Here is a 72089-nt window from a genome sequence, read left to right on the forward strand (position 1 = left end):
AGTTTTTGAAAGACAGGCATGCCATTTGATCAGCACAAACGTAATTATACACATTCAAAATTATTTTGTCTAACTTACACAGCTCTTTCCTTCATCTCCAGTGGCCCATGGTCTGTCTGGTAGGTGTTTAGGGCATTCTGCAGGGAGTAGGGGTTCAGGCAGACAGGCTCAAGGCCTGGATGAAGAGTCATACACCGTGGCTCTTCAGGAAGCTCTCCGCATCTATTCTGAACCTGTTGGAGTATGTGTTATAAGGTGTTTTAGTGCTAGAGATCTAATACTCTTCTAGTTGGGCATTCATACTTTTAATGATCATTGTGGGAGGGAGACACATTTATAAATCTTTACATACAGCATTAATGTCTTTGCAGCAGACATTCTCATCCTCTGTGGGCATTGTCCTGCATTCTCCACAGGTGCACCTACAGTTTAATTCACAGTGTGACTTAACAGTGTTATAACAGTTACAGAAAAGTTATCTGAACAATTAGAGCATATTTGGAGCATATTGTGTTTCTCAGCTTGTGTGTTATAGTAATATTCAGCAGTCCATTTCTCATGGATTTATGCACATCATTTTCATACTTAAAAACAACCATGATGGCTACTAGTTAGTTCATCTCATGAGTCTTTCGGGTCGAGTTTGACTCGTTCCTTAATCACGTGACAGCCACATACGCAAAACTAACGCAGTCTTGAGCCGGAAAGAGAATTGATTAGTTCATCTCATGAGTCTTTCGGGTCTCGGGTCGAGTTTGACTCGTTCCTTAATCACGTGACAGCCACATACGCAAAACTAACGCAGTCTTGAGCCGGAAAGAGAATTGATTAGTTCATCTCATGAGTCTTTCGGGTCTCGGGTCGAGTTTGACTCGTTCCTTAATCACGTGACAGCCACATACGCAAAACTAACGCAGTCTTGAGCCGGAAAGAGAATTGATTAGTTCATCTCATGAGTCTTTCGGGTCTCGGGTCGAGTTTGACTCGTTCCTTAATCACGTGACAGACCCATACGCTATTTCTGACATTTCTGTCACTGTGTTTTTGTTACTGTTTGTTGAGGATCTGTGGTTTGTTATTATTTTATAAATAAATAAAACCCTGTTATAAATAAAATATTGATTAATTTGTCTTTTTGACTGTCTATCGGTAAATAAACACTAGGCTATATAATAATATAATAATTCAAGCGTACAATAAAAAGTATTTATACTAGTTTGTTAATTGTCTACTGTTCAGACTCAATCTCCCAAACAGAGAGACTGAGAATGAAGAACTCTTTAGCAACTCCATTTCTGGTTCTTGTGAGGATGAGCCGTATAACATAGGACTGTGTAGGAAGACCAAACAGAGAACTAATGCTGTACAAACAAATGTTCAGACTTTCCACTAGCCCGATGGATTTAGTTGTAGTGTTTGTAGATCTTTCAGGTGAGGTGAAGATGACTTAAGAGTTGTTCATCTCTGTTTTTGTCTTCCCAGCTCAAAAAGTATTTAAATAAATACATCAGCAGTAGGAAACAACAGCTGGAAAGTGAAAAGTCTGTATCTGAAATGTTTTACTGTATTAAAACAGCCTTTGTGTTTATTTCTACAACACACACACACACACACACAGACACACACACACATTTCAAACATTTAGTGAAAGCCACTTTGATATAACCAAATAATATGAGAGAAATGCAAATGTTTACTGAATCTATCCATCTGAATTAAAACTTTATTCAGTTCTGCTAAATTTCCCTTTACTGCCTTTCACATTTTACTATGGATTTTAAAATCTATAGCAGACACAAACCCTGTTTTGTTTCAGCATTAAGCATTCATTTCATACTGAAAATATCAAGCTTATAAGAAAGGTTTGTCACCTGAAGAGTGAATGTCAAGTCTCTCTGCATGTGTGTAACTCTCTATTATTTGTTTTGTAGACTGACTTCAATGATGTCAGCATTATTTCATCTGCTGCACGTCACATACACCTGGGCCCGTATTCAACTCAAAGAGTTCTCCTAAATAGCAGTAAAAGTTTTAGCTAAGAATTTTCTTTTAAGCACCTATTCACAAAGCTGCTGAGAAGGAAGTCTTGAGCTAATAGTTAGGACAGGGGTTGACCTCATTGATATGGATGATGTCAGCATGCTTACTAACTATTCACACAGTGATTGGCTGATAGGGGAGACGTCTCTGTCAGATTTATTCACAGAAATATTGGAGAGCACAATATTATGTTGCAATATTTAAATAAAGTTTAATAGATGTTCTTGTTGAAAAATTAATCTTTTAATGCTTACATGATTTCATTTACTTTTAATGCATATACATGTACAGAACAATTACATTTAAACACACATACAAAGAAAAAAAAATAGATTTAGAATAGGACAATCAAGGAATTTGGCTTTCAAATTTTCCCTTTCATTAAGTACTTAAAGTTTATAGAAAACAGAGACAGGACAGTTTTCCAACTCGGTGAAAATAAAGAACAGGCTGAACAAAACCAGACAGAACATAATAGAAATTACTAGTTCCTTAATAAACTGCTGAGTCAAAAGGAAAGTCAATCCTATGATTATACATGGCACATATATGATAGTTCTCTTCTTCTTTATCTCTCCTGGTCCTGACTGCTTCAGGGCTCTTAGAACATCCACAAGTCAAAACAACGGAATGGAGAAGAAGAGGAGAAGCTGCAGTACATATACATTACATTTAGTCATTTAGCAGATGCTTTTATCCAAAGCAGAGGTGGGGACAAGTCACACATGGCGAAGTCTAAGCAAGTCTCAAGTCTTAACCATCAAGTCTCGAGTCAAGTCTCAAGTCACAGTTCAGATAAATCAAGCAAGTCAAGTCAAGTCAAGGGTTCACCCTAAGCAAGTCAAGTCGAGTCCTGATAAGTTTCAAGTCAAGTCAAGTCACAATACTAAAATAAATAGAGGTAAAACATTTTTTGATACATATTTATTTTTTGCAAAGAAAAGATGAAATTGTAAACACATATAATGTATCTTATTCATTATGCATTTGCAATATATATGAATCACATGTATATCTGTGCTACATTAATATCTGAAAATAAAATAAAATTGTGATTACACAAAACATTTAGAGTCTAAGATGTATAATCCAATCTGTCTAATTCAGTTTAATTGAAACGGTCTAAAATGTGTTGCATTTACAGAAAATAAGGTTTGCCAAGACATTGGCACTAAGCTGTGAACGATGGGGCCGCATAATAATCCCCCCATGACTGAACACACGTTCGACAGGTGCGCTTGAAGCAGGCACAGCTAATACCCTCATTGCGATTTGGAACAGTGAAGTCATTTTCTCCCTGTTCATTCCCCAAAACAAAAGGCAGTTCTGGCCATCACAATTGTCCAGGTAATGGTTGAGCTGGGCCGCAGGGCTGAAATGAGTGGATTTCTTTTGCTTTTTGTGGTATAAGAACAGCCCAGTTTCATCACCTTTGATTTGCTCTTCTTCATCTCCATGACCTGTCTGTTCCATATTGGTATGCTCTGCCTCCTGGAGAATCAGATCTAAAACACAAAAATGTAAAAAAAACAAATAAACCTACACAACATTCTAGAGAATTTACTAAATGTTCTGACAAAATGTTAATTGCTGTAGTTTATTTAAAAATATTTACTTTTAAATATTTTTTTAAGCAGTCAGAAACTGAATAAATGATTCAATGTCTCATTTTAATACTTATACATGATAACTGCTTTCTCTGGGCCAGCAGCAGTGCCAATGCAGAGTTTAATGTTTGCTGTGATCGTACTTTGAACATTGTCATTTAGGAATAAGATTACTTGGGTGTTTAAATCAAGATTGCAAACTTTTAATGGTTTATTATGCAGCACTTCCAATTTCTGAAAATAAATAAATAAATAAAATACTACTAATAAATGTAATATTTACAAGTATGGGGTCTCATTATAGAATTAGCCTATAACTTACTTTTTACTTCCAAGGTCAACTGCTCCTTCAGCTTGTCATCAACCAATACATCATGCTCTATCCACATAACCCCAAAGGCTGGATCAAGAACAGCTGCTTTGACATAAACAGGATCAGAGAATGGCAGGATTCCTTCATTGGTCTCTGGCTGAGACATGTTTACATTGACAAAGATTCCTTTGAATCTTCTCTGCAGTGATCTTTGAAGACTGTGGATTAGGTTGACCAAGTATTGTGTTCCTTCTTTCTGATTTTCCAAGTGATTGTTGAGGGAGAGAACACAGGGAATCACAGCACTTATGGTTACAACCTTCTCTCCCTGAGTGAGATCAGTGGCATCAGCAAAGGGCTTTAGAATATTGACCAGTTCTTTAATCTGAGCCCACTCTCTTAGAGTAAAAATAGTCTCTCTGTGCCCTCTAACATCCAAGACCTTGCACAAAGTTTGGTAGTCACAGCTAAGCAAGGACTTCAACTGTCTGAAAGTCGAATTCCATCGAGTAACAACAGAAGCAGGCACTCCACGTTGGCCAAATTCTTTCTCAAATTCCTCCTTAAAAGAAGTACTTGTGTGGAGCAGAGAACTGATCCGCGATGCTTTGGCCAGAGCCGAACTGACAGCCCTGGTCTCTTTAAGACCATCACCAACAACCAATTGTAGTGTGTGTGCAAAGCACTGTAGTCTATGCTGACTTTTGGAGGTCAAGGTCTCATTCAGCCTCTCCTCTTCATCCACTGGAAGGGCATTCCAAAGTTCTGCATCATCAAGGCAGTCATCATCATCCTCATCTGCTTCAGCTGAACTGGGAAAACATGTGGTGAATGCCTTCTTCATATTTGGTGCATTGTCACAAATTATATGATCAATCTTTTGTTTGATTTTATACTGATCACATATTTGTTCAAATTCTTCACAAATTCTCTCTCCCGTATGTGACCCCTTGAAGCGGTTGCAAGCTAGTAGATGAGATTTCAAAGTTATAGCATCTGCTGCAGTGTTCATCCAATGAGCGGTGACACCAAGGTAGCCTCTCATTCTTCTGTCTGACCATATGTCCACAGTGACAGACAGATTTTCAACTGTGGCCATTTCACTTATTAGTTTTGATTGTCTCTCAGACACCACAGTGTCAAGTCTTGAGGTGATGGTTCTGCGGCTCACTGCAGTATATTTTGGGTCCATAATGGAGAGAAAGTGAATGAAGTGCTTGTTGTCAGTGATAGACAGGGGCATGTTGCAATTAATGATCAGATCAGATATTATTGCTTCTGTAATGGCTTTTTGTCGAGGATGGTTGACTGGATATGTAGTAGTCTGGGGCACAATGAACTGTGACATGGATGGCTGCTGTAGATCGCTACAGTGTATCTTGGATTTGAGATATTCATCATATCTGCATGGATAAAAAAAAAAAACAATCAGGGAAAACTGTAAACATTAACATTAACTTCACGGGTTCACATGTAATCAGAATCAGGGTAAAGAATGAACTTGAAATTTGGCCTGAACCTGGAATCCAACCAAAAGAGAGGAGTAGGGATGGTGGAGGGATGCTGAGACAGCTATGTACAGTAAATGGGCTTCCTCTAGAGCTGATTGGCTGGATTACTTGAAAATGTTCCACTCAAACGTCACAAAAAAAAGTATTTATCTGAAACTAAACAGTATCCTACAAATAAAATATTTAGAAAAAAAAAATTCAGTAAATTAACTTTTTTAAATTAATTTTTATGGAGAACAAAAGCAGGAGAGCTTTCCAGCCCGGTGCAGATAAAGAACAGGCTGAACAAAACCACCCAGAATAAAACAAAACAACCCAACAGAAAAAAAGACCACAATATACCTTTGCATAAGAATGAAAGACAACCCTGAGACAATATTTGGAATATATACAATAGACATTGTCACAGTAGTTATTAGAATAATATAAAATGCTCTTCTCTTCATGTGGTTTTCCTCTTCTTTCTTTCTCCCTCTCTCTACTGGTCCTGATTGCTTCAGAGCTCTGAGAACAGCCACAAGACAAAACAACTGGATGCAGAGGAAGAGGAGAAACTGAACTAAGTGGAAGTATATGTAAACTATTTTAAACTGGCTAATAAACATGCAGCACAAACAGGACCCAAGAGTGATTATCCAGGCCACAGTGCAGCAGATCACTCTATATCTGAGAGGTTTGTACTTCAGAAAGGTTACAGGATGAACCACTGCCAGGTAACGCTCAACACAGATCAGACACTGAAACAGAGGACGACCAGTCATGAGCATTCCTGATGAAAACCATGCTAAGCTTATGAAATGTGACAGCTCAGTGCAATAATAAATAAGTGTAAACAATGAGTTCAGGCAGATACCAATCTCACAAAATGAAAGATTGAGATTGAAAAAATCTAATGCAACTCCAGTTCCTCTGACGATGAGCCATATAATATAGGAGTGTGTCGGAAGACCAAATAAGATGCTGATGCTGCACATAATTCAATGTCTCATTTTAATACTTATACATGATAACTGCTTTCTCTGGGCCAGCAGCAGTGCCAATGCAGAGTTTAATGTTTGCTGTGATCGTACTTTGAACATTGTCATTTAGGAATAAGATTACTTGGGTGTTTAAATCAAGATTGCAAACTTTTAATGGTTTATTATGCAGCACTTCCAATTTCTGAAAATAAATAAATAAATAAAATACTACTAATAAATGTAATATTTACAAGTATGGGGTCTCATTATAGAATTAGCCTATAACTTACTTTTTACTTCCAAGGTCAACTGCTCCTTCAGCTTGTCATCAACCAATACATCATGCTCTATCCACATAACCCCAAAGGCTGGATCAAGAACAGCTGCTTTGACATAAACAGGATCAGAGAATGGCAGGATTCCTTCATTGGTCTCTGGCTGAGACATGTTTACATTGACAAAGATTCCTTTGAATCTTCTCTGCAGTGATCTTTGAAGACTGTGGATTAGGTTGACCAAGTATTGTGTTCCTTCTTTCTGATTTTCCAAGTGATTGTTGAGGGAGAGAACACAGGGAATCACAGCACTTATGGTTACAACCTTCTCTCCCTGAGTGAGATCAGTGGCATCAGCAAAGGGCTTTAGAATATTGACCAGTTCTTTAATCTGAGCCCACTCTCTTAGAGTAAAAATAGTCTCTCTGTGCCCTCTAACATCCAAGACCTTGCACAAAGTTTGGTAGTCACAGCTAAGCAAGGACTTCAACTGTCTGAAAGTCGAATTCCATCGAGTAACAACAGAAGCAGGCACTCCACGTTGGCCAAATTCTTTCTCAAATTCCTCCTTAAAAGAAGTACTTGTGTGGAGCAGAGAACTGATCCGCGATGCTTTGGCCAGAGCCGAACTGACAGCCCTGGTCTCTTTAAGACCATCACCAACAACCAATTGTAGTGTGTGTGCAAAGCACTGTAGTCTATGCTGACTTTTGGAGGTCAAGGTCTCATTCAGCCTCTCCTCTTCATCCACTGGAAGGGCATTCCAAAGTTCTGCATCATCAAGGCAGTCATCATCATCCTCATCTGCTTCAGCTGAACTGGGAAAACATGTGGTGAATGCCTTCTTCATATTTGGTGCATTGTCACAAATTATATGATCAATCTTTTGTTTGATTTTATACTGATCACATATTTGTTCAAATTCTTCACAAATTCTCTCTCCCGTATGTGACCCCTTGAAGCGGTTGCAAGCTAGTAGATGAGATTTCAAAGTTATAGCATCTGCTGCAGTGTTCATCCAATGAGCGGTGACACCAAGGTAGCCTCTCATTCTTCTGTCTGACCATATGTCCACAGTGACAGACAGATTTTCAACTGTGGCCATTTCACTTATTAGTTTTGATTGTCTCTCAGACACCACAGTGTCAAGTCTTGAGGTGATGGTTCTGCGGCTCACTGCAGTATATTTTGGGTCCATAATGGAGAGAAAGTGAATGAAGTGCTTGTTGTCAGTGATAGACAGGGGCATGTTGCAATTAATGATCAGATCAGATATTATTGCTTCTGTAATGGCTTTTTGTCGAGGATGGTTGACTGGATATGTAGTAGTCTGGGGCACAATGAACTGTGACATGGATGGCTGCTGTAGATCGCTACAGTGTATCTTGGATTTGAGATATTCATCATATCTGCATGGATAAAAAAAAAAAACAATCAGGGAAAACTGTAAACATTAACATTAACTGTTAACATTAAAACAAATTTATTTTCGTATGCAAAACATTCTTTACATTTTTTAAAATACTGTAATTTAAGGAAAATCAAAATATAAATTAATTTAAGTGATGATCATTTACTGATGTATTCACGTAAAGTTTGGTTCCAGCATTCACACATTATCATATGTTTACACAGAAGTGTTAATACTTGTAAGTTACTGATAGAACGAAAAACTTAAGCATGTATAAGGACTAATAATCTTATAAACTAATTATTGTGACTGAAAAACTGCCTAATATGTAATTGCGCTGAAATTATTCTTGTCTGTATGACCAAAAAAAAAAAAAAAAAAAAAGAAACTTGTAGGTGCTAGTGATCACATCGGCGCCTCCATGTTAGCCTGACATGCAATATGGTATCAGCGCAATGCTTTTTAGTTTTCACACGCAGTCCACTAACACTTGAAAATGAGCACATGTAATACAGACATTATAGCCTACATTTAATATATGGAGCGTCCCGCTCATTTAAAGATGACTATCAAAATCAAAATTCACGCTACGTCACTGTTATATATAGCCAAAGACCCCAAATAACTATTCCAAATAACATCTATTTACGAAACGTATCATAATGATAATGGTCACATTTCTAATAAGAAAAAAACATAATATGCATCAAGGCCAAATTATACCAAACATAAAAGATTAATTAATTACATTATCGTTATAGATCTTAGTGACACTGACAAGAAGGAGATGACTTTCTTACCTTTCCTTGTGGTTCTTGAAATGTCGAATGAAATTTGACGTCGTGGTTGTCGTGTCGGATATTTTTGCGTTGCATATTTTGCATCTGGCAAATCTTTTTTTATTGGCACGGTCCAGTTCAAATTCCTTATAGCCAAACAAGACTATTTGTGGAGCTCGACTAACATTACCGTCTTCCATGTTTGGCGCGGTTTGAATTGTGCAGCGTTAAAGGCACAGACGCTGATTAGTGGTGCTGACATCACAATAAGTATATCTATTTTTTTTAGTAATTTTATTGCTGTTTGTTTATTATAAGTTCAAGTCATTGTCGAGTCTTCCACTTCAAGTCAAGTCAAGTCTCAAGTAACTTGTTCTCAAGTCAAAGTCAAGTCAAGTCATTTTCATACTTTAATCAAGCAAGTCGCAAGTCCTGAAAATTGTGACTCGAGTCAGACTCGAGTCAAGTCATGTGACTCGAGTCCCCCACCTCTGATCCAAAGTGACTTAAAAATGAGGACAATGGAAGCAATCAAAAACAAAAAGAGAGCAATGATATATTAGTGCTATAACAAGTCTCAATTAGCTTAAATGCAGTACACGTAGTACAGTAAGAAGAACCATGTATATGCATGATTGTTATTTCATGTATATGCATGATTGTTATATTGATATTGTTATTAATCACTAAACATGCAAAACAAACAGGAATTTTGAGGCCTAAGTGCCGCAGATCACGCTATATCTGAGAGGTTTGAACTTCAGAAAGGTTAGAGGATGTACCACTGCCAGTCAAATCAAGGTTTAAATGCAGACACGACTAAAATGACTTAATGTGACCCACAAAATAGTGCTATTTGACAACATTTCCATACTGTATTTTATGTTGTTTAGTAATTTCATCTGATAGTCTACGATTAAATTTGACATAAAACTGAAACTGTTTTCCAAACAACATTTATCAGCTGACCATTAATTAATACTTAGGCTGGCAAAAAATGTAATCTAGATTGTTAGCATAAAAACATCAGTCTTAAATGGCTTTCATAAATCTAAACCTGGCCTGCACAGGTGCATCACATTTAACACCTGTTATGCAAATACATATATCTAACATGTGTCAAATTATAGACATAAAGTATTTGTGTAGGATTTCAGGTCATATGAAATAATCTCTGTGAGAATCCTCAAAATGGAAAACATTTTCAAAGTCAAAGTCAACCATAACATTCATAAATAACATAAGGTGGGTTGTCTTTCTAAAAACAAACAAAAAACCGAACATTAAATTACATCGATTTAGATTACAATGTTTCAGTGCCATAAATAAATTCACGGGTTCACATGTAATCAGAATCAGGGTAAAGAATGAACTTGAAATTTGGCCTGAACCTGGAATCCAACCAAAAGAGAGGAGTAGGGATGGTGGAGGGATGCTGAGACAGCTATGTACAGTAAATGGGCTTCCTCTAGAGCTGATTGGCTGGATTACTTGAAAATGTTCCACTCAAACGTCACAAAAAAAAGTATTTATCTGAAACTAAACAGTATCCTACAAATAAAATATTTAGAAAAAAAAAATTCAGTAAATTAACTTTTTTAAATTAATTTTTATGGAGAACAAAAGCAGGAGAGCTTTCCAGCCCGGTGCAGATAAAGAACAGGCTGAACAAAACCACCCAGAATAAAACAAAACAACCCAACAGAAAAAAAGACCACAATATACCTTTGCATAAGAATGAAAGACAACCCTGAGACAATATTTGGAATATATACAATAGACATTGTCACAGTAGTTATTAGAATAATATAAAATGCTCTTCTCTTCATGTGGTTTTCCTCTTCTTTCTTTCTCCCTCTCTCTACTGGTCCTGATTGCTTCAGAGCTCTGAGAACAGCCACAAGACAAAACAACTGGGTGCAGAGGAAGAGGAGAAACTGAACTAAGTGGAAGTATATGTAAACTATTTTAAACTGGCTAATAAACATGCAGCACAAACAGGACCCAAGAGTGATTATCCAGGCCACAGTGCAGCAGATCACTCTATATCTGAGAGGTTTGTACTTCAGAAAGGTTACAGGATGAACCACTGCCAGGTAACGCTCAACACAGATCAGACACTGAAACAGAGGACGACCAGTCATGAGCATTCCTGATGAAAACCATGCTAAGCTTATGAAATGTGACAGCTCAGTGCAATAATAAATAAGTGTAAACAATGAGTTCAGGCAGATACCAATCTCACAAAATGAAAGATTGAGATTGAAAAAATCTAATGCAACTCCAGTTCCTCTGACGATGAGCCATATAATATAGGAGTGTGTCGGAAGACCAAATAAGATGCTGATGCTGCACATAAAAATGTCCAAGTTGGGAATTTCCCCAAATATATCGTATCTGGAGTTTGTAGATGCTTCAGATGTGAAGTTCACAGGAGCATTACTCATCTTCTCCTTTTTACAGTATCTCTTAATTCAGAAACTCACAAAAAATATATAAAAAAATAAATAAAAAAAATAAAATGTAATAACATTGCAGCCATTATCTATGGAGGGAAAACCGGGGAAAGATGTAAGGTCAAAGATTCAGCAATTTAATACATTTTCAGTTATATGAATGAATGTAGTTTCTGTCTAATAAAACAAAATTCAATTGTTTATGAATTAACTTGAAATCTCTTAGAAATACAGTATAGAACACATTAATGAATGTATGTATTCCCAGAGGATTATGTGAAAAAAAAAAAAAAAAAAAAAAAAAATATATATATATATATATATATAAATTATGTATAAGATTAAAAAAGAGACCATTAAGTATTATAACCAACAATATTTTCATGATCTGCATAAAAATACTGAATCAAAAGTATTCTAACTGATTTCATATTTAGCTGGTGCCCATTTTAACAGAACAGAATAAATAAATTGGGCTCAAGACTGAAATATGCTCACCATGATACTTTCTGCCTCACACACACACAGACAGACATGTACTTACACATATATGTACTTACATATCTGCATTAAAATTTATTTCATTTAAAAATAGAACCATCATACATTCTCATACACTTTGTCCAGTAAACACAACAAAATTTAGATTGTTATTAAGTTGAAAGCAAGAAAATGTATCAAAGATTTATTACCTGATGGATCTCTGTGCAGTTCTGCAGACTGACTTCACAGCTGTACCCAGAATATATGTGAATGACTTCATTTCCAACACTCTACATTACATAAAACATCAGGTATGCAAATATTAAAGGGGTCATATGAAGTCGCTAAAAAGGACATTATTTGTGTATCTGGTGTAATGCAATGTGTTTATGCAGTTAAAGGTTCAGAAAACAAATTATTTTCCACATGATCCTCTATGCTCCGCCTTTCTTAAATTTTTCTGAAAAGCAAGGTGTACATTTACATTTACATTTAATCATTTAGCAGACGCTTTTATCAAAAGCGACTTACAAATGAGAATAATAGAAGCAATCAGATCAACAAGAGAACAACAACAGTATACAAGTGCCATGACAAGTCTCAGTTAGTCCAGTACAGAACGCAGAGCCAGGTTTTTTTTTTTTATCAATTGAAAGACAAGTAAAGAAAGAGAAGTGCTAGTATTAGTTGGTTAAGTGCTGGAGAAAAAGATGAGTCTTTAAATGTTTCTTGAAAATGAGTAAAGACTCAGCTGTATGAATTGAAATTGGGAGGTCATTCCATCAGCTAGGCATAGTCCAGGAAAAGGTCCGTGAGAGTGATTTTGATCTTCATTGGGATGGCACCACAAGGTGTCATTCACTTGCAGAGCACAAACTTCTGAAGGGCACATAAGATTGAACTAGTGAGTTTAGGTATGTTGGTGCTGTGCCAGTGGTCGTCGAAGTGCCATGCCAGTGGTCGTGTAGACTGATTGTCCAGCTATCCAGTGCGTGGCTTAATGCCTCAAGCACGTGATGAAATGGTACGCCTCACCATAATGTGATGCCGTGTGTCCCAGCGCGACAACACAAAAACAATAAAACCCATTAGAAACGAGGCTTTGCTGCATCCAGTGGGGACATACTTACTGATTATTATGCCTTATACTGTCTTTTTACATGTCGTGTTGTGTATCGCGCCATGTTTATGTACATAAAACCATTTCTGCATTTGTGATCAGAGAAACCACAAACAACAAGCGTGACTCTACACTGCCCAAAACTCACGCTTGAATCATCATTGGCAAATCCTTTACATGTGAAAACATACTTACAGACTTTGAGTCAGAAGCACCAGACTGACCTTGGAAAGTTGGGTGGGGTTGCAACTCTACAGATCTTCTTCATGCACCAAGAGCTTGTAACACTCCAAAGAGAAAGGAACATTTTTAAATAGCATCATATGACTCCTTTAAAGGTATAAGAGTAACTTGATAACGACAGTCTTGACTGAGTAAACAAGAGCATAAAAATGCATTTTATTTTTGTTTGGAAAGGTGTTTGATGAATGCTTTCAACAACTATTTTACTTTCAATATAAGAAAGAAAATATAATATCTAAATATACTAATTAATATAATATATAAATATAATATGTCTTTAGACAGGTTATACTGTATAAATAATCATAGTTATAATATTAATAATAATACATATATATCCCCGAGACACACACATAGGGCCCTATAATACACCCGGCGCAATGCGACGCAAGGCTCAGCGCAAGTGTGTTTGCTAGTTTCAGTCCGGCACTGTTCGCATTTTCCCGTCCAGTGCCACGTCGTTTAATTAGCAAAGGCATTTGCGCTCATTTTTGCGCCCATGGGCATGCTGATCTAAAAAAGAGGTGTGTTCAGTGTTAAAATAGGCTGCGCCATAGACCAACTCAAACCTGGTCTAAAGTCTGGCGCAATGTTTTTTCTTTGTTATTTAAAGAGCGTGTTAGTATAGGTAGGTCCACAACGCGTACAAACACTGCTTATTAAACACAGCATGCACAGTAGCACACAAACATGCCAAATATAAAAAATTAAAGGAGTGCAATGCATACGAATATATATATATATATGCTTACGTGTCACAATGGATAGTCATCTCATGTATCAGAATTAAGCTATCTATTTGCTCGCACACAAGCAGCTCCATTTCATCTCGGAGACGGGTTCTGTCTTTGCACTTGCCAAATCCCGCCGTGTAAATAGCAAATCCGCATGGCACGAGCGCAACTGGCTCTTAAAGGGAATGGAAGATGAGACTCTGATTGGTTTATTGCATGTTACGCCCAAAAAACACCCATTACTCATTAAGAGAATAGGGATAACCCGTTTAGACCATGCGCCCGGGCACGCCAACAGTTTTTCCGTCGTTAAAATAGCAAAAGTGGATTTTAACATGCCCTGAGTGTACCTTTGCCATGGCACATATATAATAGTAATGCTCAGACTAGTTGTTAGAACGAGATAAAATGCTCTTCTTTCATGGGGTTTTTCTCCTATCTGTCAAATATATCATATATGTGATTTGTTTGGTAGACTGGTTTCAAAATTGTCATAAGAACATAAATATATATATATATATATATATATATATATATATATATATATATATATGTATATATATTTTACTACATCAAATTTGATTCAAAAGTCCATCTTTCCAATTAAATGACCAATTTAATTATCATGATGTTGGCCCAAAGTAAAGAGCTGTGGAGATTGAAGATGCTCCAGATATGAAGTTGTTCACTGTGTTATTGTAAAACTTTAAAACTTCTATGGGAAATGTAAAAAATAAGGTTGGTTTCATAATCCTTGTTTATACAACAATTGAAATGGATAGTTCAAACAAAAATGAAAACTCTATCATCATTTACTCACTCTCATGTCATTCCAAACCTGTAAGAATATATTTCTTCTATGAAAAATAAATACATATATATATATATATATATATATATATATATATATATATAAATTGGACACCTATAGATTCTTCAAAATATCTTCTTATACTTTATGAAGTATATGTTGAATATGTTGAAATAATTATCATTTTTGATTGAACAATATAAATATCACATTTTCCCTCATCTGTATCCATATAGCAACATACAGCAGAGTCTAAAATATGATAATTGCTACGGTGCCTTTCTGCCTTACAATCACATTTACATTTTGGTTTCAGGATAATTTTCCTTCTTAATTTTTTTTAACATAAACATAATAAAATGAAGAATATATGCCTGCATCATTTTTTGAAAAACCTCCTTCACCTCGATGGTTTATTTTGCACTCATAACTGGAAATTTGTCTAAACTGACACATTAATAACTTAAAACTGTTTCAATACGAACTGTTCATTGCATCATATTATCATTAAGAATTAGCAATGTAATAATTAAACACACTGAGACTGCTGACAGTTTCTTTTACACACATTATTTCATTATATTCATTTGTGTGTTTACATACAAATCATATGTAACCGTGAAATCAGTCCATTAATAGTCCTATCTTGTCTGCATTCAAGACGCGTGATGACCACGGCATTTACATGTTCTGACATCATAAAAAGTAATATAAATAAAAAAAGAAACAAATTTAAATGGCCAAAAAGAAAACAAGATTTAGCAATTTAATATCTAAAAGCTAAACAACTTAATGTTTTATTGAAATAAAAGTAAAGACAGTTTTATATTATTTCAAACAAAGAACAGGCTGAACAAAACCAGCCAAAATAAAACAAAATAATCTAAAAAAAAAAAAAAAAAGATCCTTACTATGCTCTTGTGTCTGTCAGGGTTTGGCAAGGGAGGACCCAGATGCAGAATTAACAGGGGAAACAGTTTATTAACAAGAGTGAAACACAGATGATGCAGTAAGACAGTCCACAATAGGGCAGGGCACACGACGGGAGAACAGGCTGGTCAGAAGGAGATGGCTCCAGACTCTGTGGTAAAAGGAGACCTGGTAGCAACTCAAGTAGGAAGGGCCTGACCCAGTTGAAGGAACCCCTTGTAGCACCACTATGTCTGTCAGGTCAGAAGAACCAGCGACTAGGGAGGATTCAGGAAGCAGGGCAGGAACCACCACAGACACAAAGACAAAACAACAGGGGAGACAAGAATTTGATAGATAAAAGTAAACTCGCAAACCAATGCCTAGGGAGAAAAGAAAACTAAAAAGGAAAAACAAAGTTATACTAGAAATAACTGGAATTAATTGAAAACAAAAGGATAACAATTGGAAAAAGCTTGGAATAACTAACTAGAACTACGAACCAAAATAAATAAAGAAAACAGCAACCTTGCTGAAAACTAGAAAGAAAATAAAAAGGTGGGAAAAACCCCAAAAGGTTCAAGAACAAAAACACTAAACTACAAAGACTAGAACTAGACTACACATGGGAACAAATGAAAACTAGAAAATAAGAGGAAACCAAATAAGATGCCAAATACTGATTATAGAGAATCAGAATCAGAATCAGAAAGAGCTTTATTGCCAAGTATGCTTGCGCATACAAGGAATTTGTTTTAGTGACATAAGCTTCCAGTAAACAGACACACAACAACACACAGAAAAAAAAAAAAAAAATTTACGGGAGAATTACAAATTGGCAAATAAATAAGTGTATAAACAATTGTGCTATAAATGATAATGGAATAGGATTGAGTGAGATGCAGGAATGTTCTAGGATGGAGGGGTAACAAATAGAGTTCTAACAAGACTAAATATCCAAGCAAGAGACTGTACACAAGGAACACACAAAACAAACCAGCAAAGTTCAGAGGGAAATGAGCACAATATAAAGTAAGCTGAGCACACAAGGATCAGGTGAACAATTAGACAAAGGACTAAACAAGGGGGCGTGGTGAATAGAAACGAGGAGGCAGGACAAGGGGAGCACACGGCCAACATAAACAAAGACACAACCTTGTGCTCAGGCACAAAATGAACAGAGACACATTAAACAAAGATAGGACAGACAAGACTGTCAGGGCATGATCCTGACAGTGTCGGAATGAAAAACATGTTCATTGATAGTCATGCTCACAGTAGTTATTAGAATCACATGAAATTGAAACCAACCACAAACCAACATACACACACACACACACACACACACACACACACACATATATATATATATAATAATCCAACAGTAAAAAGTTTGACTAATATACTTTTCTGACAGAATGAAAAACAATCCTGAGATAATAAATGGCACATATGTGATAATCATGCTCACAGTAGTTATTAGAATTATATGAAGTGCTCTTCTCTTTATGTGGTTTTCCTCCTCTCTCTTTCTCTTTCCTGGTCCTAACTGCCAGGTAACGCTCAACACAGATCAGACACTGAAACAGTAGACGACCAGTGAAAATACAAAAACTGTGTTACTGTTGTTAGACTTGGAAATGGAGACCATTTTGTGATTAGAATGAGCAAAGAGTCCACAGAGAAAAAGATCCCGGACATATTAATGTTGAAGAATTCTAATGCAATTCCACTACCTTTTCCTGTGATGAGGAGCCAGATTACATAAGAGTGCGTAGGAAGACCAGTTAAGAAGTTGAAAGTCAGCATCCAAATTTCTAATATGTCCATTTTCCAAAATGAAGATACTGTGAGGTTGGCAAATGAATGAGGTTCAGTTAAGTTCTTCATTAGTTCCATGTTTGTCTTCTACAACCAGAACCAGAAGAACAAAGGAAAAATGTTGCAGTTGTGATCTATGGAAATAGAAATGTCTAAGTGTTTCAAAGATAATCAGTAGAAAGCAGATGATGACACATCAACTGAAACATTAATGCAAATGTTATAATTCTACTCAATACCCCAATTATATCCCAAAAAATAAATACATAAATATCATGCTATAAAACAATGCTAATTTAAATGTTTTACATTCAAAGATTAAGTTCAAATTATTATTAATATTTTCCCCCACAGTTCAATAAAGTTTTACTTAACTAATCCATCTGGCATGCTCATAACTCAAAATAAAGACTTTTCATCATAGAGCAGAGACAGACAATGAATCAAAGAAAAAAAAGAGTTTGTCACCTGAATAGTGAGTGTTCAGTCTCTCTGGTTTGACTGCTGTTTTATAAAGGGACTTCACAGCTGTTACAAGACCACGTGTGCATGATTTTGCTATGTAAACATAACATACTGTAGAACATCAGCTATGCAAATATTTAAAATGAAAATCAGTAGGTAAAAAAAGACTCTTTCAATTCAATTAATTTTTTATTGTCATTGTAAAGAGACAAACAACAAAGTTATAGACTTTCCAATGTATACAGCAAAAGAAAAATAGAAATAAGTGATAAATATAAAGTAAAGTGCACAGATGTTGTTGTCATTAATGCATGCTCTTGAATATCAAGAATGTGTTTTAGTGTGTTTTTTTCATCTCAGAGTTCAGTAGGTTAACAGCTTTTGGATAAAAACTGTTCATGAATCTTGTGGTGCGTGTTTTAATGGACCTATAGCGTTTTCCAGAGGGTAGCTGTTCAAACAAATGATAGGGGGGGGGGGGGGGGTGTGTGTGTTGTGAATCCTTTAGAATGTTGTGTGTTTTGATTCAGGCAAAGTGTAATGAATATATCTTCCATGGCAGGTAACTGTTGGTTTGTAATGTTCTCTGCAGTCTCTGTGACTCTCTGCAGAGCCTTTTTGTCAGGTGCAGAGCTGCTTCCATACCACACCAGCATGCCATGTGTGAGTACACTCTCAATAGAACATAGATAGAATAACAAAAGAAGATGCTGTGACAGGTTAATCTTCCTGAGAATTCTTAAAATGTACAGTTGCTTTTGTGCCTTCTTGACTAGCGCCATGATGTTTATTGTCCATGAGAGGTCCTCAGAGATGTGTGTTCCCAGGAATTTAAAGCTAGACACTCTCTCCACCTTCTCTCCATTAATGTAAAATGGTGTATGAACATCCTGTTATTTCTGAAGCCAATGATGAGTTCTTTTGTTTTGTTGATGTTTAGAGAAAGATTATTCTCTGTACACCACACCATCCATTAACTTCTGTACCTCCTCTCGGTATGCATACTCATTGACACTAGTGATCAACCCCACCACAGTCGTATCATCAGCGAATTTGATAAAGCTGTTAGTATCATGACATAGTGTACAATCATGAGTATACAAAGAGTAGAGAAATTGACTCAGCACACAGCCTTGTGGGAGTCAATAAACTATACAAACTATACAAAAAGTGCTGATACGCGCAGTGCTGAGGCACAGCATGTTCATGCGCTGCTGCCATTCACACTTCAGCAAACATGAACAGATGTATATTTTTATTCTCTGTGGAAAACTAATTAAATTCCAAATAAAATACTACTTACAGGATAATAAAAAAGGTATGTAGTATTACATATTAAGTACAAGTATAGGCTGATTGCTAAAACTATTCTTTCTGTCAGAATAGAAATTATAAGTATATCTCTGATTACTACATAAAACATAGAAAAAGTACGCTCTCCTATTTTCTATTTTTGATTTAACAGAAGTTATAGCACACTTGAATAAACTTTATTTTATTATTATTATTATTATTATTATTATTTGTAGAGGATGCTCATGAGGAACAAAGGCATGGGAGTTTTCCAATGCGGTGCAGATAAAGAACCGGCTGAACAAAACCACCCAGTGAATAACAAATCAAAGCAGCGATTCGCAGTTCCACACTATTTTGCTTTGTCACAACACGAAACAATGCTAAAATAATAAATGGGACATTTATGAAAACCGTGTTCATACTAGTTATTAGAATGAGATGAAATGCTTTTCTCTTCATGTTGTTTTCCTCTTCTCTCTCTCTCGCTCTGTCTCCTGGTCCTGACTGCTTTAGAGTTCTAAGAACAGCCACAAGACAAAAGAGCTGGATAGAGAAGAAAAGGAAAATCTGCACTGTAAAGAACCATGTGTGTGCAGTATTATTCAGCGCCATTAAAATGAACATGCTGAACAAACAGGAGCCAAGAGTTAGTATACAGACAACAGTGGAGCAGATGACTCTATATCTGAGAGGTTTGTACTTCAGAAAGGTTACAGGATGAACCACTGCCAGGTAACGCTCAACACACATCAGACACAAAAACAGAGAACGACCAGTGATGCCTAGCCCTAGGATAAAATTTGAACCTATCTTGAGATAAGAAAACCAAATTGCCATTGAATCTACAAAACAGAATATGCAGATTCCAATCTCACAAACAGACAGATTGAGGTTGAAGAACTCTAATGCAACTCCACTTCCTGCTCCTGTGATGATGAGCCATATAACATAGGAGTGTATTGGCATACCAAACAGGAAAGTAAAGCTGCACAGAAACAACTGTAGACTGTCTATTAGCCCAATGGATTGAGTTGTGGCATTTGCAGATGCTGCAAGTGTGTTGAAGGTCACTGTAGAGTTATTCATCTTCTTGTCTTGTATTAGACCCCTGATAATAAATAATAATTTATCTATAAGAAAATACAAGAGTAAGTATATTAGATAAACAAGCTACTAGATAAGAAAAGGTTACACTTTATGATAAGTATACACTAACGAAGTACTTACAAATAATTTGCAAACTATTAATAGTTAATTCATACTTTATTAACTGTAGTTAATATATTAAAATAGGAAGTCAGTACAGTATTAAACCCTTTAAACCTATGGAGAGCCCCTGTACACCACATATGAGAGTGTGTGTGTATCCTTAATGTACATGTAAACATTTTAAGGAAGACTAATGTTCAGTAAAGGTTGGTTTATAACACTTAATTACATTTTATCGTTTTCTATGACTGAATCTAAAGTGAGAACTACTCACTGATTATTCCCAATTAACAGTTCCTTTACAACAAGATAATTAGATTGTAATAATTGTGTTAATTACAGAGACAATGAATGAAGGATTGACTATTTGTATGGTGTATATTGATGTATTATCTACAGTTAACAAAGTATGCATTAACTATAAATTAAATGTTAGCTAATGATTTGTAAGTACTTTATTAGTGTATACTTATTATAAAGTGTTACAAAAATAGAGACCTTGCTTTGTTTTCAACAGCTAATACATCTAAGTAGCCCATAAATCAAACTACAGTATGTCTACAAATCACGCTGATATTTGCATTTCACATAACAAATTAAGTTAAAATATTTCACCTGAAGCGTGAATGTTCAGTCTCTCTGGATGTAAATAATACCCGGTCCAGTTTGTGTAGTCTCACTTCAGAGTTGCCACAAACATTTATCAAAGATGTGTCACATTAAACAAAACATAAGCAAATGTATGTGGTTGAAAATGTGTGATTTGAATGAAGTTCATTCAAATTAATTAAAACATTTGAATAGACTGAGAAATAGTGAGCATTTCCACCCCCACTGTGGACATTACAATGAAAAATGAATTAATATTAGAACTTGATGTTAAAGGGTTATTTCACCCAAAAATGAAAAATTATGTCATTAATGACTCACCCTCATGTCGTTCCAAACCCATTCATTCCCGTTCATCTTCGGAACACAGATTAAGATATTTTAGATTTAGTCCGAGAGCTTTCTGTCCCTCCATTGAAAATGTATGTACGGTATACTGTCCATGTCCAGAAAGGTAATGAAAACATCATCAAAGTAGTCCATGTGACATCAGAGGGTCAGTTAGAATTTGTTGAAACATCGAAAATAAATTTTGGTCCAAAAATAACAAAAACTACGACTTTATTCAGCATTGTCTTCTCTTCCGGGTCTGTTGTGAGCGCGTTCACAACACTGCAGTGTAGTTATGTCCGGTTCGCGAACGAATCATTTGATTTAACCAGTGCTTCTTGAACCAGTTCACCAATTCGAACTGAATCATTTGAAACGGTTCACGTCTCCAATACGCATTAATCCACAATTGACTTAAGCTGTTAACTTTTTAACGTGGCTGACACTCCCTCTGAGTTAAAACAAACCAATATCCCGAAGTAATTCATGTACTCAAACAGTACACTGACTGAACTGCTGTGAAGAGAGAACTGAAGATGAACACCGAGCTGAGCCAGATAACAAACGAAAGATTGACTCATTCTCGAGTCAAGAACCGGTTGCATCGGTTTGCGGATCACCAGTACACTGAACCGAGAACAGTTTCTGTCAGATGCATCCGATTCGAGAACCGAGGAGCTGATGATACTGCGCATACGTGATTCAGTGTGAAGCAGACTGACACACAGCGCGTCTGAACCGAACTGGTTCTTTTGGTGATTGATTCAGAACTGATTCTGTGCTAATGTTATGAGCGTGGGTAAACCAAAGGCTTGAATGAAGGCCAATCATCGCCAATGAATTCATTAGCGCAAAAGAACCGGTGAACTGTTTTTTTTTTCAACCGGTTTATTGAATCGAACTGTCCGAAAGAACCGGTTCACGGAAAAGAACCGAACTTCCCATCACTACTGGTGATCCGAAAACCGATGCAACTGGTTCTTGACTCAAGAACGAGTCAATCGTTCGTTCGTTATCTTGCTCAGATCTGTGTTCATCTTCAGTTCTCTTTTCACAGCAGTTCAGTCAGTGTACTGTTTGAGTAAATTAATTACTCCGGGATATTGGTTTATTTTAACTCAGAGGGAGTGTCTTCCACATTAAAAAAGCTAACAGCTTAAGTCATTTGTCGATTAATGCTTATTGGAGACACAAACCGTTTCAAACGATTCAGTTCGATTTGGTAAACTGGTTCAAGAAGAACCGGTTAAATCGAATGATTCGTTCACGAATGGGACATCACTGCACTGCAGTGTTCTGAACGTGTTTACAACAGACCCAGAAGAGAAGACAATGCTGAATAAAGTCGTAGTTTTTGTTATTTTTGGACTGAATTCTAACTAAACCTCTGATGTCACATGGACTACTTTGATGAAGTTTTTATTACCTTTCTGGACATGGACAGTATACTGTACACACACTTTCACTGGAGGGACAGAAAGCTCTCGGACTAAATCTAAAATATCTTAACATGTGTTCCGAAGATCCTCCGAACGGAGGTCTTACGGGTTTGGAACGACATGAGGGTGAGTCATTAATAACATAATTTTCATATTGTTAATGATGAATGAGACTTTCATTCCAAGTGACCGCATTCAAGGCATACATTTTAACGCTGTTAACTCTACTTAGCTCATATGCATTGCTGTGAAAAAATAAACTTGTCTATGTTTTAAATATAATTACATATTTGTATAATTTTCAATATAATAATTTTTTTTCATGACCCACAAACTAGAAATATGAGATACTGCATAATACATGAATAGTTTATTTAAAAATAAATAAATTCATAAATAAATACATATGATAACCACAGACCAAACTATTTGTGCAAACAAATAAAATGGTGCAAAAAAAAAGTCAATTTAATGTGGTTGACCTCTCTAAATAAAATGTGAATGTTATTAATAATTACAATTAATGAACAAAGCTACATAACTTGAAAGGAAGAGAGGCAGAAGAGTTTTCCAAAGCGGTGCAGATAAAGAACAGGCTGAACAAAACCAGCCAGAAAAAAACAAAACACACAAATGCACCAAAGTCCAGGGATATTCATTTTTGTTAAAATGGTAAAGAATCCTGAGATTGTAAATGGGACATATATGATAACTGTGCTCACAGTACATATTAGAATGAAATGAAAAGCTCTTCTCTTCATGTGGTTTTCCTCCTCTTTCTCTGTTGCTCTCTCTCCTGGTCCTGATTGCTTCAGAGCTCTGAGAACAACCACAAGACAAAACAACTGGATGCAGAGGAAGAGGAGGAACTGTACTGAGAAGAACCATGTATGTGATATAGTATATGGAGAGATGAACACAGAGAAAAGACATGAGCCAAGAATAATTATCCAGGCTGAAGTGGAGCAGATCACTTTGTATCTGAGAGGTTTGTACTTCAGAAAGGTTACAGGATGAACCACTGCCAGGTAACACTCAACACAGATCAGACACTGAAACAGAGGACGACCAGTGACTGCTAGTCCTATTAAAAAACATATTAATTTTTTGAAACTTGAAAACCAACATGACAGTATAAAAATTAAACTCTCCACACAGATTCCAATCCCACAAACAGATAGATTAAGTTTGAAGAACACCGATGCAACTCCACTTTCTGTTCTTGTGACAATGAGCCATAATACAAAGGAGTGTATTGGAAGGCCAATCAGGAAACTTAAACCACATGCAAACATTTCAAGAATATTCACTAGCACAAGGGAACGAATTGTAGAGGCTTCAGACGTGATGAAGTTCACTTTAGAGTTGTTCATTTCCTCCTTTTGCTCTCAAAATCTCACAAAATGTATAATTAGTTGCAACAGTAATCTAATTGAAGAGAGAAGAGTATTTGTTCTAAACAAAAAGTTCTAATGATTTTATTCATCAATATAAAACAAATGTAGTGAATTTCTTTTCTATAACTTTTCTACAATTTTCTTAACAAAATGCCTGGTGAAATAATACAATTCAGAAACTTTACTCATTTTAGCTAATTCACCAATAACACAAACTACATCTAATAATCACAGGTTTTTTTTTTTTTTGCATATTACTTAATTGAAAAACATAACAAGCAAATTAATCAAAAAGGAGAGTTTGTCACCTGAAAAGTGAATCCAGTCTCAGGTGTAAATGATAGTCTGTGCTGTTTTTGCAGTATGACTTTACAGCTGTCACAAGGCATGGCTTCATATATTTCACATAAAACAAAACATATGCACACATATGCAACATGCATGAAATTCTAAATTATCCATGGGCTTCTATTCAAATGGATTAAAACATTTGAATACAAGTGAGAAATTGTGTGCATTTGTTTTTGTGGACCAATTTAACCACAGAAATGAAATTATACAGTTTATAGCACTAGTGAGGGAGGGTTCGAGTCCACCTAAGTTGAGTCTGGGTCAAGTCTGAGTCTTCAGCCAATTGAGTCCAAATTGGCCCGAGTCAGACTCAGTCTGAGTCCACAAGGGCAGAGTCAGATTCCAACATTCTCAAGCTGAATGGAAGTAAATTTTCTAATTATTAATTACAAGCAAGTATAAAATAAATTCAGTGCACACAGACTAAAGTAGTTTAAGGCCCAATCCCAATTCTATTTTATACCCCTTGCAGTCTGTAATGATATGACATTAGCCAATAGCGATTTTTTGCAAACATTTCTTTGAGTAGCATGACCGTTAATATGAACTCACAATTGAATCTAACATAAAACAAATGATTACTTTTCGTTAAAATCTTTATTTATGCCAAAAAAGCTTACATTTAGGTGTCTTTTTGTTCGCTGTAGCAGCCATGTTGCCGAGATAATTCATACCCCTTCGTTTGAAGGGCTATCTGGCCCTTCCCCTTACCCCTACCCAGAGCCGGCTCTAGACCTTTGGGGGCCCTAAGCAAAATTCGGTTGGAGGCCCCTTTGACCGTTTTAAGTAAGGCCTAAAGAAAAGCAATGACTACCTTATAACTATACTGTACATATTATATCTACTATGTTATGTTTACATTTTTTAGTCTATTAAATTATGTTTAAATTATTCTATGTATGCTGTATGTTAATGGGAAGTGCATGTACAGTTCTCTCTCCACCTTCAATACCACGACTTAGGTGCCCTTGAGCAAGGCATCGAACCCCCAACTGCTCCCCGGGCGCCGCAGCATAAGTGGATGCCCACTGCTCCGGGTGTGTGTTCACAGTGTGTGTGTGTGTTCACTGCTCTGTGTGTGTGCACTTCAGATGGGTTAAATGCAGAGCACGAATTCTGAGTATGGGTCACCATACTTGGCTGAATGTCACGTCACTTTAATTATCTTTTTTACGCTGCTGGTCCTGAGTAAGTATTTTGTTCTTATGTGGCAACATGTACAGAATGAAAATAAAAGTTGAGTTCCATGTTTGATGTCTAAAAGGAAAATTATGATACCACTGAGCTGAATGGCAGTGCAGTGCAACGAACACACAGATGAACTTGCTAAATAAGAAGACTGATAAAGTGATTTTCACTGACCTTCAAAGAAACATTTTTAATTGACACCAGAGTTTAAGAGGCACAAACAACAGCCTATATATAATTTAAATGAAATCGAGCAAATAGAATAACATTTAAATAAAATATTATATATAATAATAAATAGAACATTTAAATTTTTGAATTTTTCAAATAAATAAAATTAACAATAACATCTAAAACACCACAAACAAGATTAATAGTAACAATAATAAGAATTAGGTAATATTTCAATAGAACTATTAAAATCCATTTTTGTGCAGAATGATGTGCTCAAAGCAACATGGAGTCACAGTGTGCAGCGCTGCGCTGCTCAAGTGGGCATTTAAAAGTTCACGGCACAAAGCGAAGAAATGTTGAGAGCACAAATCCTAATGTATATCTGTCCCACAGTTTATTGATCTTTTGTTTCTTCACAGTTTTAAATTCCAGTTATTGTGCGTTTGATGCCAATTCATAGTCCTTGTGATGTGTGTGATCTAACAGGCAGACGGTAGCGAGTCGTTTAAAAACAGCAACAAACATAAAATACAAATACACAAAATAAAGTCATTTTATGAAAATCCACAGCCTTTTATCTAGAGATCAAGCATTATAATGTAAATATATCATATGATATATTGGAGAGAGTTTTACCGTGCACGAGACGCGCCCTTTTTGAATAATGTTTATGAATGGAGAATGACTGACGAGGAAAAACAAATTTCCGTAAACTTTAATTTAATGATGTAAATAGTAGGCCTGTCGTGATAGTCGATAAATCAATTAATCGCACTATAAAAAAAAATGAGCTCGATAATTTTTTCGGCCTCGATAATTTCTTTTTCAAGCGCAGCCTGTGGACAGCCCGTGGCAGACACACCCTTTCCGATGGCAAAGTTGTCCCGGGAATAAAGAGATAACGACTTCACTTGTCTCCATTGAATCCAATGGGGTCGCTGTGTCCATTTCTTTTACTGTCTATGGTGTCAACGCGCCCAGTGAATTCACACACACACTTTCTTTCCAAAGCGCTCGGGCAGTTGCGCTCAGGGGCGGACTGGCCATCTGGATGAGTGAGTCGATCGCGCGGCCGTGGCCGATATGTTTTGTTTGCATGAGTGTTTTGCCCTCCCTCCCTGTTTAGTTTGGTCTACTCCATTGCGTATCTTGAAACACACCCCCTTTAACGTCGTCTATTTTACAGAGAGAGAGAGAGAGAGATTTATCCGGTACAGCGAATTTCTCTGAGCAGCAGGCCACTGTATTCGTTCACTTAAAACATAACCGACTGTGTTTACGAGAATACTTGCAGAAACAATTATTTTTAGAGTGACTCTAGGGGGCCCTCTGCTGGCTACGGGGCCCTTGGCAATTGCAAGGGTCGCTTAGTGGCTTGGCCGGCTCTGCCCCTACCCCTCCAACCAAAAGAGAATCGAGACACCCCTACCCCTTCACATGAATGAGCGAAACAGAGGGGTAGGGGAAAGGGGAAGAGCCAAGGGGTAGAATTGGGATTGGGCCTAAGTCTTTGGTTCTTTTAATTGTGATGATTTTGGCTCACATTTGACAAAAACCCACCAATTCACTATCTCAACAAATTAGAATACTTCATAAGACCAATAAAATAATAATAATAATAATAATAATAATAAAATAGTTAATTGTTGGCCTTCTGGAAAGTATGTTCATTTACTGTATGTACTCAATACTTTGTAGGGGCTCCTTTTGCTTTAATTACCACCTCAATTCAGCGTGACATGGAGGTGATCAGTTTGTGGCACTGCTGAGGTGGTATGGAAGCCCAGGTTTCTTTGACAGTGGCCTTCAGCTCATCTGTATTTTTCGGTCTCTTGTTTCTCATGTTCCTCTTGACAATACCCCGTAGATTCTCTCTGGGGTTCAGGTCTGGTGAGTTTTCTGGCCAGTCAAGCACACCAACACCATAGTCATTTAACCAACTTTTGGTGCTTTTGGCAGTGTGGGCAGGTGCCAAATCCTGCTGGAAAATTAAATCAGCATCTTCACAAAGCTGGTCAGAAGAAGGAACCATGAAGTGCTCCTAAATTTCTTGGTAAACGGGTGCAGTGACCAACACCAGCAGATGACATTGCAACCCAAATCATCACAGAATGTGAAAACTTAATACTGGACTTTAAGAAACATGGGCTATGAGCTTCTCCACCCTTCCTCCAGACTCTAGGACCTTGGTTTCCAAATGAAATACAAAACTTGCTGACATCTGAGAAGTGGACTTTGGACCACCGGGCAACAGTCCAGTTCTTCTTCTCCTTAGCCCAGGTAAGACGCCTCTGCTGTTGTCTGTGGTTCAGGAGTGACTTTACAAGAGGAATACAACAACTGTAGCCAAATTCTTTGACATGTCTGTGTGTGGTGACTCTTGATGCCTTGACCCCAGCCTCAGTCCATTCCTTGTGAAGTTCACTAAAATTCTTGAATCGAATTTGCTTGACAATCCTCATAAGGCTGCGGTTCTCTTAGTTGGTTGTGCATCTTTTTCTTCCCCACTTTTCCCTTCCACTCAACTTTCTGTTAACATGCTTGGATACAGCACTCTGTAAACAGCCAGCTTCTTTGGCAATTAATGTTTGTGGCTTACCCTCCTTGTGAAGGGTTTCAATGATTCTCTTCTGGACAACTGTCAGATCTTCCCCATGATTGTGTAGCCTAGTGAACCAAACTGAGAGAACATTTTGAAGGCTCTGGAAACCTTTGCAGGTGTTTTGAGTTGATTAGCTGATTGGCATGTCACCATTTTCTAATTTGATGAGATTTTAATTTTTTTATCTTAATGAATTAGAGGGTTTTGTTAAATGTGAGCCAGAATTATCACAATTAAAAGAACCAAAGACTTTAACTACTTCAGTCTGTGTGCAATTAATTTATTTAATACATGAGTTTCACAATTTGAGTTGAATTACTGAAATAAATGAACTTTTCCACGACATTCTAATTTATTGAGATGCACCTGTATGTGGAAAATAATGTGTTTTTTTAACCTTAAACCGCACACACATATTTCATTATACCAAATAGACCAAATAATGTTCTTTTTAGAAACATCATCAGACCCCTTTAAGCCTTACAGTGCTTTCGGTTTTAGTTAGTTTGACAGATACTGTGCCAAAGTACAGTGGCCCAAAACACAAATTTAAAGACCTTTTATGTTTGAATAAGAAGTTTAAATATTAGTTTAAAAATATTAATTTCAAATGCACTATGAAAGGTTAAGTAAGGAAAAATGATTGTAAAAAAAACTCAACAGGGCGATCAGTGCCCAACCCTTTGGAAAATGGTGAAACTGGTTGAAGCAGGAAGTATTTATTCAAATAAAATAAACTGCAAATAAGTGTAACAACCACATCTAACAAACACGCACATAAAAGGTTTAAAGTGTATGCAAATAACAATTATTTAAATCACAAGTTGGTTTAAAGTGGTGGACCTCTCTAAAGAAAGAATGACCATTTGATCTACACTAACTAGTTTTGGGATCAAACACTCTGAATAAAGAGAATTTATATTATTTCAGACAGTTAAAAATAAATACATAAACTAAAAGCATTAGTGATAGCAGGTATAATTAGGAAAAGGTTAATTTTCCTGTTCGACACAGAAGAAGAACAGGCTGTACAAATCCATCCAGCAAACAACCACAGAGCCAAAATATTACTATGTGTTAAAATGAATGCTGAGATTTTATATGGGTCTAATATGAAAACAAGTGTCATAGTGGTTATTAGAATGTGAATAAATGCTTTTCTTTTCATTTGGTTTTCCTTTTATTTTCCTTTTTCTTGCTCTCCTGGACCTGACTGCTTCAGAGTTCTGAGAATTGTCACAAGGAAAAACACTGCACTGTGAAGGAGATAAACATGCAAAACAAATAAGAACCAAGAGTGGATATCCAACAAGCAGTGCAGTAGATTACTTTATATCTAAAAGGTCTAAACTTTAGAAAGGTTACCGGATGAAAGTCTGTTACAGTTTCGGTTTCTGTAACAATGAGCCATATAACATAAACATGTAAAGGAAGACAAAGAGGAAAATTGATGCTGCACACACACAGTCTCACATTGCTCACTAGTTCAATGGAATGGGTTATTGAGTTTGTAGTGAAGTTCATTGTAGAGTTCATTTCTTCCATATCTTTTTAGCTTAAGACAGCATGGTAAAAAAAAAGTCAACACAGGTTTCCAACATATTCCAGTCACTATTTTTAGTTTTAGATTTAAAATCCAAATAACCAAAGCATACGATAATAAAATATTTTCACGTGCAGGTATGATCGTTAAGGTAACTTAATAAATACACACGTTCAGTAATGATGCTGTGCAATACCTAAATTAAAAATATAGCTGCATTCATTGATATCAAACAAATGATCTTTATTTCATGATCAGATTGTTATTTGCATATTATTGACTGTAAAAATCAATCTATCTACACTTCACATAAAGTGGATATGCATATTAATAAAAAAATAATAATAATCATGAGGTGCAATATGATACATTTGATTCAAATGGTTTAAACATTTGAATAGAAAGAGAGAGAAAAACCTGAAGAAAAAAATTAATTTCTGACTTCTATGATAAACATTTTGTTAAAAAAAATGATTTCATTGGAGTTGGTCCACAATGCAAAAGCATGTCAAGGTATTACATTTGTGGTATAAACACAAATGCAAAACAATGCAAAGACAAATCTGATAGAATCTCTTAGACAAGATATTGTCATGCTTTATTCAAAAACAAAACCACATAACAAAAAACATGTATATCAGCTATATTTGATAAACAAGCATAGAAAATACATAATTTGCATATGAATAAAACAGTCATGTAAATGACTGCTGGCCATTCTACCCATGCATGATCTGGAATCACACTAACTTACTAACCTAACTAACTAAATAAATAACTCATGAGTTTCTGTTTCTGGCCCTGCTGTATCACACACGGCCATGGGCGTGGTAGTGGGGGAAAAGTGGACCTGACTACCCAGGGCCCCGTCTAGGGAGAGAGCCCTTTGAAATCCCATCAATTTTTTTTATTTATTTTTTTGTACATTTTTTTATTTTATTTTTTTTGTAGCCTAATTCGAATTAATTGGGCCCTCCAATTGATGTCATTATTCATTTCAAAATACATTGATAACACCAACTGAGAGAATGAACTCAGCCCCCCCCCCCCCCAAAAAAAATGGTTTAGTCTGCCCATAGACGGCAGCCGGCGGCAAACAAGTAACGCAGTGAGTCTTGAGCGGTCTAGATCCTGGGAGCCTGATCATGCTGCGCAAAAAAAAAAGCCCAAATCGGGCTTTCAAAAAAAAAAAGAAAGACAGGAAGGAAAAAGAAAGGAGGCAGAATGAGGGGAAGCAGCTGATGACTGCTTTCTTTCCAAAAGGTGAACTGAGTTTGCTTGTTATGCACCTACATCCAATTAAAGTTAACGTAGTCAACTCCAGACAGCTGCTACTAATGTATATATGCTAATGTTAAATCTTTAGCTTATTTTGTCAACCAGGCTGCTTGTTGCTGTAAGTATATTATGGGCCAGGCCTAACGTCAGGTTGCCAACATTAACCAGTTTCAGAAACAAACAGTGCTGTGCTTAAAAGCTATAGTCAATGCTCAATAAATTCTCAATAGTGTTGCAAAATTCTGGGAATTTTCAAAGTTGGAAAATTACCATGGGAGTTAACAGGAATATAAGGGAATTAATGTGAATTTACAAAACTGAAAGGTTATTCCTTTATAGTTGACATTTTTTTTTTCATTATGGCAGGCTTAGCTTATTTGATTGTTTTCTGAGGGTACAGTTGTCTCGTGTTCTCCTGTTCAAAAATAAATGTTTTTAATTTAAAACTTGCATCAGTATCATGGATCAAAATGTTAGTACACAAACGAACCCAATGTAGCCTAAGGTTTAAAGGTATTTGAGCACAAGTAGGCCAAATGCATCAATTCAGGTGGTGAATGAAAGAACCAGTCATTACTATAATCTGATTTGATTATAGATTTAAACACTATTTATACTTGTTTATATTCAAAAAAAAAAAAGTTTCATTCAAAATTGAATTTCCATTTTGCTAACCCGCATCGTACAATGGCATGTGTAGGGGGCCCACTGACATTGAGAGTATACAGGGCCCAGAATTTGGTGCTACGCCCCTGCACACGGCACAGCCCAGCAGACAGATCAGAGTCAGACACTGACGAGCAGACAACTAAACAAACTAGAACAAACATGATAAATATGAAGTTGCAAAGAAAAGAACGTCTCGGATCAGGAGGTGAGGTGAACTAACAGAGTCAGACTGCAATAGCCTGAACTTAAGACCCAACAACTAATCAATTAATAAAACATTTTGGTTTCTTATAATTTGGCTTTGGCTGCATTACCCTATAGTTTATTTGTATTCTTTTTACAAATGTAATCAACATTTTCGTAAGTTCTGCCATTTTATTTATATTATTCTGAAATGAACGAAATTACTCGAAAAAGATTTTTTAATTTTGCTGAACGAGACTCAAATATCCGAGTCAGTAAAATGATCCGAACTTCCCACTACTACACAGCGGTGTTTCGTTTATGAATGAATCTGCGTTTTCAAACAAATCTAGTGAGTCAATGACCCATTCAAAAAGACAGTCGCTTGCTTTGTTCCTGAATAAATCTGCCGTTTGAACGAACTGACTGAATGAATCATTCAGTGACAAAGACAGTGACTTGCCGTCCCCTACTGGCAGTTTTAGTTTAATTTTTAAAGTATTTTTTCAGTTATTTAAATCATTTAATATTTCTATATTCAAAACCTTCTATTTAAAACATTAATCTCATAACATATTGTTATCATGAATTTAAATGCATTCATGCCCCTTCTGAGCCTCATTAAAGTCCCAGTGAACAGAAAGTTTCAAACAACTTTTCTCCAGTGTTGTGAAGTATTTCCATGTGAAACGGAATATTAAATAGAGGGCAGTGTTTTACTTTATTTTTTATTTAATTTTTATTAAGGTTAAATAAATAAAAAAATTACCTAAGTGCTCCTAAAAAGAAATTTAAGTGTAAAGCCATGCAAGTTATGCATTACAATATGTTAATCATGTAATGCATCTGATAGTCAAAACATATACTTACAAAGCCAAAGATCCTCAGTGCTTGTGGCTCTTAAAAGAGCCTTTGGGCTGTAGTTAGCTTCTGTTGACACAGGGAAAAGAGAAAAAGAAGAAACATTATTTTTCGTCAATGATTATTGGCTAATGACTATATGAACATGTTAAATCACAGATCTGGGATCACTTACACAATCAGATGACAATCAACACTGAAAAAAGGGAGAAGAAAATAAGTTTTACCAATAATTAGCATAGAATATCTAAAATATTTTGCAATGAATATTTTTCAATTAATCTATTGGTCTGCCTTTACATTGCTTTAAAAGCGTTACTATTTTAACCTGTCATATTTCTGTCACGTGCAGAGTGAATCGCACGGTGAACCAGACAGTTTGCAGCATTCAATTGGCTGTCGGTCCAATAAACGTCTTACATCGTGTCTAGACTTTGTTGATGAGAGGATTCGCGAGCCTGCATAATTCGGCGCTGAATTAAAATGGCGTTATGAGCAGTGAGTAGATTCTGACTAACTTGAACACCTTTGATAGGTCATTGCGTTCAAGAGACCAGACAACTAACGTTATGTCTCTGAATGGCTACATTGATGCTCACCGCTGCAAAACGCATTGTAAGATTAATTTGCCATTCTCCAGAGAGTGAACACAAATAAGCACTAATATACACTGGAGCGTTTGCCAAATCTGTTGCGCCAATACATTATTTCAGTATCAATTGAGTGTGCTCTTGCTTGCGGTGTACTGGGGGAGAGAGACTGTGAGAGACTGAGAGACGCATGTTTGCGCGCACTCGACACATCACACAAACATCAGTTTACATTCTGCCAGGTTGTTGCGCGGGCTTTGCACGTGAGCAACAAATTTGTGAAGTCTAAGCAAAGTTATTATTATTATTATTATTATTATTATTGTTGTTGTTGTTATTGTTATTTAAATATCACCACACCTGTGCTCTTTTACCTGGCTTAAAAATAAAACAAAAAATGCCTAATTTGCCTGTATGGGAACCAGTTGTCGATTACTATTATTATTAGGGCCCAAGCACCGATGGTGAGAGGACCCTATTGTTTCTGCTCCGTTTATTATTATTATTATTATTGTTGTTGTTTTTTATTGGAGAAAATGCTACTATTAAAATTAACATTCAGTGTGTGAAATGAGAATGATTTTATGATTTTCATCTGCAGAACAAGATGGAAAAAACTATAAAACATTATCATATGACATTTTAATAGGCCTAAAACATTAATACAATATGCATATAGCCCTATGAGTAATACAAGTTATGGACACAATGACAAAGGCAATGATTACAACTTAATTGTATGTATAGAAATCTGTCTTCTTCATTTACAGTAGCACTACTGCTTTTGCGTAAACAGTAAAGTACTGTAAATGACCATATACAGTAAGTTACTGTAAAATTCATACAAAATACCCACTATGCAGTGCATATTACAGTAGTTTACCATAAATAATATAAATGGTATTTTACTGGGCTTTTTTGCGGTAAGTTACTGTAAAATTACGGCAAAGTCTAATAGTGCATTACCCAATGTTGTTTACATTGTAGCTGCTGACTTTAAAAGGTTTTATAGAGAACAGTGTCAGTTTTCCAAAACACCCCAGAAAAAGAACATAACATAAAATAAAAACATAAATAAACACAGCAGTAAACTAAAGAACCGGAAAATGCTGTTCTGTTAAAATCACAATGAATCCTGTCACTGTATATGGAACATATGTGATAGCCATGCTAACAGTTGTCATTAGTATGAGATAAAACACTCTTCTCTTCATAGTGTTTTCCTTCTCTCTTTCCTTATCTCTTTCTCCTGGTCATGACTGCTTCAGAGCTGAATGCAGCTCGAGCTGGAGGCCATGGAAAAGCAGATTTGTGACCTGGAGGAGAATTAGGCCCAGCTGAGAGAGCAGAGAGCTGCACTGGAAACCTCCCGGGCTGACGCTGCTAACAGTCCCACCACCTCTACTCCGTGTGTTTTTCTGCACAGGCCCAGTGACCCAGGACGTGATCTTCCCAGATGTCCTCCACTCAAGCGCAGGGACACCACGGACCCTGGGTGCTTTTGCAGCGGAGGACGCAAGCCAGGCCCTGGGTGATAACTTCTCCCCACCGCTTAGCTCTACTCCGCAAGATGGAATGTGATGCTGTTGTAGAGCCCTGAACAAATATTTGGATTTCTGAATTTAGAGGTGTGTTTAAAAGAAAGCTAAAAGAAAATTTCATCATTAGTATTTGTTTATTACATATTAATTTAAATAATTTAAATATTACATTTCATGAGATCTCTGTTTTTTTGTAAACATACAGGTGCAAATTAGATGTTGATGGACTTTGGTTTATATATATTAATTTAAGACATTTCTAAAACAGTTGTTCACATTGCAGTTTTAAACACCTAAGCAGAGTAAGGAAGATGAGTTCCAGTTTAAGCTGATCTCTTTTCTCCAAAAAGAGGGGGAATCACTTGCTGATATTCCAAGTTTGGCTTCCCCTGCCCCGATCTCAACACTAAACTTGTTGATGCCATAAATTCTCTTGTGCAGACGTGTCATGTGACTGTGGCAGGGGAGGCATGGTTCAGCGAGGTCTGTGACGGGAGAGAGAGTGAAGAGATCAGCGGTGGTAAGTGGGTTAAGTGAGAGACAAGTGACACCTGCTTCTCATTGCAGTGATTGGCGTGGGGAAGCAGTATTTAAGCCAGCCGCTAACCAGCGACGGGAGAGAGAGCTGAGGACTCGTGGGGACTCGAGGAGGATCGTAAAACGGAAGACTGTGAATTGCCCAGCAGTGGTTTGAATTAAGTGAATGCGCAAGTGGCGCAACTTTGTTTTTGTTTTTGTGATTAATAAAGAAACCCACGAGCCTCAGATAAGCCGACCCTGGTCTCCTTCCTTCTCTGACATACAAACATTATCACACTGGTGCCGAAAACCCAGGAAGGAAGGAGAACGACACCGCCATGCAAACTCCATCAGGACCATCGCGAACGCCATTTGCGGAGCTCATCACATCGCTCGCGGGCCTGCATCAGGAACACCTTCAAGCCCTGCTGGACTTGCGGGCCGACCACGAACATCGGTTTCAGGCAATGATGCAGGTCCAGCAGGAGGACCGCGAGCTGTTCCGGAGCGTGCTGGACCGGGAGGTTCGGATGAGGTCGGCTTCCTGCCCCGCCGCCCACATGCCTCTTACGAGGATGGGGCCAACGGATGATCCAGAAGCATTTCTCGACCTATTTCAGAGGACGGCCGAGGCGTGTGGGTGGCCGACAGACAGCTGGCCAGTACGGGTGATTCCGCTGCTGTTGGGGGAGGCCCAGAAGGCTGCTCAACAACTGCCCGTCCAGAACCTTCTGGTATATGCAGACTTAAAAAGAGCAGTGCTCCAAAGGGTTGGCCTCAGCCCCGAACAGCACCGTCAACACTTCCGGTCGCTAGAACTGACTGAAGCGGGCCGGCCCTTTGTCTTAGCCCAGCAGCTCCGGGACTCATGCCGCAAATGGCTGTTGGCGACGCCGAGACCATTATCAACAAAGTGGTACTGGAGCAGTTCATCTCACGAGTGCCAGTGCCACCGGCAGGCGTCGCTGGATCTGGCCATCCAACTGGTGGAGGATCAGCTGGCGGCGTTTTCTGGGGTCGGCGAACCCCTTCCATCTGTCTCTCTCTCTCTCTCTCTCTCTTCCCCCTCTCTCTCTCTCCTCTTTCCTCAAAGCCTGTCCCTTTTCCCAGGTCCCGGTTCACTGGGCCACCGAGGGCCGCCCCCCGCTGGAGAACGGGGACAGAGCCGACTGCTGTGTCACGGGGCCCTGAGAGAGGAATGGGGTCGCCGCACCGGGAGGGACTCGTTGAGCTACCTGCTACTTCCCCATGTCAATCACCTGACCCACTTCCGGCCACTAGGGCAGCGGGGAGGCCTGGGCCAGCCTGCTGGCGTTGCGGGGATCCGTGCCATTTCGTGGATCGGTGCCCGGTCATGGAGGTGGGGACGTTGGTCCGGATCCCGGACGACCCGCAGGCTGCCCCCAATCAAGCCGGGTTGTACCAAATACCCGTGAGTATTAAGGGAGGTACCTATCAGGCTTTGGTGGATTCAGGTTGTAACCAGACCTCCATCCATCAAAGCCTGATACAATCCGGGGCATTGGATACGGGCCGCATGGTTAAGGTGAGGTGTGTGCACGGGTATATTGTGGAATACCCCGTAAAAGCCATAGCCATCAAATTTAGGGGACAAAAGCATTATGTGGAGGTGGCCGTTAGTCCTTGCCTCCGGCATCCACTAATCTTGGGGACCAATTGGCCAGCTTTTGAACAATTATTGGGGTGTTTAACAGTGGATGCCTCTGGGAAGAAGAGAGGGCCGGAGGGCGGGGCGAGCGCTCAGGTGGGAGAATCTGTGCCAGGACCCAGTGGGGAAGCTTCAGGGGAACCGAGCGAATTGGCGAGGCTAAACCTTTCCAGTCGCGATGACTTTCCTCTGGAGCAGTCCCAGGATGAGACCCTTAAACATGCATTCGAGCAGGTCTGTTCCATCGATGGGCAGGTCCTCCATCCTGACCGAGCGCTCTCTTATCCGTATTTTGCCGTTATTAAGGACCGGTTGTATCGAGTGACCCATGACGCTCAGACAGGAAGATACGACCCAATTATTAGTACCTAAGAGCCATTGTAAGATACCATTGTAATCCAATGGCAGGGCATTTAGGTATGACAGCCACGTTAAATCGTCTAATGACCCGATTTTGTTTTGCCGGGCATTCACGAGAACGTGCGCAGATGGTGCGCGTCTTGTCAGGAATGTCAGTTGGTGAACCCACCGGCTACCCCAAAAGCGCCATTGCGCCCTCTTCCTCTAGTGCAGGTCCCCTTTCGAATGAATTGGTATGGACCTCATTGGGCCCTTAGAACGATCAGCACGGGGACATCGTTTTGCGTTAGTCATAGTGGATTACACAACACGATATCCATAAGCAGTGGCGCTCCGCAACATCTCAACAAAGAGTGTGGCGGACGCCCTGTTTTGTTTAATCTCCCGCGTGGGAATCCCAAAAGAGATTCTCACGGACCCGGTGCTGTACATTAGTCGGAAGCTCTCTAAGAGAGAGAATAAGTACAGCACCATAGAGAAGGAGTGTTTGGCCATCAGGTGGGCGATCCTCACCCTTCAATACTACCTCCTGGGCCGGGAGTTCACCCTCTGCTCAGACCACGCGCCCCTCCAGTGGCTCCACCGCATGAAGGATTCCAACGCGCGAATCACCCGTTGGTATCTAGCTTTACAGCCATTTAAGTTCAAGGTGATTCACAGGCCGGGGGCGCAGATGGCTGTAGCTGACTTCCTCTCCAGGAATGGGGGGGGGCTGCAGGCCGGATAGCTCCCCGGCCTGAGTCGGGCGGTGGGGGTATGTGGCAGGGGAGGCGTGGTTCAGCGAGGTCTGTGACGGGAGAGAGTGAAGAGATCAGCGGTGGTAAGTGGGTTAAGTGAGAGACAAGTGACACCTGCTTCTCATTGCAGTGATTGGCGTGGGGAAGCAGTATTTAAGCCAGCCGCTAACCAGCGACGGGAGAGAGAGCTGAGGACTCGTGGGGACTCAAGGAGGATCGTAAAACGAAAGACTGTGAATTGCCCAGCAGTGGTTTGAATTAAGTGAATGCGCAAGTGGCGTGACTTTGTTTTTGTTTTTGTGATTAATAAAGAAACCCACGAGCCTCAGATACGCCGACCCTGGTCTCCTTCCTTCTCTGACATACGAACATTATCACAGTGACCTTATTTGAGGAGAGAGTCAGATATAGAAAGCTGCATCCTTTCTCAGGGTGTATCCCAACTCCTCCTGGAGAAGATGAGTATGTGTTTTGGGTGGAACCCTTGGGTCACATTCTGGAGGAATGGCAATGTTCTGATAATGTAAAGAAGCAAAGGTTAGTAGAGTTTATCAGAGATCCTGCAGCAGACATTGTGAGGTTTGTGAAGACTGGAAACCCATCTGCTATTTTCAGTGACTATCTTCGTGCACTGGAGTCAGACTTTGGCACCACTGAGGATTGGTGCACTTACCAGAGTGGGGTAGAACAGCTCTCAACCTACATACTGAGATTAGACTGAATGCAGCATAGTATGCTGAGGAAGAAAGGCATTGAGTATTCTGCCATGAATCATCTTTGCATGCAACAAATAGTCCAATGTGCCCTTTCTAATGACCTAGTGGCTATGCGCTTGAGAATGACTCACAAGCTGTGTGCCCCTCCTTTCTTTAATGAGTTAATGAAGGAGGTGAAAGAAGAAGAAGCCCTGTTGACAAACAGGAATTCAGCACAGTCTGAATGTAGCTGTCTCTGTGGTGTCTCCAAGATAAACGTCATCTTCCAATGCTTCTATGGGTAAAGGAGAAAAGAGGACTTAAAAAATGAGGTGTCTCGATTGACAGCTGCAGCAAGAGAACCCATAGCTCATGATTATCCTGGACTGCACAGTCTAGCTACGACTGCAGAGAGTAATACAACAACCAGACCGGTGAACACATCTAATGTCTTCTGTTACAGATGTGGAGAAGATGGGCATCTGTTGTGTAATTGTACAAAAATCTCAGAAGATTAAACCAGCGACTAATCAGAATGAGACAGTCGTCGGGAAACTTCTCCGGGCCTCGGTATATGAACAGCCTGAAGCTCCAGGAAAGACACGTTCCACAAAGTCCAAAAGAGTCAAAGTTGAGCCAGCAGTTCTTCCGAGCGGGTTAGTGGGACCCAGCTCTGTTGTTCCTATCCAGGTGGCAAGAATCTATGCAAAGGCTTTGCTGGATAGTGGATCACAGGTCACTCTGTTGTACAGATCTTTCTATGAGAAATACCTAAAGCATCTGCCATTGATACCAATAGAGATTTAGGAGATATCGGGATTGAGCAAGCAGCAGTACCCATATGATGGCTGTTTGTCTCTAAGGCTCAAGTTTCCAGGATCTGTGGCAGGAGTGATTGATTGAATCCATAGATGCACTTGTGCTGGTCTGCCCCAATCCTGTCATGAAAGGAGATGTCAACATTCTGGTGGGAACAAATTATTCTGTGGTGCAGAAGCTGGTAGAAATGTGCAGAGATAAGGGCAGAAATGATTTTCTTCACACCTTGACTGATCATCCTGAGATCACACATGCTTATGAATGGATCATTGACAGTAGAGGGACTATATGGTATCTTTGCCCTAAACCAGTGAAATTGCCTCCAGGGGGAAGTGTTAGAGTTTATGGGATCCTGAAATAACCTGCTGCTCTTTCTAATAAGACCTGTTAGTGGATAAGCCAGAGGAATCTCATTTTCCTGAGGAACAGCTAGTAGCACCGGAAGTGCAGGCAAAACTAAGATTCCCCTGTGACAGAGGAATGGAAACAGCGGTTGACTAATAAAATGTTGAAGAGAATTCGATGTGGGAAGTTCAAGCAGTACCCAGCATCACATCCGACTTACTGCGTATAAGCCTTTTCACGAGAGGTCATGACGGCTTGCACCAGTTGACCTGGAAGACGTCAGGCAACATCTGGAGAAGTTGAAAGAGGCTGGGATCATCACTGAATCCAGGCGTTCCTACACTTCTCCAATTGTTGTGGTACATAAAAAGAACGGTCAGATCAGGATGTGCGTGGATTACCAAACACTAAATCGACATACTGTCCCAGACCAATATACTGTCCCACGCATAGAAGATGCCTTGGCTTGCCTGAACGGTAGCAAGTGGTTCAGTGTATTGGATCTCAGGAGCAGATACTATCAGATTCCTATGAGTGAAGCAAGCCTAGAAAAAAAAGCGTTCATCTGCCCGGTGGGATTTTACCAGTTTCAGAGGATGCCCCAAGGGATTTGTGGAGCTCCTTCAACTTTTCAAAGAGTTATTGAAAAGCTGGTTGGAGACATAAATTTGTTGGAGGTATTAGTCTACCTGGATGACCTCATCATTTTCGGAAGGACATTAGAGAAGCATGAAGAAAGGTTACTCAAGGTGTTGGACCGGCTGCAGAGTGAAGAATTGAAGTTATCTGTGGACAAGTGCACCTTCTGTCAGACCTCTGTCATTTATGTTGGACACATTGTGTCTCAAGAAGGTATTTCAACAGATCTCTCAAAGACTGATGCTGTAAAGTCTTGGCCTCGACCACAAAATGTGTCAGAGCTACGTTCTTTCTTAGGCTTCTGTGGATACTACAGAAGATTTGTGAAAGACTATTCTAAAGTGTCCTACCCACCGAACCAATTGTTGCAAGGTTGTCTGCCAACAACGAGCTTAAAGAAAATAATAGCAGGACTCCTCCCAGAACGAGTGCTTGCGAAGCTGCTTTTAATGAGTTGAAGGTGAGAGCACACCTCGCTTTTCAGACCGATGAGCCTTGTAAAAATTGACGCGTTTCAGAAGGCGGGGCATAGAGGAGACACAATAATTTATAGTATGTGGAAAATAATGTGGGTTTTGAACCCTAAACCGCATAAACCCATTTCATTCAACCAAATACACCAAATAATGTTCTTTTTAGCAGCATCATTTTACTCCTTTAAGACTGTGTCTGTTCCCCGAATAGTGAGGTCATAATATACATTTAATGCAGGATTTTAAAAAAATCGGATCGTGTAGTGTATAGTATAGTGTATTATAGTGAATATTCTAGGATGGGAAGATTCACAGATTTCGCTCGGTGCATCGGCATAAAAAGTTAGTGATGCATCAATAAAAAAAAAAAAAAAGTGAATTGGATACAAGTTGGCATTTTAATTGTGATGCATCATTTCTAACATATTTGCAGCAGTAAAACCAATTTATTTCTATATAATTACTAGTGGATGGTTATACTGTGTCCATAACATGCTATACAGACGGAAAGCAATAAAGTACTAGTGTAGTAATTTTGAGTAAAATATACATTTTGCTAAAATATTTGTTGTGAGACATTAAATGTCCCTTTTGTAGCATTCTAATCCTATACATAAGTGTTTTTATGATAAAGAGTATTATAATGGGTAAATAAAATGTAAGATAATTCAGTAGCCTACAAAAATTACTAAACTCAAAAGGAATTAATGTGAGTTTCTTAAAGAAAAAGACTACATTTTAACTGCTATTTTTATTGTCATTTTTAATATAGAAGTTACAAGCCACTTAAGTTACAGTAATTTATGATTTCCTGTCTGTCTGAAACCTAGGAAATAAAAGTGATCATATTTTTTCCATTGCATCAAATCACATTGTGTCAAATCTAATCGAATAGAAATCAAATCGCATCGTAATAGGGATGAATTGTTTAGAATGGCATTGTTAGTTGCTTCATATGTAGCAATGTATCATATTGTTGGCTATTCATCGAGATGTGTATTGCATCGTTCTCAGTTATGAGATGCACATCCTTAGTGTATTCAGTATTCAGGTTTCAGGCCATTCCCCCTACAACATGAAGGTATCCAACGATTCCCATGATTCAAATCACTAAAAAAAAAAAAGATGTTAACTATTTTGAAAGAGATGATCATATTTTTAATGACTTTGTACTTTATTTTCTAAGTAACTACATTTACAGCAGTATTCTTCCTTAATGGAATAGGCCTATAGTCTCATTGAAATATGTAAAGCAACCAGTTCAATTTCAATTCAAAATCCAATTCAGCTTTACAATAATTATGTTTAAAAACTTAAAATGGTCCAATTTTCACAAAGAAAAGGAGAAAACAGATAATAAACGGATGTAAAACCACAACTTTCACAGTAGCCTACTCTTTTCCAATATAAAACAACAGTTCAACTGTGGCTGTCCAAACCACACAGATGCAGAAAGACAGTCCATCTCCATAACAACATTAAATTTAAATAATCGTCAACTGTAGGAAAAAAAAAATTCAACATCCTACCAGTCACTCGATCTTTTTGCTTTGAGCGACTCAACATATTGAATCCTGAACAGCGATGTACAAATTCCATCACAAAGTTAAATATCTCCATGTTGAACTCATTCATAAACTCAAATAAAATATCAATTAATCTACTAATTCAAATAAACATTTTCTTGCTTTAAATTATTTATTTTTTTCATGCTAAAAATATGAAATCATCTGTTTGTAATCGTGACTGATCAAAAGAATGTTACTGTAAAAAGTGAAACTATAATATTAGAAATAAAAATATTAAATGAAGTGTAGTCGCTAATGATAATATACAAACCCGATTCCAAAAAGGTTGGGACACTGTACAAATTGTGAGTAAAAAAGGAATGGAATAATTTACAAATCTCATAAACTTAAATTTTATTCACAACAGAATATAGATAACATAATAAATGTTGAAAGTGAGACATTTTGAAATGTCATGCCAAATATTGGCTCATTTTGGATTTCATGAGAGATACACATTCCAAAAAAACTGGGACAGGTAGCAATAAGAGGCCGGAAAAGTTAAATGTACATATAAGGAACAGCTGGAGGACCAATTTGCAACTTATTAGATCAATTGGCAACATGATTGGGTATAAAAAGAGCCTCTCAGAGCGGCAGTGTCTCTCAGAAGTCAAGATGGGCAGAGGACCACCAATTCCCCCAATGCTGTGGTGAAAAATAGTGGAGCAATATCAGAAAGGAGTTTCTGAGTTATCATCATCTACAATGCATAATATCATCCAAAGATTCAGAGAATCTGGAACAATCTCTGTGTGTAAGGGTCAAGGCCGGAAAACCATACTGGATGCCCGTGATCTTCGGACCCTTAGACGGCACTGCATCACATACAGGAATGGTACTGTAATGGAAATCACAACATGGGCTCAGGACTACTTCCAGAAAACATTGTCGGTGAACACAATCCACCGTGCCATTCGCTGTTGCTGGCTAGAACTCTATGGGTCAAAAAAGAAGCCATATCTAAACATGATCCAGAAGCGCAGGCGCTTTCTCATTTAAAATGGACTGTGGCAAAGTTGAAAACTGTTCTGTGGTCAGACGAATCAAAATTTGAAGTTCTTTTTGGAAAACTGGAATTCCATGTCATTAGGACTAAAGAGGACGAGGACAACCCAAGTTGTTGTCAGCGCTCAGTTCAGAAGCCTGCATCTCTGATGGTATGGGGTTGCATGAGTGTGTGTGGCATGGGCAGCTTACAAATCTGGAAAGGCACCATCAATGCTGAAAGGTACATCCAAGTTCTAGAACAACATATGCTCCCATCCAGACGTCGTCTCTTTCAGGGAAGACCTTGCATTTTCCAACATGACAATGCCAGACCGCATACTGCATCAATTACAAAAATCATGGCTGCGTAGAAGAAGGATCCGGGTACTGAAATGGCCAGCCTGCAGTCCAGATCTTTCACCCATAGAAAACATCTGGCGCATCATAAAGAGGAAGATGGGACACAGAAGACCTAAGAGAGTTGAGCAACTAGAAGCCTGTATTAGACAAGAATGAGACAACATTCCTATTCCTAAAGTTGAGCAACTTGTCTCCTCAGTCCTCAGACGTTTGCAGACTGTTATAAAAAGAAGAGGGGATGCCACACAGTGGTAAACATGGCCTTGTCCCAACTTTTTGAGATGTGTTGATGCCATGAAATTCAAAATCAACTTATTTTTCCTTTAAAATGATACATTTTCTCAGTTTAAATATTTGATATGTCATCTATGTTTTATTCTAAATAAAATATTGAAAATTGAAACTTCCACATCATTGCATTCTGTTTTTATTCACATTTTGTACAGTGTCCCAACTTTTTTGGAATCGGGTTTGTACAATATGGTGTTTTACAGTGGCGGAAGAGGTTTCAAATCTATTGTAAATAAAGAGCAGGTGGCACAAAGCCAGCCAGTACATACAAAAGAAAAACAGGAAACCAAATGTAAAAAAAAAAAAAAAAAAAACACGTTGAATTGAATGGCAAATAATTAATGGATAATCATATTCATTGTTGTTATTAGAATTGGATGAAGTGCTCTTCTCTTGTGTTTTTTCTCCTCTCTCTCTCCTGGTCCTGACTGCTTCAGAGCTCTGAGAACAGTTACAAGACAAAACAACTCAATGGAAAGGAAGATGAGAACCTGTGATGAGAATGACATAATGCTGAGTGAGGCAAAAATAAAGACACACACACACACACACACACACACACACACACACACACACACACAAAAAAGAAAATCCACAAAATATTATCCAGGCAGCAGTGCAGCAGATGACTCTATATATGAGAAGTTTGTACTTTAGAAAGGTTACAGGATGAACCGCTGCCAGGTAACGCTAAACACAAGATCAGACACTGAAACAGAGGACAGCCAGTGGTGCCAAGTCCTGTTAAAAAATTCAGTATTTTAACATTGAAAAATTTGATGATTTATGTAGAGCAAAAACAGGACAGTTTTCCAGCTCGGTGCAGATCAAATCAAATCAAATCACTTTTATTGTCACATCCCACAGCAAATGTGCCTTGGTGAGTGAAATTCTTGGGAGAGTGCTCCAGACAGTGCCGAAACAATTTACATAAAGACATAGAGACTTATACAAATAACAATGTGCAATTTACACATATACACACTCATTACACACAATGTACTATTAGACTTAATTACAGTTAGCAATTCACATTAAACACAGTATGTACATTCTTACAGTTAAAAATACACAAATAAACTCAGTATGTACACATTCTGCATTATAGACATAGATTCACATTATATTTGCAAAGGTGCAACAGATTATACATGAGCTAGATATGCAAAATGTCATGGATGTACATTGGATGTTATCCAGTGGTAGCAGATACAATATTGTATTTAGTGCAGTATGTACATATAGTCCAGTACCTGACTGTTGGAGTTAAAGTGCAGTGTGTGGATTGCCGTGTAGTAGGAGTATGATGTAGGGTGTATTAGTTCTGACTGTTCAGTAGTTTGATAGCCTTGGGTAAAAAGCTATCCCTAAGTCGGCTAGTGTGGGATTGGATGCTGTGAAGATATCTTCCTGAGGACAGCAGAGAGAGCAGTCTGTAGGATGGGTGGCTGGAGTCTCTGATGATCCTCCTGGTTTATGCAACGTCTGGTGTAGATGTCCTGGAGGGAGGGAAGCTCACCTCCGACAATGTGGTGGGCAATTCTCATGACTCTTTGCCAGGGCTGGACTGGTAATCTGGCATACCGGGCAAATGCCTGGTGGGCCGATGTACTTGAGGGCCGGTCGATATAATATTATTATTATTATTATTATTTTATTGGCCAACGACTGGCCCATAACACAGGGACAGCAGCCCATTGGTTCAGTTTCCATACTGACACTGAGTCAGAGCCAGAAATCTGTGGATTTACATTTAGGATGGTAAAACAAAAGTGCAATGGCAAGAGGGGTACGGAGAAGTTGCGGGCCAAAAAAATAAAAATTCTAGAGGTTGATGTCCCAACATGTGCAAAAATAACCGACATGTTTAGTGCTGTAGCTTCAGTTTCCAAGCCTACAGTACCTGTCTGACGACAATTTGCAAAAACAGGTGAACATAGCACATGGAGGAGAGGTGACTAGCCATGGCGGCGCCAGCGGCACCCAGGCAGAGGAGCAGGTGTCTGAAGTCAAGGAGGAACAGAGTGAGCAGGAGAGTGTAATTGAAATGGTAAGCATGGTAGCTACATGATTAGGGAGTGTTAATCAGAGCGGGTGCAGGAGGATAGTGTGTGTGTGTGTGGGCCTGGTTGGGCCACGATGAAGAAGATGATTTCACGTTACCTAAATTAATGAATATTATAATAAGACAACATAATAGTTTTCGCTATTATAAAGTCTGTCAGATTGTCACCTACTGCAATAGCCACTCAGTCAGCTAAAGTCAAATAACACAGCATAAGCTTTTTTGCATTGTTTTTGTAGCTAGGTTAGCAGAGTTAACTTATTCAATTGCAACTTCGGCTGACTATTCTAATGTTAACCCTTTAAAACCCTTCTCTAGAAAAGCTTAAATGATGCCATTAGATTATTTTAATTATTACTCAAAACGGCTGCGTCAAAGCGGCCACGACGAGTTACAGATTGGAAGAGAGGTAGTTAACGCATGCTATTTGGGGATTAAAGCCCGCCTTGCATTTTGAAAGCTGTATATTTTTTTTTAGCTGTATATTCAACGTAAAAGTAGATAAAGTAGATATTTTCTCATGTTTCTAATGAATTTCCAATATCATTAATATGCAATATTAACGGTGAGTGAATAATATGAATATCATATATATATTATTAGGACGTTTTGTGTGTAATTTGGTAGTATAGTTTGTTTTTCTTTTTTTATGGGAAGTATCTCAACAATGAGAAGTCGTTATGTATAGTCAAGCCAGGTTAAGTTAACAGTGGAGAAGAGCACCTTTGATCGCCAGGAAGTCAGTCAAGAGAAAGTGAGTACATTGGTCCAAATGCACTGGTACACTGGTCCATGGCACTTAGTTCTCAGCTCTGTAGGGGTTTTTGGTATGCATATCTACTGGGACCACAAGGATGGTGTACTGGTTGGTTGTGTCTGACCGATTGTGGTGGACCGGTCTGAGCAAAAATGCCAAGGCCCTTTTTTTGTCCCAGTTCAGCCTTGCTCTTTGCAGAGCTTTGAGGTTGCCAGCGGTGCTGTTACCAAACCAAGCGGTGATGCAGCCAGTCAGGATGCTCTCCACAGTGCAAGTGTAGAATGTTCTGAGGATGTTAGGTCTCATTACTCATTACGCCAAAATGGGCGGGGAATCTAGCTATATATTGGCCGCTTCACCACAGGAATTCAGGTTACTTCAACTAAAGCGACGACTGAGTTGTGCAGCCTTTTAGCATGGCAAGGAACGCAGTACTCATTCCCATATTTCAGGGAACCGAAGGTTACGTTAGTAATCGAGTACGTTCCCTTTCAATACTTCACTCGTACTGCGTCGAAGACGCTTATGGGAACCCAGTTCAATCACGCCATGCTAAGAAGGGGGGACGACCAACGCAATCATACTTGATCTGTGATACCAAGATATGACAATAGCAACTAGGAGCAGAATAAGCTCAATGAGGTTACGTCTGGCCTAGCCTGATCATCCCGTGTTCGTATTGCCTCAGTACCAAATGGACCGAGTGCACACGAGCAGAGTTTGAGTCTTGGGCAAAGATTGGCCAAGAGCATGCAAACGAGGAACAAAAAGGTGACCTTTACACAGAAAGTACCATAGCATGAAGTGCTGGGACGTCTAGATTATAAAATCTAGCAAATGTGGATGGCTAGTTCCAACCAGCTGCCGCACAAATTTCTGCGATAGTCACACCACTAGACCATGCCCAGGACAAAGACACTGCTCTCGTCGAATGGGCTCTTACTCCAATTGGGCTTTGCAGGCCCAAAGAAGAGTAGGCTAGCTGGATTGCATCCACAATCCACTTTGAAAGCCTTTGCTTTGAGACCGGTAACCCTCTGGCGCGGTTTCCAAAGCATATGAAGAGCTGCTCTGATCGCCTTATTGGTGCAGAACGCTCTATGTAGACTTTTAGAGCCCTCACTGGGCAAAGCAGATTCAGCTCTCGATCATCCTCTGTTTTTGTAATGCAGAGAGAGTGACCACTTGTGCTCTGAAAGGTGTGGAGAGCACCTTTGGTACATAGCCATGCCTTGGTTTCAGGACGACCTTCGAGTCGTTAGGCCCGAATTCTAGGCAATTAGGTGCAGAGACCACATCTCTGGGTGCGGATGCCAAATCATTCCGTCTGCCTGAGAAAGGAGGTCCCGTCTCAGAGGAACGGGCCATGGGTCCGCAGTCAGCATCTGGGAAAGGTCGGCTATCCAGTGCTGATTTTCCCAGAGTGGGGCTACAAGAAGAACCCTGCATCTCTGGTCCCTGACTCGCCTGATTACTTGGGGAATCAGAGGAACCGGAGGAAAAGCTCTGACCAGCACGTAGTGGCTCTTTAGGTCTGACAGGAAGCTCTGGCAGGCTCGTTGAACTGCCTGCTCTCCTCTTTTGACCATCGGGCGAAAGCGGGTTTCCCTTCGCACAGCTCACCCCAACCTTTGTTGGACGTGTCTGTGGAGATCACCTTCCTTCTGCAAACCATACCAAGCGGGGCACCCCGTTCCATCCATTGCATGTTCCTCCAAGGGGTCAGGGCCGAAATGCAGTCCTGACTCACCTTGATATTCAGGCGTCCATGACACCACACATGAGGTGGAACATGCGGTTTCAGCCAATATTGGAGGGGGCGCATACGTAGCAGCCCGAGCTCCAGAACTGGCGATGCTGCTGCCATAAGACCCAGCAACTTCTGGAATGTTTTTAGGGGGCGAGAAACACCTATTTTGAAAGAGGCCGAGTGTGCTGGGGAAACGATTTCTATAGCTCCCTTCACCAGCAGATTTTCCACTTCGGCACGAAGAACGTGACCATTCTCGTTGTGCACGCGAATGCGTGGTGGTCATCGTGCGAACTGAAGGGAATTGCCGTGTTTTATTATTCCCATGACCCAATCTGATACCCCGGGAATGGCTTGCCATTGTGAGGCCTGGATGTACAGAGGTTGGTTTAACTCAAGTGTTCGTCTGCTGCAGGGGGACATAGCACTCGTGAAAGTTATGTGAAGAAAACTGCTCTTTTTGTGAAGGAGTGTGTTTTTTATTTTGTGCACTATAACAGCGCCCTTGGCTGTTTGGGCACTGAAACGGGCCCATTGTTTGCAGCAAAAACAACTTCGTCGACACCTGGAGATGGACGGCAAAACACACAGGGAATACCCCGGGAATGGCTTGCCATTGTGAGGCCTGGATGTACAGAGGTTGGTTTAACTCAAGTGTTCGTCTGCTGCAGGGGGACATAGCACTCGTGAAAGTTATGTGAAGAAAACTGCTCTTTTTGTGAAGGAGTGTGTTTTTTATTTTGTGCACTATAACAGCGCCCTTGGCTGTCTGGGCACTGAAACGGGCCCATTGTTTGCAGCAAAAACAACTTCGTCGACACCTGGAGATGGACGGCAAAACACACAGGGCAGTTTGGGGGGTGGTCCGGCCGCAGCGAGACTTAGCCCCCTCCTCTTTCTTTCCTGTAGATCAGGATGACGGCGGCGGCACAGGGTCCAGCACTACCTTGGGCCGGGGTCCCATGCGTTTAGGGAACTGAAACCGTCTGGTGGCCGAGCGAGAACAGTGTCAAGGCTCGGGTTTCACAGGCTGGGCAACGGTGGTAGCAGCGGGCACTTGCTTGGGAGGCTGACGAGTAGGCACCTGTCTAGGGCCACTGGCAGTAGCAGATGAAGCGTGTTGTGGCAGGAAGTGTCGCATCGCCTGGGACAACTTCTGTGCCTCTGTGAAGCGTTCAGCGAACCGCTGGGGGAGATTGTGCATCCAGGAACTGGGCTCTGTCAGCATCCTTGATCTCCGCGAGGTTAAGCCACAAGTGGTGCTCCAGTAACGACCAGGTTAGCCATCGAGCGCCCTATGGCCTGGGCAGTGCTCTTGGTAGCACGCGGTGCCAAGTCTGTTGCACTTCTCAGCTCCCTGAGCTTGGCGACATCCGGGCCAGACTCATCAGTGGCGGCGAGAAGTTTGGCCTGGAAAACTTGTTGCACTGCCATGGAGTGGAGCGCTGCGGCTGCTTGCCCTGCCGATGAGTAAGCATGCCTGGCGACCGCCGACGTCGTACGGCAGGGTTTGGACGGATGGTTGGCCTTGGCTTTCCATCCAATAGCCGTGGGTGGGCAGAGATGCACGGCCACAGACTCGTCCAGCAGCGGCAATCGCTCGTATCCTCTCTCTTCAGCGCCATCAATCGAGGTGAGGGCAGATGAAGATGAAGTACTCAAGCTCACAGAGTAAGGGGTGCGCCACGATTTTGTAAGCTCGTCGTGGACCTCTGGGAAGAACGGGGCGGTTCGCTGACGAGGGGCTTGCTGGCGCCCCGGCAGAAACCATTCATCCAGACGGCTACGGGCTGGTTCCTCTGGAGGAGACCATTCCAGACCCAGCTCATCCACTGCCCTGGAGAGAACGTGGATAAGTTCGTCGTCCATCCCGAGTTTCGGGCGGCTGGGTTCAGATAACATCGAGGGGGCGGGGTCCGGCGAGCCCGAGAGCTCTTCAGTATCTGAAGCAGCTAGAGACATGCTGTCCTCTAGCAGTTCTTCCTCAGTCCCTCCAAACAAGACCAGATCACTCGCGGCAGCAGAGGGACATTGGTCTGGCTGAATAAAGAGGACTGGGGAATCCCCTCTGGGCGGAGAAAACGAGGCACGCAGGGGCTGAGCCGGCGTGAGCTTTCTTTCATCCTGTTGCTTTAATCCTCTGCCCCGCCTTTTCTTCCTTGCCGGCTCGCGGGAGGAAGAAAATGGGAGGGCGCGAGGAGCGAGATCGCTCTCTGAAAAGAAAGCAATTCGCAAGCTCAGAGAGCCAAAATTCATGTTCTCACAATGAGAACAGGAATTACCCGTGAGTGCTGCGTCAGCGTTGGGTTTCCCCAAGCACGCGGCAGTCGCATTCCAGTGCGAGGCGTGTCAACGGCGAGCAGTTCAGCGGAGATCAGCGAAGCGATGTGACGTCGTCGCTGAAGGAGAAGAAATCTGAATTCCTGTGGCAAAGTGGCCAATATATAGCCAGATTCCCCACCCATTTTGGCTGGCTTTGGCGGGCTTCGCTGCCAATGGAACCAATGGCCGTGCAGTTTCACTGCGTGATTGAATAAGGCTTCAGTTCAGGAGAAAAACGAGTTTTTCCCATAAGCGTCTTCGATGCAGTACGAGTGAAGTATTGAAAGGGAACCCAGTAAAATAATTAAATACAGAAAACAAACAGTTCAGACAGAATCCAATCTCAGAAACAGAGAGATTGAGCATGAAGAAGTCTGATGCAACTCCATTTCCCGTTCCTGTGACGATGACGCATATAATATAGAAGTGTGTAGGAATGCCAAACAAAACATTGAGGCTGTATATATAACTGTCCAGGATGGTCATTGTTAAATCCAAGTCCAAGTAATCATGAAGACAAGACAGTTTCTCACTTCTTTAAGGTTTATTCAAACCCACAAGCCATACAACAGTGCCAGCCATTTACATGATTGGGGCAGCAGGTGCAACAACTTCCATTCCTACTCCACACCTTTTATAGGTATCAACATGTGACTACAGCGCCATCTCCTGACAAGTACATAGACACAACATTCCCCCTTTACTCAAAACTGTAAATTCCACCCAAATTACATAGTTGGTGCAATAAGCAAAACCTATACAAAATTTACATCCAATTCAGTTAGTTTAACAATATATTCTACATTTTGTAACCAGACATATTAGAATTAGAATTAACAAGATAATCAATGTCTTTTGTACTAAGTAACATAATCATGCAACCAACGCGGAGGGTGTTTCACTCGTGATGAAGACCTTACAGGAACAGATGGAGAAACACTTTGATTAGGCAAGTTCACAAGTTCATTTTTAGGCAACACGGTAGAGGAAGGAACAGACTGGAGGGGCAAAGACACCAGTTCACTCTCAATGGCATTTTCCAAAGGTGCACAAGTTGGAGAAAGATGAGATGCATGCCAGTTTTTTCCATCTGATAACTGGTAAGTGCATGGACCAAGTTGATATACAATTTTCAAAGGCTTTGAGAATCTAGGATGTCCTTTTGGAACATGAACTGGAATTTTTATACGCACCCAGTCTCCAGGTTTGAACTCAGGAGTACAGGCTCTTCGTTTGAGGTCTGTGTATGGTTTCATCTTCTTTTGAGACAATGACACTTCCTGACTCACAGCAGGATCCTTACCAGTTATAGGAAGAGGGAGAACATTTAGACGAGTGCGCAATTTTCTACCACAGAGTAACTCAGAAGGAGACCGTCCAGTAACAGCATGGGGAGTAGCACGGTACATTTGAAGAAAGTCTGTCACTGTTGATTTCCATGGCTTTCCAGACAGAATAGCAGATTGAATAGAACTCTTCAGTACTCGATGGAATCGCTCAATAGCTCCATTTGCAGCTGGATGATACACTGACGTATGTATGTGTTGAATGTCTCGATCTTTCAGAAAGGCAGCAAACTCCACTGACTTGAACTGACATCCATTGTCAGATACAATGTAATGAGGATTTCCAAATCTGCTGAAAACTGACATCAAGAAGTTGATCACATTTTTACTTGTGATTGAAGAAGTAAATGCCACTTCTGGCCACTTACTATGATAGTCAATCAGTGTCATAATGTACCGACAATCCCAGGTAGCGGTTTCAAATGGGCCAACAATGTCAACAGCCACTTTTTCCCATGGCATAGTTGGAAAAGGTACAGGTTGTAAAGGTGCAGCACGAACAGTTATAACCTTATCAGAAGACAAGCAAACTTCACAATTCTTGATTTGTTCCTTAACCAAGCGGTCAATACCAGGCCACCAGTAAAGTTCACGAATCCGCTGTTTCGTACGCACTATTCCTTGATGGCCTTCATGGGCAAGATTCACCAAAACACGTCGCAATGCAACAGGAACCACAAGACGTTACCCTCTAAACACATAGTCCTTTTGCACAGCAAGTTCATGACGTATTTGAAAATATGGACGTAGAACAACCCCCACAGCAGCTGATGAAGAGGGCCATCCACGAACATCTGAGCACGTAATGCAATCATTTCTGAGCATGATGCAGAAGCAAGAGCAAATTCAGTTGGAGACACAGCAGACATTTCAGAAGACAAAAATGCAACAAACTCTGGCTCAGTATCGGAAAAATCCTCATCAGAAGCAGGCAAGGGTAGGCGTGAAAGATAATCAGCAACCTGGTTTTGAGAGCCAGGATAATAATTCACCTCATAGTTAAAACACAAGAGTCGCTCTGCCCAACGTGCGATCCTCATTCCAGCGCGATCTGTGCCTTTAGAGGAGAGGAGCACTGTCAAGGCCTGATGATCCGTACGTAGAAGAAATTTCCGACTCCAGAAGTAAGTTCTCCATTTTTCAACAGCCCAGACACATGCTAAAGCTTCCTTTTCAATCGTTGAATATTTGCGTTCCGCAGTAGACAATGTTCTTGAAGCAAATGCAACAATGTGCTCTGTTTTGTTTTCATGAATTTGAGAGAATACAGCACCAAGTCCATAATCTGATGCATCCGTTGAAACGACAATAGGCAAGTTAGGATCAAACAATGCTAAAGCAGGGCTTTGGAGTAACAACTCCTTTACAGTACTGAAACTCTTCTGAGCCTCATCTGACCAGCTGAACTCAGAACCTTGTCTGATACAAGCACGCAATGGTTCTACAACTGTAGCAAAATTTGGAATGAATTTATTGTACCATGACAACAATCCAAGAAGGGAACGGAGCTGATGTACATCTTTAGGAACAGGAGCATTAAGCATTGCACTAAGATGATCTTCATCTGGGTGAATACCCTGTGCAGATACAGTATGACCAAGGAAACGCAAACTGCTTTTATTAAAGTGGCACTTTGAATCATTCAACTGTAAGCCTGCATCATGTATGCGCTGAAGAACCACTTTGAGCATGTGGTCATGGTCATTTTTTGTGTGTCCCCAGACAATGACATCATCCAGATAATTGGCCACATTTGGCAACCCTTGTAGTACAGTTGCTAGCATTTTCTGAAATGCAGATGGAGCTGAAGCAAGGCCATAAGGTACTCGACAGAATCTAAATAGTCCTTCATGGGTGATGAATGCAGTCAAATCACGACTTTCTTCATGTAACAAAAGCTGGAAATAAGCATTCTCTAAATCAATTGTAGAAAAGACAGTTGCTCCACGCAGCATAGACATCATCTCATCAATATGGGGCAAAGGATAACTGTCCGCAACAACAGCTTTATTTGGTTCTCGCAGGTCTACACACGTGCGAATACCACCAGTCTTCTTCTGAACAACTACAATTGGAGAAATCCACGGTGATGCATCCACTCGCTCAATAACACCCAAGTCAAGAAGGCGTTGAAGTTCATCACTGACAGCATTTCGAACAGATAATGGCAACCGTCTAAGTTTCTGACGTACAGGTTTCACCACTGAAGAAGTTTTTACCTTATGCACAAATCATTTTGCACATCCTAGCTTAGTAACAGGCACAGAAGCAGAACGTCGCATTACAGAGGCTGAAGACTGAGTTGGTCCTGGAAGTATGGAAGAACCTTCAAACTTGAGATGCAATCCATTAATTAAATCCATTCCAAGAAGAGCAGTGCCACATTCAACTATAAAGATTGAAGTATTACAGGTTATATTATCTCTGGTAACAGTAACAGGTAGACAACCAAGCACTGGTATTGGATCTCGTGAATATGTCACCAATTTAACAGCAGGAGGCAGCAAAGAGTCTTGTTTAAAGTGTTTTTCATACACAGATTTAGGCAGAATGGAAACAGAAGATCCAAAATCCACAATCAACTCCACAGGTACAGAGGCTGATGCAGTCATGATAGTAGTAGTACACTTTATCTTATTAGATACTGAATCATGCATGTAAAGAATCTGAAGCTCAGGCAGTTCAATCTCATGTACAGAATGTGTTTGCTGTGAACGACACACTCTTGAAAAATGTCCCAGCTTTTGACAATTATTGCACTTTACAGAAACTGCAGGACATCTGAAATCATTTGCAAGATGTTTAGTAGATCCACATCGATAACATGCACGAGCCAAGAAAGTAGCAAAAGACTTTGAAGGCACAGGCAGAGATTTCAAAGGTGATTGTCTTTTGTAACGATCAACAACAGGCACACTTGTTGCTTGTATTGCTTGCACAGGTACTAAAGTCTGATTTGAAAAAAGTTTAGCTTGTTCACCAGCAGCCTCCATTTGTGTAGCAATAGTAATAGCCTTTTCAAGAGTCAAATCAGTCTCTAATAACAAACGTTCTCGAATACGATGACTGTTTACATTCTACACTAATTGATCTCGCAACATTTCATCATTATTAGATGCAAACTCACATGTGGTGGCTAAGTCCCGAAGAGAAGCAACATACTGCAGGATTGTTTCACCTGATGCTTGAATTCGTTTTCTGAATGCATGACGCTCAGCCACAACATTACGTCGGGGAACAAAATGTAGTTTCAAAATCTTAATAGCATCCTCCATTGTTTCTCCTTGGTTTGGTAAAGTATAGAATAATCTCTGCCCTTCTGTCCCCAAGCAATGAAGAAACAACGCTCGCTTTCTTGCAACTGGCTAGTCTTCTCCTGATGCATTTATGACCAGTAAGTAATTCTCAAACATCTTCAACCAGACGCCAAAAGGAATAGACGGCTCACCCGGACATGGTAAGAATGGTGTGGGAAAAGAAGCAACAGCCGACATCTTTCATATAGAACAGCAAAATCCTCGTCGCCAATTTGTTAAATCCAAGTCCAAGTAATCATGAAGACAAGCCAGTTTCTCACTTCTTTAAGGTTTATTCAAACCCACAAGCCATACAACAGTGCCAGCCATTTACATGATTGGGGCAGCAGGTGCAAGTCTTACTGTACTGCAAAATGGAAATGTAAAATGATTAACATTATAGTCCTTTTTTTTTTTCAAAACACAGTCTGAGGTTGAACCAGAATAGACTGGTCATTCGAAAAAAAGATCCAATTATATGTTTTATTTTAAAATTAACAAATGTAACATTTCAGACTGCAAATAACACAAAATTCATTGGAAGCAGTCTCTCACATTTCGTTTACAACTCATGTAATTATGAATTGTAATCATGTATGCATATAATGGTTCTGTTCTGTACCCCAGGGGGGTTTGTCTGGCTGCTCTCCCCGCTCTGTCCAAGCATGGTTGCATGGACAGGCGTGTAGATTATTGCCCAGAACATAACCATACCGCCAACACAACTGTATGCAATACAATTTTCATAAATATTCTTGATGGAAGTGGTCCTGATTGAAATTCAAATAGACAGACATACTGCATATCAGACTAAACTTTTGAATTCACAGCCAATCCCTGACTGGATAATTTTAAGAGGAAGATAAATAAAATCAATTTATTGTGAAAGCTGGAACTAGTCTCTATAAATTAACAGCAACAACATTTTAATACAGATTATGGTTACGAGCTAGTTGAAACAATGACAACACTTTATTTACAATAATGCCAAAAAAATAATATAAAACATTTAATTAATAAAAAAGTTGTTTTGATATTTTATTTCATCAGACTTATTTTGCCTTGAAATGGTTTTAAACAAAATGTATCAACTGAACAATAACATCTAAATTAAGGCGGAAAACACAAAAAAACATTAAATAGTATTTTCGTATGCTAAATACTGTGTATTACTGAACCTCATAAATCCAGCTTTCACAGGTGCAACACAATTTTCAAATGCAAAAAATAAAACACACACACACACACACACACACACAATATAGTGGTGCTTCGTTCATTACTGAATCATTTTCATTTTGTTTGAACAAGTTGGATGATTCAAAGACTCACTCAAAAATGTTATGTCAAATTATAAAAATAGATTATCTATCTATCTCCAGTGATTTCCTAAATTTCTTCTTTGGGGCATATATGGATTTTCAGCGCGAGAGCGCCCCCTGACCTTCAGATGGAGATTTATCCTTCTCTGAAAGATATGTATGACAATCGCAGCTTCTGCCTAATCACGATTTATGACCTTTGCGATTTAATTTCGATTAATTGTGCAGGCCTAAATTAAAATGACTGTTCTATTTTAATATATTGTAACAAATGTAAGAATTTTTAGGACTATTGATGATAGAAAGTTTAAAAGAACAGCATCTGTATCCATAATCTATTTGTCTCTCTCTGTCTTTCTCAGTCTCTGTCTCTCTCTCTCTCTCCTTCTCTCTCTCTCCTGGTATTGACTTCAGAGCCACATACAAAACAACTGGATAAAGAGGAAGAGTAGGTACTGCAGTGAGAAGCACCATAAATAAATATAAAACACAACTACAGTAAACATGCAGCACAAACAGGACCCATTATTCAGACAACAGTGCAGCTCTTTACTCTATATCTGAGAGGTTTGTACTTCAGAAAGGTTACAGGATGAACCACTGCCAGATAACACTCAACACACATCAGACACTGAAACAGAGGACGACCAGTGATGCCTATTCCTATTAAAAAATACATTAATTGTATGAGACTTGGAAGCCAAATCCAACTGTTAAGTGTAGAGAGCAAGGAGTTCAGACAGTTACCAATCTCACAAACAGAGAGATTGAGGATAAAAAACATTGATGCATCTCCATAATATTATCTGTATACATTTAGCAACATATTCATAACAATTTTAAACACAGACATAGTAAAATGAATAATCAAAGCACATACATTTCTTCCACTAACCATATATAATGTACACCTAACTGTGCATGCACTATAAAACCTACAGTATTTTACAGCTTGATTTATTACACAAGTTGTCTGAGCAAATACAAAGTCAGAACAAGTAAACTAAGCAGTATGACTTTAACACTTCCCAGAACAGATAACCTAAACACTATTCAGAATGTAATATTTGGTCATACTTTATTTTAAGGTCCAATTCTCATTATTAACAAACCATTAGCTACAACTTTTGCCTCAATAAACTCATTTTTGCTGCTTATTAATAGTTTGTAAGGTAGTTGCTCAGTTAAGGTATTGGGTAGGATTAGGGATGTAGAATATTGTCATGCAGAATATGTGCTGTATATGTACTAATAGATTAGATTAGATTAGATTCAACTTTATTGTCACTGCACATGTAAGGTACAATGCAACAAAATGCAGTTAGCATCTAACCAGAAGTGCAATAAGCAATAAGTACAGAATATACAAGGTCTACAATATGTACAGTAACTATACAGATAAGTATTATGAACATAATTTACAGATTTTAAATACTATTAGCATGATATACAGATAGGTGTGCTATGAACATACTATACAGGTGGATTATGTAAAAGTGTATGTACACTATAGGCAGAACTATGAACATATGAACATAATTACACTATTGCAATGGACAGTAAAGTGCATAGAAAATATTTCACTGTGCAAATGGATTATTCACTGTTCCTGGATGAACAGACTGTAGTGCAAGTAATAACAAGTTACTGTTTTTTTGCTTGTTGTAAATAAATAAATAAATCAGTCAGATGTAGTGTTGAAGAGGGGGAGGAGTCTGTGTGTGTGGTGTGGGGGGTGTTGAGGGGTGTCAGAGGGCAGAGTTCAGCAAGGAGACAGCTTTAGGGAAAAAGCTGTTCCTGAGTCTTGTGGTCCTTGTCCGGAGGCTCCTGAAGCACCTCCCGGAGGGCAGGAGGTTAAACAGTCCATGGTCAGGGTGAGAGGAGTCCTTGAGAATGCTGCGAGCTCGTCGTAGACAGCGTTTCCTCTGGATGTCCTCAAGAGCAGGAAGTGGTGTCCCTGTGATGCGTTGGGCAGTTTTCACCACCCTCTGCAGTGCCTTGCGGTCAGGCACTGAGCAGTTCCCATACCAGACTGTGATGCAACTGGTCAGGATGCTCTTGATCGCACACCGGTAAGAGTTCACCAGGATGGATGAAGACAGCTGGTTCTTCTTCAGTGTCCTTAGGAAGAAAAGGCGCTGGTGAGCCTTCTTGACCAGGCTGGAGGTGTTTGTGGCCCAGGACAGTTCCTCCGACATGGTGGTTCCCAGGAACTTGAAGCTGGAGACACGTTCAACAACCATCCCGTTAATGTGGATGGGGTCATGCATGCTTCCTTTCTTCTTCCTTAAGTCCACAATGAGCTCCTTAGTCTTATTGGTGTTAAGGAGCAGGTTATTGTCAGCGCACCATGAGGCCAGGTGCTGTACCTCCTCCCTGTAGGCAGTCTCATCGTTGTCTGTGATGAGGCCAATCACCGTGGTGTCATCTGCAAACTTAATGATGGAGTTGGATACATGCACAGGCTTGCAGTCGTGGGTGTAAAGGGAGTAAAGGAATGGGCTCAGCACACAGCCCTGTGGTACGCCAGTGTTAAGTGTGATGGTGATGGAGTGGGTGTGGCCTGACCGAACATGCTGAAGCCTGTTGGTCAGAAAATCCATAATCCAGTTGCAGAGGGAGGTGTTAATGTCCAGGTCTCCAAGTTTTGTGGTCAGCTTGGAGGGAATGACGGTGTTAAATGCTGAACTGAAGTCAACAAACAACATCCTAACATACATGTTGTTATGGTCCAGGTGTGTGAGTGAAGAGTGCAGCACTGTGCATAATGCATCCTCTGTGCTCCTATTCCTACGGTAGGCAAATTGCTGTGGGTCCGGTGTGGGTGGGAGGCAGTCTTTGAGGTGTGCTAGGACCAGTCGCTCGAAGCACTTCATAATGATGGGTGTGAGTGCTACGGGGCGGCATTCAGGGCGGGCATGAATTGTCATTCAGGCACATTGGGGAGGAGTGTTTCGGTACTGGCACAATGGATGTGGACTTAAAACATGTTGGCACAGTTGCTTGGGTGAGAGAGAGGTTGAAAATGTCTGTGAAGACCCCTGCAAGCTGCTCTGCACAAGCCCTAAGCACACGTCCAGGAATGCCATCTGGGCCAGCAGCCTTGCGTGCGTTGATCCGGCTCAATGCAGTGTGGACAACTGTGGAGGTGAGTTTGAGGGTTTGGTGGTCTGCTGAGTGTGTGATTTTGGTGGCCGTCTCCTTGCTGTCGCTGTTGAAGCGAGCATAGAAGTCATTTAGCTCGTTAAGGAAGGAGACGTCCGTGACCGTTGGAGTGTAGTTGCTTGACTTGTAGTCAATGATGATCTGGATGCCCTGCCTCATGCGTCAGGGGTCAGAGTGTTCCTCAACCTTCAGCTTGTAGCAGTACTTGGCCTTTTTGATGCCCCTTTTCAGGTTAGCCCTGGATTTACTGTAGGCCTGAGCGTCATCTGACCTGAAGGCAGAAGTCGCACCTCCTTGTTCATCCATGGCTTCTGATTAGGATATGTTGTTATCTGTTTCTCTGTCTTAACACTGTCAATGGTGGTGTTGATGTGATCCAGTACAGAGGAGGTGTAGATATCAATGTCCGTGTGAGAGCCACAGGCAGCCTGAGAAGCAAACATACTCCAGTCAGTGTGTTGAAACCTGTCTTGAAGTAAAGAGTCTGCTCCAGTTGGCCACACTTTGATGGTCCTCACTGATGGCTTCACACGGTTGATGAGGGGTGAATACTTAGGGGTGAGAAACAAAGAAAGGTGATCAGATTGTCCGAGGTGGGGGAGGGGGGTCGCGATGTAAGCTCCATTAATGTTGGGTACACATGATCCAAAGTTTTGTCTCCTCTGGTGTGGCAGGAAACATGCTGGTGAAATTTGGGGAGCACTGTCTTTAATTTGCAGTGATTAAAATCACCCGCGACAATAAAAGCAGCCTCCGGGTGAGCAGTCTGTTGTTTACTAATGGCTGCATGAGGTTCGTTCAAAGCAAGCTTGGCATTAGCATCTGGTGGAATATAGACTGCAGTTATTATGGTGGAAGTGAACTCCCGTGGCAGATAAAAAGGTCTACATTTAACAATGAGAAACTCTAGGTTAGCTGAGCAGCTATAACCTACTAAAGTGTTAACTAATATTTATGTTTACAGTCTAAAATCCTACAGAAAATATCATTATGAGTAATTTGTCACCTGAAGAGTCTCTCTGGATGTGATGTGTTTGGTAGACTGATTTCACAACTGTCATACGAACATATGACTTCATGACTTTATCAACACATTATATAAAACATAACATATGCAAATATCTCATGCTAAAAAAAAAAAATTTAAACAGACAGTGCTTTCAGAGTAAACATTGGAGCCAACTAGTTTTGACTAATTTGGGCATACTGTAGTTCAGTAAGAAATTTACAGTAAATGACTCAAAGAAAAGGTTTGACAATTTTCAAAAAGCTCCGTATTGTTACTATGGTTGTATATGTTGTATATGTTGGTTGTATATGTAAATCAACAAAAAAGGTCCCTTTTTTTACTACATAGAGAGTTAAATGTGATAAAAAGGTCAATCTTTCCAATTAAATTTAATTTAATTATCACGTACAGTAACACCACTTTTTGAAAAAAATACTTTCCCTTGATGTTGTAGTTGTAGTTGAAACTGCCCATTTGTGTAAACAAACATAAATTAATGAATTAAATCTGTTTTAATATGAACTGCTCATTGTATTATATAATCTATATAATCAGTGAAAACAAGAACATTACAATTATAATTCACAGAGGCTGCTGACATTTTCTTTTCACACATCATTTTATTATAACCATGTATGTGTTTACAGACAAACATGTGATAACAGTAAAATCACACCATACATTGTCCTATCTTGTCTGCATTCAAGACGGGTGACATCAATGACAGATTAATTTACTTACATGTTTAGACATCATAAACAGTAATATAAATAATAATAATAATCATTATAATAATAAACATTTCAATTGAAATGGGGAAAAAATAAAACAAAATTTAGTAATTTAAGATCTCAAAGCTAAACAACTTAATGTTTTATTAAAGGTAAAGACAGGAGAGCTTTAGATTATTTCAGATAAAGAACAGACTGAACAAAACCAGCCAACATTAAACAAAATCACCTAACAATAAATAGTTCCTTAACAAACTATTGTGTCAGATTGAAAAACAATCCTGAGATGAGTGGCACAAATATGAGAGTCATGTTCACATCAGTTATTAGAATGATATGAAATACAATAACAACATACAAAGAAATATTATTATTATTATTATTATATAATTATTATTAGCCTTTGATGTAGTCTTATTTCTAACAAAGTAAAAATACGAGAAGATAAAATAATATAATTTGGTAAAATATTACAATTGCATATTCTAAGAGCAACAGATAAAGATAAAGAACAGGCAAAGATAAAGAACAGGTTGAATCAAACCAGCCAAACTATAAAAATATAATCCGACAGTTACAGGATCTTCAAAATACTCTTGAGTCATAATGAAAAACAATCCTGATATAGTAAATGGCACATATATGACAGCCATGTTCACAGCAGTTATGAGAATGAGATAAAATGCTCTTCTCTTCGTGTGATTTTGTGTGAGAGGAGGAACTGCAGTGAGAAGAGCCATGCATATGTAATAGAAACAAGTCAATAAAAAAGATGCAGAAAAACAGGAGCCAAGAGTGATTATCCAGACAGTATTGCAGCAGACTACTATATATCTGAGAGGTTTGTACTTCAGAAAGGTTACAGGATGAACCACTGCCAGGTAACGCTTAACACAGATCAGACACTTAAACAGAGGATGACCAGTGATGCCTAGTCCTATTAGAAAATGTGTTATTACCATGAGACTTGGATTCCAAACCCTACTGTAAAGTGGAGAGACCAGACAGTTCAGACAGACAGCCATAGAACACAGGAGTATATGGGAAGACCAAACAACAGATTAAAATTGTCCAGAATGTCTAGTGGCCCAAAAAAATAAAGAGCTCCAGCTGTGAAGTATATATATATATATATATATATAATCTTATTTCTGAAAGAAGAAAAAAGTACTAGAAGATAAAATAAGAGAATTTGGTAAAATATTACAATTACACATCCTGTGAGCAACAAAGACAGGAGAGTTTTCCAGTATGGTGCAGATACAGAACCGGCTGAATTAAACCAGCAAAAGTAAAACAAAATAATCCGACAATAAAAAGTTCACTAATATACTTTTGTGACAGAATGTAAAACAATCCTGAGATGATAAATGGCACATATGTAATAATCATGCTCACAGTAGTTATTAGAATGATATGAAATGCTCTTCTCTTCATGTGGTTTTTCTCCTCTCTCTTTCGGTCTCCTGGTCCTGACTGCTTCAGAGCTCTGAGAACAGCCACAAGGAAAGACATCTGAATGAAGAGGAAGAGAAGAAACTGCAGCGAGAAGAACCATATATATATATATAAAGAGCCTAATGTAAACATGCAGCCTAAACTGGAGCCAAGGATAAGTATCCATGCCACGGTACAGCAGATCACTCTATATCTGAGAGGTTTGTACTTCAGAAAGGTTACAGGATGAACCACTGCCAGATAACGCTCAACACAGATCAGACACTGAAACAGAGGACGACCAGTGATGACGAATCCTTTTAAAAAACGTCTTAATGTCAAGAGTCTTTGATCCCAACCACAACAAACAAGAATATTGAACACAGAGTTCAGACTGTAAACAATCTCACAAACAGAGAGATTGAGAGTGAAGAACTCAGATGCAACTCCACTTCCTGTCCCTTTGACAATAAGCCATATAACATAGGAGTGTGGTGGAAGAGCAAACATTAGATTGAAAATGTCTATAATATCCATTAGCTCAAAGTAACAGGTTGTGAAGTTTAAAGATGCTCCATATGTGGTGAAATTCATTGTAGAGTTAGTCATCCTATGTAGTAAAAAAAAAATAAAAAACAATTGGCACATAAATCTCAACATTCTTTGAACTCATTCAACCAAACTTTGCATTTAGTTTCAATGCTTTGTTGTGTTTATATCTCCTGCTATGACTCTATTAATAATAATCTAAATCATAATAGTTATCTAGATCTCATATTTATAACAGATTGTCACCTGAAGGATGGATGTCCAGTCTGTCTGTGATGAGTTTTGTAGACTGATTTAACATCAAGAATATGTGTGCATGAATTCATCTGCTACATGTCACATACATCACCAAGTATGCAAATATTGAAAGTAAACAAATGTTGGTCTCTTTTCACAAAGACACATTTACATTTTGCTAGACCCTTATCCTCAGTGTCGACCACAGCATGAATGTTGTGAAATGGGTAATTCTAAAAATGCTAGAAGATAAAACAAGAGAATTGGATAAAAAAAAAAAACTGCAGTTGCAAAATATTTTGTTTCATCATAATTCTAAAGAAGCCAGTAATGGAACATATACAGGTGCATCTCAATAAATTAGAATGTCATGGTAAAGTTCATTTATTTCAGTAGTTCCACTCAAATTTGTGAAACTTATATTCATTAAATTAAGTGGACACAGACTGAAGTAGTTTAAGTCTTTGGTTCTTTTAATTGTAATGATTTTGGCTCACATTTAACAAATACCCATCAATACACTATCAACGCGTAACACACGCTCATCAGTCAAATCCAAAAAAAACTAAAAACTGTCAGTATTTGATGGGAACACCATTTGCCTCACACAGTGCAATCCACCTCCATTGCATGGAGTTGATCAGGTTGTTGATTGTGGCCTGTGGAATGTTGGTCCACTCCTCTTCAATGGCTGTGCGAAGTTGCTGGATATTGGCAGGAACTGGAACACGCTGTCGTATAAACTGATCCAGATCATCCCAAACATGCTCAATGGGTGACATGTCCGGTGAGTATGCTGTCCATGCAAGAACTCCATAACATATGCCTGCCCATACCATAACCCCACCGCCACCATGGGCCACACAATCCACAACGTTGACATCAGCTAACCACTCACCCACACAGCGCCATACACGATGTCTGCCATCTGCTCTGTACAGTGAAAACCGTGAAGATAGCAACTCTCCAAAGTGCAAGATGCCATCAAATGTGAGCATTGGCCAACTCAAGTCGGTTACCACTATGAACTGCAGTCAGTTAAAGACCCCGATGAGGACGACGAACATGATGCAGATGAGCTCCTCTGAGACAGTTTCTGACAGTTTGTGCAGAAGTTCTTTGGTTATGCAAACTGATTGTTGCAGCAGCTGTCCGGGTGGCTGGTCTCAGACAATCTTGGAGGTGAAGATGCTGGATGTGGAGGTCCTGGGCTGGTGTGGTTACACGTGATCTGCAGTTGTGAGGCCGGTTGGATGTAACGCCTTTGGAGACGGCCTATGGTAGAGGATTGAACATTAAATTTACGGGCAACTGCTCTGGTGGACATTCCTTCAGTCAGTATGCCAATTGCATGCTCCCTCAAAACCTGCGCCATCTGTTGCATTGTGCTGTGTGATAAAACTGCATATTTTAGAGTGGCCTTTTATTGTGGCCAGCCTAAGGCACAGCTGTGCAATAATCATGCTGTCTAATCAGCATCTTGATATGCCACATCTGTGAGGTGGATGTATTATCTCGACAAAGGAGAAGTGCTCACTAACCCAGATTTAGACTTGTGAAAAATATTTGAAAGAAATAGGCCTTTTGTGTACAGTACATAGAAAAAGTCTAAGATCTTTGAGTTAAGCTCATGAAAAATGGGGGCAAAAATAAAAGTGTTGCATTTATAATTTGTATGTATATAAGTGTGTAGAAAGATCAAAAAGAAAACCAACAAACCGTACAAAAAAGACATCCAGAATTTTCAGTGATACAATGGACTGAGTTGTGTAGTTTGTAGATGCTTCAGGTGTGGTGAAGTTCACTGTACAGTTATTCATCTCCTCTGTGTTTGTATTCTCCATTCAGCAGTTCACATAATATAATATTTCTATGGAAAGGATTTAAAAAATTTAATATTCAAATTATATAATATATGCAATTTTACATTCTCAATTTAATTCCTAATAACAGAGCCACTCAAATATTAAATGACTTGTGAAATTGTTTTACTATAATAGAATAACAAGTTTATCTTTGTGGCAATTATTTATATGGAAATGTTGGCACTTGGTCACTAGTAAAATGTTTTATTGGCAAACAACAGTAATTTGCATTTTCCATCCATACATAAAATAAAAAATGAACTGTATCAGAAAAAAAAAACACCAATCGCACAAACAGATAGATTCAGGTAAAAGAAGTCTTATGCAACTCAATTTCCTGTTCCTGTGATGATAAGCCATATAACATAGGAGTGTGTAGGAAAAGCAAAAAGGAAATTAATACTGTACACACAAATGTCTAGACTGTCCAGTAGTCCAATGGAACGAGGTGTGGAGTTTATAGATGTTTCAGGTGTGGTGAAGTTCACTATAGAGTAGCTCATCTTCTCCATAGTTGTCTTCTCAGCACCAAGGGTCATACTGTAAAAAAGAAATAATACTGTTATATTGTGATCTATAGAGGGACAAAATGATTTAATGTTCAGTAATTCACTATTCAGTAACATAATTTTTGTTAGATAAAAAAAAAAAAACATAAGAGTCTTTTACTAATTTTTTAAATGACCAAATTATATCATTTTTTTTTTCTTTTTCTTTTTGGAAAGCACAATTAATATCCTGGTTTCAGGATATTTTTTTTTTTTTACACAAACGTTAAAATTAAGATAATATTAAACACAAAATCAGAATGGTTTTCTACACTTGGACACAAAAATCTCTTTCACTAACTATACACACACCAAACTTTGTGTGTAGTTTCAAAGCTATAGCTTTGAAAGATTTTATAGCTTGATTTATTTACTGACTTTTGTCTGAGTGAATACATAGTCAAAACAGGTATGATTTCAAGTTAAATTGTAAACATCATCTTGTGCAAATAACCAGAACACAAGTTTGAGATTCTCTTCTATTTTTTCTTTATTTTTTATTGATTTTCTCTTTATATATGGATACATGGATGACTTCATGACTTCATCTACACCTTGCATAAAACATAACATATGCAAATATTTAAAGTCAACAAAAATATTCAAAATAAGCTAACTAATTTTGGATTCGACATGGTTCAGCAAGGCATATTTTAGGCAACATTTAACTAACTTAATTCTGCTGATTTTCAGCCACCTTTGTTAGTTATGAGTAAATCACAATGTGTATTTAAAAACTTCACTTTTTACTGCATAGACAATCAAATTTGTTTGAAAAGCAATCTTTCCATTTGTAGTGATAAATTTAATTATCATGAACCATAATCCTTCACCTTGATGGTTTAGTTTGCACTCACCTAGTTCATAAATTTGTCTAAACGAACACACATTAATAAATTAAAACTGTTTCAATACGAACTGTTCATTGCATCATAATCAGTGAGAATTAGCAATGTAATAATCAAACTCACTGAGACTGCTGACAGTTTCTTCTCCACGCTTCATTCGTTATATTCAGTTGTGTGTTTACAGATAAATCATATATAGTGAAATCAGGCCATTAATAGTCCTATCTTGTCTGCATTCAAGACACGTGATGACAACGACGGTGACATTTACATGTACTGACATCATAAAAAGTAATATAAATAAAAAAGAAACAATTTAATTGAAATGAGAAAAAGAACAAGATTTAGTCATTTAAAATCTAAAAGCTAAACAATTTTATTTTATTTTATTGAAAGTAAAGACAGGAGAGTTTTAGACACTTTTAAGATAAAGAACAGGCTGAACAAAACCAGCCAAAATAAAACAAAATAATCTAAAAATAAAAAGACCCTTACTATGCTCTTGCATCAGAATGAAAAACAATCCTGATATAATAAATGGCACACATATGATAGTCATGCTCGCAGTAGTTATTAGAATGACATGAAATACAATAACAACATAAGAAGAAGAAGAAAAAAGATACAAAAAAGGGAATAAGTTGAAATATTACAGTTGCACATCCTATGAGCAACAAAGACGGCAGAGTTTTCCAGTACGGTGCAGATACAGAGCAGGCTGAATCAAACCAGCCAAAGTAAAACAAAATAATCCAACAGTAAAAAGTTTACTAATAGAATTTTGTAACAGAATGAAAAATAATCCTGAGACAATAAATGGTACATATATGATAATCATGCTCATAGTAGTTATTAGAATGATATAAAATGCTCTTCTCTTCATGTGGTTTTCCTCCTCTCTCTTTCGCTCTCCTGGTCCTGACTGCTTCAGAGCTCTGAGAACAGCCACAAGGAAAAACATCTGAATGAAGAGGAAGAGAAGAAACTGCAGCGAGAAGAACCCTGTATAAATATATATGAAGCCTAATGTAAACATGCAGCCTAAACTGGAGCCAAGGATTAATATCCATGCCACGGTACAGCAGATCACTCTATATCTAAGAGGTTTGTACTTCAGAAAGGTTACAGGATGAACCACTGCCAGATAACGCTCAACACAGATCAGACACTGAAACAGAGGACGACCGGTGATGCCAATTCCTTGTAAAAAACGTGATAATGTCTCAAGTCTTGGATCCCAAACACAACAAACAAGAATATTGAACACAGAGTTCAGACTGTAAACAATCTCACAAACAGAGAGATTGAGAGTGAAGAACTCAGATGCAACTCCACTTCCTGTTCCTTTGACAATAAGCCATATAACATAGGAGTGTGGTGGAAGAGCAAACATTAGATTGAAAATTTCCAGAATGTCCATTAGATCAAAGTAAAGAGTTATGGAGTTTGAAGATGCTCCAGATGTGGTGAAATTCACAGTAGAGTTACTCATCCTAAAAAAAAAAAAAAAACTTTGGCACTGAAATCCCTACATTGAACACATTCATCCAAACTTTGCGTTTAGTTTAAATGTTTTGTTGTGAAGGACTTTACACGAGCACGGCGTATTTATATAATTATTGATTTCTGACTTATTGCATAGTTTGTGTACACATATCTCTTACAAAAAAATCTAGTTTTAATAAACATTTTCTGTGGTCGAACGAGATAAAAACATATAAGCATAACATGAATTATATTCTCTGAAAAGGAACCCATTATTTCTTTTAATATTTTATAAAAAACTAATTTCACAGTTCAAATAACCATGACACTAACTGTAAGTATTAAAATCTTTCAAATCTGCTATGACTCTATTAATAATAATCTAAATTATAATAGCAATCTATATCTCATATTTATAACAGATTGTCACCTGAAGGATGGATGTCCAGTCTGTCTGAGATTAGTTTTATAGACTGATTTTACAGCAAGAATGTGTGTCCATGAATTTGTCTGCTACATGTACAACCCAGTCTCATTGGAAATATGTGACTCTGCCTCACTAGCGTAGCCAGAAAAGAGACTCTGGGTGTGCATATGAAAATCTGGGTGTGCCACATTTATTGTCAGATTACTGTGCAAAATTATGGGATAGTATTTTTGTCGCACTGCTTCCGTCCAACCATACTCCTAGTGGTAATTTGCAGGTCGTGTCAAAATGTAGTTAATTGTTAAATGTAATAATTTTCTTCCAAATACGATAATTTTGAACTTCTGGTACGATACTTGGACATTTCCAATCTGGCAACACTGTCTATTGATGTTGGGCCCGGGGAGGGAGAAACATCCTCATCAGGTGTAACGTTAAGGCCTTGTGTCCGGCTGTTCATCAAGCCAAGGTATTTTGCTAAAAAAAAATTAAGAAAGGAGCTCTGCGACATATTGCTAGCTAGCAATGTGGAATCAAAAATTATCTGTTTATGTCATAGACTGCTAGGGTCACAGTCAGGGGCGTAGCAAGCTTTTCAAAAGTGCGGGGGATGGAGGTGGTTTGTTTATAAACAATAAAAACAATGAATACAGTGACAGAGGGGTAAAAAATGGAGGGCTTAAAGTTCTCCGGCACTGTGCCGGATTTGCGGCTTGCAGCGTTTGGCTGGGAAATAAAATAATCCTACATTTTTTTTTTTAAATCAGAAAAGGGGAGAGAAAAAAAACGCCCACACAAAGCTTTTTCTCTGATGGTATAAATAATGTAACAATTTACTGTTTTTAAACATTAAAATAATATACACTGTTTGCATACCTGTTGAAGAACTATGAAAGAAAAATGTCATAATTTCTCACTTTTTTTCTCCTCAACAGGTAACGTTACAATCAAACACAACAGGTAAGTATCCACAAAAGTATTTAGCTAATCAACAAACAATGCTCAAAATATCAAAATCAGTTGCACTGGCAATGAACCCATAAATACACTGCTTAACAATGGCAGTTTGTCCCCCCTCCTCGTCAATTCCCTGCCTTCTTCATCACAGTTATGTTATACATTGCATGCCACATAACGTTACATCACCGAATTTAGCTAGCTTCTGAACAATATCCCAATAATAGCAATTAGCATTAGTCTAAAAAACGAAATATAATACCGAAAACACTCGACATGTCAACAAAACGATAACAGAACATCTTCCCAACCACAAATCAAGCTCATATGGAATGATATTGCGGACTTTATTCAAAAGGAATTGCAAATTGTATTTGCAATTGCGTTTTCAATTTGTGGACGCATAAAATGTGACATAATCCAAACGCAAATGCAAATCGCGCATTACCGTTTTCATTTTCGATTAAGCGAACGCACAGTGTCTGCCAAATTTAAAATGGAAATGCAAAGTCCGTTTGTCATTGTGTTTCCCATATCTTACGAGCTATGAGCCTGTCATATTTAAACAGCAATATTAATTACCACATTTGCCTTTTCACTCTCTCTGCACTGTGCATGTAAACTGCCAAAACGTCATTCACAGTCGACGGTAATAAATAATTATTAATTAATTAGTGTGGACTTTGTCATCTAAATACTTAATAACCAATAAGGTTAAGGATGTGTCTTACAAATTACTTCATCTTTCTATCCTGTGAAGCTTTACTTAAAAAAGATGTTTCCTGATATTGACACTTTATGTTCTTTTTGTGGTGCTGAACACCAATCCATTTCTCATCTCTTCTGGGAATGCACATACACAAGTCTGTTCTAGTAGAATTTTTGTATCTTCGATCGTACTAAAATGTACCATGTTTTTACTAGGGTAAATTTTAGTTAACGATAGGGTTTATAATTAAACCACAGTAGCCACAAATGTACAGTTGTCTGAGACGTTATGAAATGTTCTTTAACATCATGAACCATAAAATGTAGTCAGTGTTCTGCTATTGTTTATTTTCATAATAGGTGAACACAGGTCACAAGTTAACACGGTCACATTTCCTTGATTCAGCAGCTGCACGATGTAAAGCCGAGAGTCCTGTCTTGAATTTAGAGATCTGGTGCTGATTCAGTGTAGATTGGTAGCTCGGTGGTTAGTGACTGTTGTCTCTCGTGACGCACCGTCTTTAAACGTGTGTTCGAAACCCGGGACAACACAGACGTTCTTCATTTTTTTATTTATCCTACTAACTTCAGCCACGAAATGGG

General features: G+C 38.9%; 2 protein-coding genes across 2 annotated transcripts; both read right to left on the reverse strand.

Moving 5' to 3' along the window:
• Positions 1-19473: 19473 nt before the first annotated feature.
• LOC132116542 (G-protein coupled receptor 4-like) lies at positions 19474-20319 on the reverse strand. The gene has a single exon (XM_059525420.1). The coding sequence runs from the start codon at positions 20317-20319 to the stop codon at positions 19474-19476; it is 846 nt and encodes a 281-aa protein (XP_059381403.1).
• A 3034-nt stretch (positions 20320-23353) lies between these two features.
• On the reverse strand, positions 23354-24193 carry LOC132116543 (G-protein coupled receptor 35-like). Its single transcript, XM_059525421.1, has 2 exons — positions 23522-24193; positions 23354-23416 (listed from the first exon to the last, which is right to left on the reverse strand). The coding sequence occupies exons 1-2, from the start codon at positions 24191-24193 to the stop codon at positions 23354-23356; spliced, it is 735 nt and encodes a 244-aa protein (XP_059381404.1).
• Between the last annotated feature and the right edge of the window lie 47896 nt (positions 24194-72089).

Source organism: Carassius carassius, chromosome 36 (genome assembly GCF_963082965.1).
Source record: "Carassius carassius chromosome 36, fCarCar2.1, whole genome shotgun sequence".
NCBI lineage: Eukaryota > Metazoa > Chordata > Actinopteri > Cypriniformes > Cyprinidae > Carassius > Carassius carassius.

What these genes read in the sequence shown, in the direction of transcription:
- LOC132116542 (XM_059525420.1), bottom strand. Translation starts at nt 20,319, where the DNA reads ATGAATAACTCTACAGTGACCTTCAACACACTTGCAGCATCTGCAAAT.
- LOC132116543 (XM_059525421.1), bottom strand. Translation starts at nt 24,193, where the DNA reads ATGAACAACTCTAAAGTGAACTTCATCACGTCTGAAGCCTCTACAATT. An exon ending in TGAGCACAGTTATCATATAT is followed by an intron (nt 23,417 to 23,521) that starts GTCCCATTTACA and finishes GGTTTTGTTCAG; the next exon opens with CCTGTTCTTTATCTGCACCG.